Source organism: Sciurus carolinensis, chromosome 16 (assembly GCF_902686445.1).
Source record: "Sciurus carolinensis chromosome 16, mSciCar1.2, whole genome shotgun sequence".
In the NCBI taxonomy this organism is placed as follows: Eukaryota; Metazoa; Chordata; class Mammalia; order Rodentia; family Sciuridae; genus Sciurus; species Sciurus carolinensis.
In genome coordinates this window covers 13,381,744-13,440,939 of record NC_062228.1, presented here as the reverse complement: position 1 = coordinate 13,440,939, position 59,196 = coordinate 13,381,744, and the positions used below count along the sequence as shown (strand labels likewise).

The window sequence follows — 59,196 nt, the reverse complement described above, 5'->3', positions numbered from 1 at the left end:
CTACAGAATATGCCACAACACTTTGATTCACAAAGGAAACAGGTGCAGTGGTGCATGCCTATAATCCAAGCAACTAGAGGTTGAGGCAGGGGGATGGCAAGTTCAAAGTCAGTCTCAGCAATTTAGCAGGACACTAAGCAACTGAGTGAGACCCTGTCTCAACAAAAAAAAAAAAAAAAAAAAAAAAAGAGCAGAAAAGAAACAGGGCTGGGGAATGTAGCTGAGAGGTTGAGTGCCCTGGGTTAAATCCCTAGTATCACAAAGCACACACACACACACACGCACACATTCACACAAAGGGAAAGATTAAAATGTGTGAACAAGCTGCTCAGTCAGCTAGCTCTGGAACCTGCCCGGACCCTCCCTCCATTCCTATTGGGCTAAGCCCTCACTACTGACTGATAAGTATAGGCTCTCCACCTCCTGCTTCCACTTCCTGTTTCCACTTCCAAACACTGCTTCTACCACTCCACTTCCCCATCCTTTCTGCCTGTTAAAAATCACTCTTTCTGGGGCTGGGGAGATAGTTCAGTCAGTAGAGTGCTTGCCTTATAAGCACAAGGCCCTGGGTTCGATCCCCAGCACCCAAAAAAAAAAAAAAAATCACTCCTCTGGGCTGGGGGTATAGTTCAGTGGGTAGAGTGCTTGCCTTGCAAACACAAGGCCCTGCTTCAATCTCCAGCACCATAAATAAATAAATAAATAAATAAAAAATCACTCCTTCTTCCTGTCCTGGATCAAATGCTGCCTCTCTCCTTGCCTAAAGCCTCCAATTACAAGGGAATCCTCACCCCCTTGGCATTCACAGGGCACTTTATGCCTGTCTTTCTCCTGGAGAGGGTCCTCCCCTATCACTGCACCACTAGACAGCCCAGGAAGGCAAGGACTTCTTATCTCTTTTTTTTTTTTTTTGGAACTGGGCTTTGGTCCAGGGCTTTGCAAATGTGAGGCAGATGCTTTGCCATTGAGCTCCATCCCTGTTCCCTCTTTTTCATCCCTGAATCATCTGTCCCACTGTGGGTTGCTGACCTAGTAGCTATCCCTCTGCCCCCTCCCCCTTTGTGGAACCTACCTCCGCAGGTAAAGGATAGAAATGCTAATGACTCAAGCTCTCCCAGCCTTGCTGACACTGAAGCATGATCATGGGACCAGGTGTGGTCACTCAGTCACAGGCAATGTGGAATGGAGCTTCTGAGCAAGTCTCCTGCCCTTTCCCTTTCTGTTCTTGGGTGTCTGTGTGAGCAACGCGGCTTATAGCTGGAATTGCTATTTTGTTTTGTTCCAGTACTGGGGATTGAACCCAGGGGTACTCTACCACTGAGCTATTAACCAGACCTCCTGTTATTTTGAGATGGGTCTGCCTAAGTTTGCCTGAGCCTCCTGAGCCACTGTACCCAGCTACTGGAACGGTTCTCTTAGAAACAGGAAAGGAAGACCCCAGAAAATTGGACCAGTGTCTTGACATTACCCTGTCACTCAATCAACCCAGAACTGCCCATTACACCTGTTATGAGAAGATAATAAATGCCTGTTGTTTAAGCCACTTGGTTACTTGCAGCCAGAGTAGCATGACAGATACAGTGGCACATGTACATGATGACTTATAAATAAATCCACCTATTCCTTCAGTAAACTTTACTGAGCACCCAGTACGTGCCACGTAGAACAAGGAGGTTGAACACACAAGTGCCAAGAGCACAGGCTTCCTATCCATCCCACATATCTATAGGATTCTGCCAAGTAACATCATCCTGAGACCTGTAGTTACCCGTGGCAGCCGAATCAGAAACAGGTATCCCTGATCCCTGCCTGCATTACAGCAGAAAAACCAATAGCTTGATCTCTGATGCTGGATTTCCCTGAAACAAGCACAATAAAACAAGAAACACAGCCACATAAACTTGGGATAGGTCAGTCTCCCAGAAGACCGTTAACAGCCCAAAGATGCCTATCAAAATCCCCACCAAGAGGGTTCTCCAAAATTCTGTTATCAAAAAGCAGGAACTTCTTTACTTTATGGATTTGTTGAAGTTCAAAAAAAAAAAAATTTTTTTTTTCACAAAAAAAAAAAAAAGAGAAAGGTTTTGGATGATATGGAAGGATTTCTTTTCCTAAAAGCAGCTGTATGTATTGAACACTGAAAACTACTGTTTACAGAAGTTAAAACCACTTAACACAAGAGCTACTAGCTACCCGTGGATCCTCAGCACTAGAATGTGGCTAGTCCAGTGAGCGGTACTGCTTAAAGGCACACTAGCTTTGGAAGTCTTGGTGCAAGTGAAAGAAGGTAAATAACTCATTAATAATTTTTCTATTGATTACATATTTAAATGATATTTTAAATATAATATTTATAATGAAATCATAATTATGTTATTAACTTCACTCATTTCTCTTTCCCATTTTAATGTGGTCACTAGAATATTTTAAATTACATGTGGTGCTCACATATTTCTATTGACCAGGCACTGGACAAGAGGACTGGAGTAACAATATGACAAAAGTACAAACCACAAAGTTCAACTGGGGATTGAACCCAGGGAAGTTGTACCACTGATCCACATTCCCAGCCCTCTTCTGATTATTATCTCTGTGACCCTAGTAAGTCATTAGCTCCCTGAGCCTCAGTGTATAGCCATGTTAAATTGATTTAACACCTAGTTTCCAAGGTTAGTGTGAGGATCTCTGCCTGGCACATGCTAGATGCTCAGCAGGATTCCTGAAACATTCCAAATGACAGAAAAATGTCCATATGTATAAGAGAAAGCACTCAGGCAGCCTTTCCACCTCTGAGAGCCCAGCAGGGCAGAGGCACCTACCAACATGGGGCTGCAACCCACCTGTTAATGACAGCTTGGTCCTCAGGCAGGCGGAAGACTCTGGGCTTGGGGTTTCCTTCCTGAGGCTTGGGAGTCACACTTCCTATCTCAACAAAGCCAAAGCCCAGCTTATACAAGCCATCCACAGCTTCCCCATGTTTGTCAAATCCTGCAGCAATTCCTACTGGATTTCGGAATTTATGGCCCAGGACTTTCACTTCCTGAGAAGAGGAAAACAAAGTCAGAGATACACAAGGCTATAGTGGAGTTTCTCAAAGTGTGTTCCCTGGAACACCCATATCAGAATTCCCTGGGGAGCCTATTAAACATCCCAGACTACAGAATTAGGCCTTCAGCAGGGACAGTGGGCAGTGAAGCTGAGCAAATCTATCTGTAGTAGCACTCTCCAGGTGATTCTGAGGCTGCTGGAGTTTAAAAACCACAAGACTTTACTTCATCAAGCCTATGGAGAACACAGCATTTCTACCACAGGTTAAACAGGACACTATCTTTTCCAGTCGTGGTTAAGATTCATATCTTCAGGCTGGGGTTGTAGCTCGGAGCACTTGCCTAGCATGTGTAAGGTACTGGGTTCAATCCTCAGCACCACATATAAATAAATAAAGGTATTGTGTCCATCTACAACTAGAAATATTAAAAAAAAAAAATTCGTATCTTCTTGTCTGCCAACCTGAGCAGGAAAGGGCAACTCGTGGGGAGACCCTGTCTCCATATAAAAAAGTGCTGGGAATGTAACCCAATATTAAATTGCAATTGCCCCTGGGTTAAATCCCCAGTACCCAACAACACAAAAAAAAGGGCAGGGTGAGAGAAAGAGAACCAAGGACTGAAGGAAAGGTGAAGAACTGAAACTAGAAAGGTTGACTGAGAGAAGCAGTAGCCACCTGTCAACTGAGGAATCATAAACTGAATATAAGGGCACACCTGTAGTCCCAGCTACTCGGGACACTGAGGCAAAAGGATTGTTTGAGTCCATGAGTTTGAGACCAGCCTGGACAACATAGTGAGACCCTTTCTCAAGAGTCGGGAAACTCATTCTACATGAGCTACTGCAGGTGTAGACCACGCAGCTGTGTGCTGAGCAATAGCACATGGGCCATGCTGGCTCTGTAGGCTGTGCTTACTGGACATGGCTCTGTACCACTCCAGGTATGAGATCACCTCCTTCCAATAGCCCCATCTCTGCATCACACTCGTTACTCCCACATTACTGGTCCAGGACTTTCAAACTAGCAGTTTAGTAAGTGAGGAAGGCTTCATGAAAGGAAGGTTCTTCCTGATCCTACAGTGCCTTTTAGTATTGGAGTACAGGAAATCAGGTAAAATGACAGAGCTGGTCAAAATTATACACTGGGAAAATGAAAAGGGCCCTAAAGTAGCAAGGGGACAAGTAGCGAAGCCCCTTTATTCTCTAACAATGACTCTCCCCAAAGAGCTCTGAATGCTTCCTGCTTGGGTTTTTATGTTCAAATCATTCTGCTGTCACCTATTTGGTGGAAAAAAATGTCTCAAAAGGAAACTTCCAAGGCTTACACGAGAATACAGATTCTGTGAGAACACGCCTCCTTCTGTTTTGTTTGTTGCAGTAACCCCAGAACAGCACAATAATAGTGCCCCATGGGGCCCTCATGTGGTTGAAAGAGTTGAAGCAGATGTTACCATGCTGTCCTCACGGACTTGGCCAGACACACCTGTGTCACATTAGAGTTTAATGACTGGCAGGCTTCCCAATTCTGCCACTAAATCTCAGCTACTCAAGACCTCAGCAAGGCAGGATGGTAGGGCTGGATGCCAGGGTTTGAACTCTAGGTTCAAACTCTAGGTTTGAACCCTGGTGGTGCCACTTCCTAACTGTGTGGCTTTGGGCAAGTCAATTACCATTAGCTCAGACTCCAGACATGTACATGGAAATGACAGTAGGACCAACCTCAGGAAGTAGTTCTGAGGATTAAAGGAGAACTGCCTTACACAATTAAGCCCCATATAAGTTGCACAATGACCACTGTTATTATGTAATTATGATATATAATAAAAATGCTTAGATTGAGTTCCAGATTTCCTCTGCTAAGCTGGTACTCTGGTTTTTATAAGGTCCTGTCCCAGCTGAGAACTATTAGGGGACTTCAACCTTCCCCCTTGTATCTAAGGTACAGGATGGCCCAAGAGTACCTACCAGCATGTCAGAGTCTTGAAATGTAGCTCGAGGAAGGAGCCCCAAGGAGATAAAGCGAACAGCCAGCCTGTGAGCTGACTCTGGGTCCAGGAGCCCCTGCAGAGTCGGCATCAAGTATTCAGCATAGAAATGCTCATCCCCCATGGCTGTCAGGTAGGAGGCAAAGAGAAGTCCTCCACCCCCCAGGATGACCACAGCATCCAGGGCCCGCTTCTGGGAGAAAAAAAAAAAGAGAGAGTCCATCAGAGGACCCCTAACCAGGCCAGGCTGCAGCATCCTTCCTGATCCCTTTACCCCTAGGCAAACAGGACAAAATGATATGTCAAAGAAGCAACATCCCTCACCATCTGCGGACACCAATCTTCTTCATTTCCAGTCCCACTTACACATTGGCCTCTATAGTTATATATACACTCTGCTTACACACTCTGGTTGAACACTCGCCTTAGGATGGTAGGCCAGGAGTTTTCAAGAGTAGTTGTACTGTCCCCTGGAGGACATATGGGGGTATTTTTACTGGTTACAGTGACAAAGCAATGCTAATAGACTTAGCATGCAGAAATCAGTAAAGTTAGACATTCTTTTCTTGAGGCTGACACACAAATTGTACCATATCCTATGACTTTTGAATGTGCTACTGAAATTCATGTGGTCAAAAAAACCCTCATATTATTTGGGCCAAGAGGCATATAAATTATTTCCCACATGGTTTTCGTATGCATTGACTTTTCCAGGAATAAAATTACCTTGTCAATTGAAGGACATCTGTACTATTTTGCACAAAACATTACTAAGAATTAGGCACCATTTCAGAAAACGGTGCTTTGCTTGGGGTGTTTGACAAGACAACACATCTGTGGAACTTGATTTTTGAGTAAGTTTAAATACCCAACCAGACCTCTCTCTTAACTGAGTCGTGTCCTGACATTTACATATGTGGTTTGTACACTGTTGATGTTTTCAGCTTATGAATAGGACGATTATTATCCTGAAATGGAAAATCATAACATAAAGGGGCAATATAAAAAGACTTCAGAGGGTGCTTCAGAAGGTTTTAGAGGGTGGAAGACAACTATCCTACCTCAAAAGTGGTTCACAATGCCTTTCTCTCACCGTCAGATGCCAAGTCACTCCTTCCTTCATTAATCATTCATCAAATCTGAGCTCAAACGTGGGCAAAACAGACCTGATCCCAGCTCTATGACAAGTGCAGTCTCATGAAGAGACAAGGGAACTCAATGATCATGCAAATATGTACCTATGCCAATTGCTATGAAGGAAAAGGTACTGTATAGGATAATGGAAAGATCAAAAAAATCCCAAAGGTAAGTCACTTCTTAAGGACTTCTTAAGGAAGTGACTTACAGCTGATCTTCAAAGAATGAATGACTTAACCAGGAGGTAGTAAGGAGAGGGAAAAGCATAAAGGCCCTCTTAGAGGCAGAGAGGATAAACCCCCAGGAATGTGAGAGCACCTATCGCATACTAGACCTTAGTGATACAACTAAGAACTCGTTACACAGAGCCCACAAAACTTTATCTAGAAGGGTTAGGGAGCCGTGTTTGACTCTAATTTCATTCCTCTTGCATCGTCCACAAAATGCTAGGCGGTCATAGGTTCACTGAAGCCCCTGTGCTGGCTCAACAGAAAACTGGCCTACGTGCATTTAATCAAATCAGCATCTGCTCGGACCTGGCACGTGTCCTACACACACCCAAGTGCACGTGTAAATGCACACGCACAAGGATCTGCAGGTACCCCCAGAGACACACGAACGTTCCAAAAGAGCCCGAGCTCTGGGGGCCACCTTCCGCACACACCTCGCCCGGCACAACTCCCCACTGTCCGGTCGCCCCACTCCCCACCTAGCCTCTGCCTCGCCGGCCCAAGTCCCATTTTCCACTCACTTTCAGTTGTCTCCACGCCATGAGCCTTCCGCCACTAAGCCAGCCTCTGCCTCGTCTCCATTGGCAGAAGTGGCAAAGACCCCGCCCACCCGGAGACCCCTCTCCGCCCCGAGGTCCCGGTTGGACGCCCGCGCGCGTGCGCACTTCCGGAGGCCACGCCTCTTCCGCCCCAGCCTCCAGACGGCGCCCAGGCGCCTCGGGGAGCGGAGGTGGTCGCAGGCAGCGAAACTGCTGCGCTCGGCAGGTCGTCCTGAGGCCTCGAGGAGGTCTGTGAAGAGCCGCTTCTCCAACGGAAGGAAAAGGCTGCCAGAAGTCTCCGAAGTGGGGAATGGGCTCCTCCGAGGCCCGTGGAAGCGTCGCAGTCATACCCTCAGGACTTCCCCGGCGCCTGGAGGATCCGTGCTGCCCTCGGGCTCCCACGTGCTTAGGACCAAAGAAAGGAAACCGCAGCCCGAAGGTTGCGTTATGATTTTCATGGGCCCTTTCCTAAAAATACTATATTTCACAGTCTTCAGTCATCAAAATACATTGCACAGCACAAAGACGTAAAGTTTTTACTATTGTGTTGATATAAAGATGAAAGTACTAATGTGTAAGCTTTGCTCTACTCAAGGGCGCTCTATCACTGGCTAGGTCCCCGCCCTTTTTTTTTTTTTTTTTTTTTTTTTTTGCGGTGCTGGGGATTGAATGGGTTTGCAAGGCAAGCCCCCTACCAACTGAGCTATATCCCCAGCCCGCCCTTATTTTTTTGAGACCGTCTGGCAAACTTGCCCTCCCTAGTCGTTCAGCTTACAGGCAAGCGCCACCGGTTTTGATTTTAATTTTTTGTCTTTTTTTTATTGAACTGGTTTTGGTTTGGGTGCTGGGGTTGGAACCCAGGGCCTTCCCTATACTAAGCATACACTTCCACTATTGTGGGGTCCGGTTATCGACACGTAATGAGACTACCAGAGACTAAAGTAAGAAAAAGGGGAAAAGGAAAGAAAACAGGCGGACGTGTCAGGACCGCCACTCCAAGTCTCAGCAGGGAGCAGCAGCGGCAGAGACTTCAGCAAGCTGGTTTTTAAAGTGAAAAATCATACACACAAATCTTGGCAAGCTCACAATAAGGGTCTTTCTTTTTTTCTTTTTCTCAAGGAATACAAACAGTAAGCTTTAGTTTATCTATTTCAGGCTGCACCTGGCGGGTTAGCAGGGCGGGCTAAGCAGGGGGGCTGGACTATCCATATCTGAAACTAGCTGCTTCTGGGACCTCCGGGGGGATGGGTTGCTTCACAGAAATAGTCACACTGTCTTTAACTCATGGCCACATTATTTTACCTCGAATGTTTGTCCCTGTATTCACCGGAGTCAGCACAACTCAAAAGATTTTACTTACACTCAATTTGTGTTTGTTTTAATCAGGGGGTCTCTACCTTTTACATTACTAAGCTACACCCAGGCTTAAGTACTATTTTAATCAAGACCCTGATGTGTACCTTTGTAGTGTTGGGTATTGCCCTGATTTATGCTGACCTAATGTGTCACTTTAGGGTCCTCTCATGTCCCAATCAAGAGTTTAGAAATACCTAACAATGTTCTGACTGTTGGGAGAACAGCTTCTGTAGACTGTGTCAACAGCATCAATGGTACTTTATTTGGGGAAACTCTACACATGACAGATCCTTTTTTGGTCAGTTGTATTATTCCTTCCTAGCCACCCTTCTATTGGCTGAAGTAGCTGGGATATTGTCATAGCAGAAATTAGAGCAGAAGCGGGAGGGTATTTGAAAAACCTTAACTAGGACCCTTTTTGAACTTCATTGTTTATATGAAGGTATCAAATTGGAACAAATTCAGAGTGCTTAACCACTGAGCCACATCCCCACCACCACCCCCTTTTTTTTTTTTTTTTTTTTTTTTTTTTTTTTTTTTTTTTTTGAGACCTGTTCTCACTAAGTTGCTGAGGCTGGCCTTGAACTTTTGTATGCCACCATGCCCATCTACTTTAATAATGATTTTCAAAAGGAAGGTAGGGAGTAGAATTGGGGATGTAGCTCAGTAGTTAAAGTGTTTGCCTAGCATGCATGAGGCCCTGGGTTCAATTCTCAGCATGGCATACAGAAAGAAAAATGGTAGGGAAGGGGAATAAGCGTTGTTTGGGTCATTTGAATCATCTTAATCCTGAAACCTCTCAATTAATTTCAGTTACTATATTTGGTTGCATTTATAATCACTTTCTGGAACCAACAAAGAGAACTAGCTGTAACTAAATGATGGGTGTGCAACAGGTGAAAATCAAATGGCATGCTGAATGAACAAAGAGTTTTTAGCAAGTCAAAGAAAATCAGAGAATTGAATCTTATTAAATATAGTGCATGCCAAATTCAAAGAAACCTGTGCAGTTATAGACCTGAACCTTATATACCTGACATTTAGTTCAGCAAGTTTTGGGTTTTATTCAATTTTAGTTATTCATATTTAATTTGTATTTATTCTTTCATCAAATATGTGATTGTGTAAGAGCTTTAAAATAGAGTATATCTGTTTTTGTTTGCATGTATTGAATAAACAATACAATAATTTGAATCCTAAAGGTGGCAGATATATAGGATGAATAAGTCTAGAGATTTAATGGATAACATGAGCACTATCAGTAATAAAATTGTACTGTACATGGGACTCATACTAAACAAGTAGATTTTAACTCTGCTTACCACAAAACTTTATAAAAAGGTAACTCAGGTCATATGTTAGTTTGCTTCACCATAGTAACGTTAGTATCTATATAACCTTGTGCTGTATACTTTAAATATACACAATCGATTTTATCTTTTAAAAATCTATCTTAGAGTCTGGCACTGTGGCCCAGGCCTGTAATCCCAGCAACTCAGGTGTCTGAGGCAGGAGGATCACAAGTTCAAGGCTAGCCTAGGCAATTTAGCAAGACCCTCTTTTAAAACAAGGAAAAGGAGTGGGGAGGTTGGGGATGTAGCTCAGTGATAGTGTCCCTGGGTTCAATCTGCAATACCATCAAGAGAGGGAAAAAAAAAAAAGCTAAAGATTTGGATCAGTGGCAAAGTGTGTGCTTAGTGTTCCAAAGGCCCTGGGATCTGTGGGTCTAGCGCTAAAAAATGGCTATGAGAGGGGGAGAGAAGAATGAAGGAACTTTGGATGGCGTAGAGGAAAATGGGGTGGGAGGGCATGGGGGAAGGAAAGATAGTAGACTGAGACAGTATTACCCTATGTACATGTATGAGTACACGAATGGTGTGAATCTACATTGTGTACAACCATAGAAATGAAAAGTTGTACCCCATTTATGTACAATGAATCAAAATGCAGTCTGTAAAAATAAAAAAATTTAATTAAAAAAATGGGAAGTTATACTCCATGTATATATAATATGTCAAAGTACATTTTACTGTAATGTATAACTAAAAAGAACAAATTTAAAAATTGAAAAAATGTGTCAAATTGTATTTTTTTTTTGTAAATTGTGCCTCAATAAAACCGTTGCTAACCTTAAAAACAAACAAACAAACAAAAAGGCTGTGGGAGGGGTGCAGAATACTATGTTTAGCTGTAATTTGACAAAGTTTAATTGTTCTGTCAGTGCTGATCCAATTCGTAGACCCAGGTGGAGATGTTGGATAGTATAAAGTGACATGACTGTGATGCTGAGCAAAAGGACTACTTCAGAAGTCCTCTGTCATTGTTTTAAAAAAAAGAAAACTGAATAGCACTCTTCGTGTTTTCCTGATTGTCATATATATGCATTTAATGATTATTTTATAGACTTCTAGCTAGAACTATAACCTATAAATTAACTTTTGGCTGGCCTCCACTTGGATGCTTTTTTAGATCAAGATACCAGTTATGAAAGACATGAATCTCATTTTCAGGAGAAAACCAAGAAAAAAAAAAAAAATGACCTCAAGTTAACGAGTTTCTCCTCTAAAACATGCAATCCAACCCTGCCTGAAAAAGCACACGAGACTGTAGCAGCCTTGAAATGTATGATTACTACATGCAGTCAATACACACTTGTTTCATTCTGTCTGATCTTAATATTGCAATCTTTGCTTTCTTTTTTTTAAATTTTTTGTAGTTGTAGATGAACAGAATGCCTTTATTTTATTTGTTTATTTTTATGTGGTGCTGAGAATCAAACCCAGTGCCTCACACATGGTAGGCAAGTGCTCTGCCACTGAGCTACAGCCCCAGCCTTTGCTTTCATTTTATATATACTAATTTTCTTGATATGGGATCATGTATGCCCAAATGAAAGGCAAAGGTTCCCCCCACACACACAAGATTTTCCATCACAAAAGAAAAACTCTTCTTAGAGTCAAGTTTTTGCAAGTCTTTGAACTCTGTCTCCATTCTCCCACCCTCTTTTTCTCTCAATCTTGAAAGACAAATGCTATATGGGAAAGATACATTTGCCTAAAATTACCGCAGTCAAAATTAGTATTGGAGGATTATAGAGGTCACATGACAAATAGAATTTTAAAAGGAAACAGATTTAAAGTGTATCTTATGATTATTCCTATGTGGATGATCTCACAACTGCAAGAGATATCCTTATCAACGAGCTCTTTAAATATGAGTTAAGGGCTGGGGATATAGCTCAGTTGGTGGAGTGCTTGCTTTGCAATTACAAAACCCTGGGTTCAATCCCCAGCACCAACCACGCACACAAATATATATATATGTATGAGTTAAAAGAGCAATTTAGGAATTGTTATTGTTCAGAGTCATGAATATCTAAAGAACAAATGTGGAAACAAACTTTTCTGAATGCCTTGTAAATGGATACTTGTGATTTGGCTCAAAATGTTTAGTGATACCATTAGGTAGAAATAAAGATTTTGTTTTGGAAAACTTAAATAGTAATCCTTTGTTATCCAAGAGGGATTAGTTCAAAGATCCCCAATGGATACTAAGATCTGTGGATGCTCAAGTCCTTTAGATAAAGTAACTTAGTAAATGCATATCACACACACACACACATTCTCTCCTGTACCTCAAGGTACAGATAGATTATTTATGATCCTTAATACTATGTAAATGCTATGTAAGTCATTGTCACACTGTATCACTTAGAGAATAATGACCAAAAAAAAGTCTCTACATGTTCAGTAGAGACAGTTTTTCTCCTGAACATTCTCCACCATTAGTTGGTAGAATCTTTGGATGCAGAAGCCAAAGATGCAGAATCAACTATAATTTGAAATTTTGTTCTGATTATAACTACTTCAATTATAATTGAAGTTTGAATTAAGCTATGTCATGAAATGTTTTAGGATAGTAATGCTTCTAAATTAACATATTACTAAATACAACATTATTTTTATTTTTTTTATATTTATTTATTTTTTTGGGGTGCTGGGGATCGAACCTAGAGCCTTGTGCTTGCAAGGCAAGCACTCTACTGACTGAGCTATCTCCCCAGCCCCCAACATTATTTTTAAATATGCTTTTGTAAAATGAAACATTTGGTCATGTAGGGCAGTAGCCAAGTGCCAGGTCCTGGGTTCCATCCCCAACATCACCAAAAAAAAAAAAAAAAAAGTCTTTTAACTGTTTTACCTATTATACATTTTTTACAGCTACCGTGGAGGCTGAGGCAGGAGGATCCCAAGTTTAAGCCAGACTGGCAACTTAGAAAGACCCTGTCTCAACTAAAAAATGAGAAGGGTTATGGATGTAGCTTAGTGGTAGAGCACCCTGGGTTCAATCCCCCGTGCCACAAAAAAAGGGGGAAAATATTATGCAGTCAACTTTTCCCCAATAAATCTTAATATTAAGTCATTGGGAAAGAGAAGATTGCCTTACTTTGAGGGTTGCCTTATGTTAAGATTTTTGTGTTTTGAGCAGGGGATATAGCTCAGTGGCAGAGGACTTGCCTAACATGTTTAGGGCCCCAGGTTGGGTCCCCCGCACTGCAAAACCAACCAACAGCAACAACAACAACTAAGTGTAGTAAATTTCATGTAGAGAGATCCGATTATTTTACTCCCTCTGACAATCTTTACTTTTTAGTAGCATGCTCGCACTTCAGATATCTTTGTGCAGCTTTTTTAGTTTTCTTGAAATCTTTTTTATTGTGTATCTCCTTTTTAATCCACCCCATTCCGGTGTATTTTAACTTTAGTTGCTTTATCCGTAAGATTTCCTGCTCCTATGAAGGATGTTAAACAGTTTTCCGAATTTTTTTTTTCTGGTCTTTGCTGTTGATCATTTTCAAAGATATGCTTTCCTCTGAGTTCTTGGTTTTGAATCCCCCGTTCCAGAGTGTTCCTTTTGTTTTTGTTTTTGTTTTAAGGCAAGATCTATCCAAATGGCAGTGAAACAAGAAACTGCATCACCCTTAATGAAGTAACCTCTCGGTTTATCTTATGGTCCCCTTTCCAGATCTACAACTGAAGTGCAGGGTCAATTCCCTGTTACCAGAAAGCAATTGACTTAGTGACCCAAACTGAAGGTGACGTTTTTCTCTAAGTTCTGTGGCCTGGTTCTCTGGTGCTCTGTACCAATGCATCATGAAAAACAGCAGCTCCGGGATTTGCTGTCCCTATCTCCCCATGACTCCACTCTCAATCCCATTCCTTCAAGCCTTATTTGTGGGGCCAGCATTACAGAATTTGCTACGCCATCACCACTTTCCTTCTTCTCTCCTGACAGGTGGTGGTCTACCATGACTCAGGGCTTTTGGATGTAGCATGAGCTGGAGAAGCCACTGAGAAGTGACCCTAGCGCTGGATTCTCAGTAGACTCCAAGGCCGAAGGGGAAACACTGCCCTCGTTTTTAACTGGTAAAGGCCAGCAGTACCTAAGCCAAGTATCCAAGGGAACAGAGTTCCTTATTATCCCAGGAAAAGATCAGGCTCTTTCACAAATTAAAACTGGGTTATTTCCTGGTGGAAGAGGAAGGATAACTTTTGTTGTAGTTGTCTAACTACAACTAAAATATAAAATATATTTTTAGTTGAAAGTGGACACAATACACTTATTTTATTTATTTTATTTTTTATGTGGTGCTGAGGATGGAACCCAGTGCCTCACATGTGCTAGGCGAGCGCTCCACCACTGAGTTAGAGCCCCAGCCCCAGGAAGGATAACTTTCTAAGTTATCTTTTTTCAGTTAATTTTTTCTGGACCTCAAGCAGTCCTCACTAACACAGGAAGCCTAACTTTTTAGGTTATCCTTCTTCAAGTTATCCTTCCTGTGTTAGGGCTGTGTGAGGCCCAGAAAAATTTCTTTCCACATGAGTAGACTGTCGTGAGGGAGACTACAACTTGCTTCATCCATTCTGATTATTTTCCCCGACATATGTAAGATCAAAAGAGGCCTTGCAGGGGCCGGGGTGGTGGCTCAGTGGCTGAGTGCTCCCCCAGCATGTGGGAGGCACTGGGTTCGATCCTCAGCACCACATAAAAAAATAAGTAGAATGAAGGTATTGTGTCGAACTGAAATATAAATATATATATATATATATATATTTTTTTAAAGAAGATCTTTCACTACTACATTTAAAATTTATATCCACAGAATATGTTTTAATGTATCGAGGTACTATTCATATGTCTCAGATTTTTTTCCTGTACTTGGAATTGAACCCAGATTATCATGTGTACTAAGCAAGTATACTACCACTGAGCTACATCCCACACCCTTTTAGCTTTGAGAGTATTTTGCTAAATTGTCAACTTGAACTTGTACTCTTCTTTCCTAAGCCTCCCAAGAAGCTACCAAGCCCACCTCTGTATCTCAAATTTTTAACTATTAATATGTCTCAAAAATTCTTGATTTTTCTAAACAATAATGTAGTCATCTTCCCTAATACCACAACCTACTGAGATATCTCTGAGCTTTTCCCAAGTCTGAGATTAAAAATAAAGTTGAAATATATGTATTTCATATCCATTCATCTTTAATACATATTTTAAACTTTTATATATGACTGGAACTTTACTTCTTCAGTCGGTCCCAATATTTTTTTTTCCAGTACATCAGATGGAACCCAGGGCCTCATGCATGCTAGGCAAGCATTCCACCACTGAGTTACATCCGCAGCCCTCAACATTTGGCAGGAGTTACCAGTGATGGAACTTGGAGGCACGTGACCACTGAACCATTTCCCCAACCCTATTTTGTATTTTATTTAGAGACAGGGTCTCACAGAGTTGCTTAGCACCTCAGCCTGTTGCTGAGACTGGCTTTGAACTCACAATCCTCCTGCTTTCAGCCTCCCAAGCTGCTAAGATTATAGGTGTGCACCGTCATGCCTGAGTAAACATTTTTAAGAAAACTTTCAACCATACAGAAAGTTGAGAGAATTTTACAGTAGACACCCATATAATCACTAGATTCCACAATTGACATCTTACAAAATTTAATTTATCACGTATAATGTATTCTTGTACCTACCCCACAATCCATCTTTCTAAATTTTTTCATGGTTACATGTATCTACAACACGTGGTAAAATTAGAAGTACTCACACATACATGTGCTTGTAAACCTGGTGAAATCTGACTAAAGTCAATGCATTGTGTCAGTTTCCCAGTTGTGGTATTGTACCACAGTTCTGCAAGATATAACTATTAGGGGAAACTGGATAAAAGGCATATAAGCCCTATTTCTTACAGCTATATGTGAATCTACAATTTTGGTTTTATTTGCAGTATCAGGGATTGAACCCAGGGCCTCCCGTGTGCTAGGCAAGAGCTGTACCACCAACCTATACCCCCAGCCCTTTTTTTTATATTATTTTGAGACAGGGTCTTCCTAGATTGCCTAGGCTGGTCTGGAACTTATAATCCTACTGGGAAGCCTCACAGGAAGCTGGGATTTACAGGCAGGAGTGATTCTTTTAATTGTACATAAACTAAATATTTCTTTTTTTGTGGTACTAGAGATTGAACCCAGAGCCTCACACATGCAAGGCAAATTCTCTATGACTGAGTCACATCCCCAACCATATATGTACATATTTCTGGGGGGGCAGGGGTTATCATGGATTGAACTCAGGGGTGCTCAGTCACAGAGCCACATCCCCAGCCCCTTTTATTTTTTATTTTGAGGCAGGTTCTTGATAGGTTGCTTAGAGCCTCGCTAAGTTGCTGAGGCTGGCCTCGAATTTTCAATCCTCCTGGCTCAGCCTACTGAATAACTGGGATTACAGGTGTGGCCCATCATGCCCAGCCCAATAAAAATATTTTTTAAAGGAAAAAAAATACTTTGAGATTACAACGGCAAAAAAAGGAAAAACCTTTGAGTCCATGTGTCCAATAAAGTAGGACAATAAGATTCCATTTTTGCTTTGAAAAATGGCAAAGAAAAAAGTAGTAATGCCAAAGAAATGGACACTCAATGCTGGTAGAGGAAAATCTGGCCATATATAGCAAAAGTCTTCAAATTCTGCATCTCTTTCCTTAAGAAGTGTCACCTCTAAGGGCTATCCTGTGAAAATTCAGTGTTTTATAATAAGTTGCATCTTTTTTTTTTTTTTTTTTTTTTTCAGTGCTGGGGATTGAACCCAGGGCCTTGTGCTTGCAAGGCAGGCACTCTACCAACTGAGCTATATCCCCAGCCTGATAAGTTGTGTCTTAAATGTCCAATGATAAGGCATTGGTTAATACATTGAGATAACTATGTGCAGGAATCCAGAACAAACAAGATGTTACAGAAAGTGTAACAATGTGTAAAATTAATATTAAGTAAAACAAAAACGAATAAGGGAATATTCCAAATTTTAAGTTGTTTTATTTTTTTAAAGAAATCTCTGATAGTGGGATTACACAATATTTCTCAGTTTTCCCTTTTTCCAAATTTTTATAATAAACATATATTCAGTTAAAAAAAAAAAAAAAAAAGGTTGGGGGAAGAGTATCAGAAGAGGGACAGAAGAGTCAATTGGTCTCCCTACAGTGAAAAACAGCTGGATCCTGCCATCCCCCACCAAGTCTAGTTCTTGAGACAGTCCACTAGACGGCGACTTTAGGTCGCAGAGCAGACACACAGAATTGCCCCCCCATACCCACGAACTACAAAAGTAGTAGAGAGAAGGACCTCTTGTCCTCCTTATACACAAGCCTAGCGCTGACCTCCGCCTCCTGCATTCACGGGAAGCCCAGACAGAACAGCATAAAGTACCTGGAAGTCAAGCCCACTGCAGAGAAAGGGGAAATCACCCGTGCAGATTCTTCCTGGTGAGATGAGGTGGAGGGGAATTTGTAAGGAATGGGAGAAATTTATTTCCCCTAGGAGATACTTAAGGTCTTAGTTCTAAAATTCCAAGACTTTTTTGGGCTAAATTGAGATTTAATCCTTTGAACTTCTAAAAGTCTAGGTTCACTGGTCTAGTTCTCCATTGAAGGATTTCTTGGTTTTGGGGATTTGACCCAGGAGTGCTTTGCCACTGAACTACATCCCCAGCTCTTTTTAATTTTTATTTTAAGACAGGGTCTTGCTAACTTGCTTAGGGTCTCACTAAATTGCTGAGGTTGGCCTGGAACTTGTGATCTTCCTGCGTCAGCTTCCCAAGTCACTGGAATTACAGGCATGTACTACCATACCTGGCTAGAAATCAGACTTAAGGATTTCTACCCCTAGGTCAATTGTGTCCTTCTTCCTAACCTACAGAAGGATTACAGAAGTAACAGCATGGTCCTGGGGCCCACGCCTTCAAAACGGAGGTGCAGTTCATTCTCCAAGTGCTTCTACCATAATCAAGAGAAGCTGGAGAAATGTCGACTGACTGTAGCTGCACCAGAAAAGGGCCGCACCTTTGGGCACCCCAAGAACCTACTCCCTGTACCCCACCTAAGCAGGTTTGGTTTATGACTGTTCACCCAGCATGATCTGGCCCAAGGGGGCTGAGTCCCACCAGTGCATGTCACAAGAAACTGGAAAACAAAACCGAGGATCGATTCACGTACAACATGAACACAACCATAGCTCAGTGGCTCCGGGGATAGGAAGGGTCTCCACATGAGATGATATACTTTGGCCTCATGTAATTTTTCCCAGTTCTGTGACTGTTTCTGTGCAATTCTTCTTGTGTGCTTATCCAGTCCAATCCCACAAACAAGCATTGAATACATGTAGTATGCTGGGAACTGTTCTAGGAGTTGATGGCAAAAAGATGGAACCTCAGCAGCAAGAGGACTTATTATGCTTTGCCCTGGATAGTGTTGAAGAAAGGCTACAGGAGCTAGGGATATAGCTCAGTGGTAGAGTGCTTGCCTAGCAAACAAGGCCCTGGATTTGATCCCCAGCACCACAGAAAAAGAAATGCTTAAAAATGTATTTTCTAAGGATTTTTTCCCCCAGTGCTGGGGATCTAACCAGGGCCGCACACATTGTAGGCAAGCACTCTCCACTGAGCCACATCCCCAGCCTTCTTGTTCAGAATATTTCATCAATTACCAAAACTTTGTCATTATATAACTCTATAACCTCATTAAATAAGCTGTATTCTGGAAATGGTTGTATTTATCTCATGATTGGTGGCTTCTCAGTGAAATACCAGACAATTCCCAGGGTCCTAAAAGAATCTAAAAGATGCTGGACATGGTTGCACATACCTGTAATCCCAGCAAAGGGTTGGGGATATGGCTCTGTAGTTAAGTTCCCCTGGGTTCAATTCCCGTACTTAAAAAAAAAAAATCTAAAAGACATGTTCGCCTTGGCAAACATACTTTCTTTTCTTAGAGGTGTTTTTGGTGCGAGGAGCTTTCTCACAGGTGGCGACTCGGCTTGTTGCCATGTTGATTTTTTTTTTTTTTTAGTTTACTTTTAGATGATGACAGCTTTTGGCCCAGGACACATTTTTTAAAAGTTTAATTTTTTTTTTTTTTTGTGGTGCTGGGGATTGAACCCAGGGCCTTGTGCTTGCAAGGCAAGAACTCTACCAATGGAGCTATCTCCCCAACTCAAAAATTTAAGTTCATTTTATTATTTATTTTGCAGTACCGGGGATCAAATTTAGGCCTTGTGTATGGTGGGCAAGTGTTCTGCCACTGAGCCATGTCCCCAGCCCTCAGAGCACATTCTATTTGCAGTAGGAACTTGATGCTGAATTACATATTGAGTGGATCAGAATGACTTGAATCCTGGGCAGCAAAAGCGTATGCCATCAGAGTAGGCCTGGTCTTCACTTGGACTCCCAAGCTCCGTAGTACAGTGTCGTGGTCCACACGCGCCAGCTGAAAGTCAGACTGCCCAGGTTCACATACTGGCTCTTCACTTACCAGCAGTGTGATCTTGGCTAAATTACTTGACTATTTTGCCTCCATTTCTTCCTTGATACCATGGGGATAATCTTAACACCCACCCTAAAAACTGATGTGAAGATTAAAAGGTTAATAAATCTAAGTGCTTAGGATGGTGGCACATAGACTGGAATAGTGTTGGCTGTCTGTCGTTATTAACCATGGCTACTAGGTCTCCACTAAACTGCAAGAAGTACACGGTTGACACGAGCTACCTGGATATGCTAAAGAACAGCAAGAGCAAATCTGTGAGTGTAGATGAAGAAAAAGAATTAAGTAGGCACAGGATGAAAAGCAATAAAAGTAGACACTGCTAACAGGGTTTTTTTCTTCAACTCCTAAAAACCTTTACTTTCAGAATTGATGGAGTCTAGCCTGCTAGTTCAACTTTATTCAGGAACTGAACAAATGGCTTGAAGCCCAAGCTATTCAGGGTGTGCAAAGAGTTGTAGCCATGTTGTGAAAGCCAGCTAACTTTTCTCGTTTTGTCAGGGCAGGTTTGAGAAACTCCTTGATAATACATGGTGTCATATTATAAACAGCATCTTGCATTTTTCTTTGTTTGGGTACGGTTTCATCAGCATATATAAAACTGCCCCATAATGTTTTTGGTTTGGTTTGGTGTGTTTATGATTTGGGGGTTCCTTCTTTTTTTTTTTTCCAGTGCTGGGGATCAAACCCAGGGCTTTATGCATACTAGGCAAATGCCATCCACTAAGCCATAATATCTAGCCCTCCCATCTTGTTTCATTCTCTTACTGTATAGTATTTCATTGTATGGTGCACCATAATTTTCTTTCTTTCTTTCTTTCTTTTTTTTTTTAAGAGTAGAAAGTAAGAAGCTTTATTAAAGTAAAAGCAGACTTCTCCCGGGTGGAAGAAGGGGACCCAAAGGTGGAATCCATTGGATTGAGCAAACCTTGTCCTTTTTATTGGTTTTATTCTCCCGTTCTTTCCCCCTTATCTCTTTCCTTCTTGACTATGTGATTAGGCCTGGTTTTGCATAAAGTGAGAAGCCATGGGCAGGAGGAGGGCCAAGGTGATTCAGGCAGGTAAGGGCCCAGGGGGCATTAATTAGCATCTCCTTGCTTGTAGTCCCTGACAAGGGCAGGTAAATTTGGTTATCAATGGGCTCTGTAGGTCCTTGACATTCCATTCTCCCATGGCAGTCTCCAACTTCCAGAGGCAGATGGCTTTCATGGCCCCCAATTTCCTCGATCTGACCCGATCTGACCCGAGCCCCTATTTCTACACTAACTGCCTGTCCCCAATTCTGGTTTCATTCCCCTCTCTAGTTTTAGGAACTCCTTACTGCTGTAAGGAAAGGGGGCGACAACCACTCTGGCTGCTTTGAACTGGAAGTGGGCAGTGTGGGGCAAGCAGTTTGGAGTTCCCTTTCAGAAATCAGGTAGATCAAGGGATCCATGGTAAAAGTCTGGTTGAGAAGTAATAAGCTGGAGGGTCATTTGAGAGGTGGGCAGTCTCCACGTAGATCTCAGTGGGACCTCCAAATCTGATACTGCTGTTTACCCGTGACAAGTCCTGCTTCCTCAGGTGTCGAAGTATAACCCCAGAGAAGCACTCCGAGGCAAGAGTAGAGTAGAAAGTAAGAAGCTTTATTAAAGAAAAGTAAAAGCAGGGGCTGGGGAGATAGCTCAGCTGGTAGAGTGCTTGCCTTGCAAGCGCAAGGCCCTGGGTTCAATCCCCAGCACCGCAAAAAAAAAAAAGGTAAAAGCAGATTTCTCCAGGTGGAAGAAGGGGACCCAAAGGCAGAATCCCCACCATAATTTTCATAGCTAGCTCCCTATTGATAAGCATTTAGATAACTTACAATCATTTATAGTTAATGTAAGCTCATGGCCCACAAATGACGGAGGCAGGAGACAGGAAGCAAACCTCAGATTAGCAAGCTTTCCTGTATTCTGCAGTGAGGTCCATGGATCAGGCATGGGAGAGCCCATTTTCTGGGTATGGAGCTGGCCTCTGGTTATAGGAGTCTGGGTTTTTAGTTTCATTGGAGACTGCGGATGTGCAGTTTGGACAGTCAGGGGCTAGTTGTACAGGTTAGAACTTTAACTTAGGAAGGTGTAAAAAGATTGAAATAGGAGTCCAGATCACGAGGAATGAGTACTCAAATCTTGCCCATTGGGGTTGGGGTTGTAGCTCTAGCTCAGTGGTAGCGCACTTGCCTAGCACATGTGAGGCACTGGGTTTGATCCTCAGCACCATATAAAAATAAAGGTATTGTTGTCCATCTACAACTAAGAAAAAAAAATTAAAAAATATCTTGCCCATTGCTTTTCTTTCTCTGAGATCCATTGTTTCCTAGAGTTTCAATATTTGTTGTATCTCCATTTAGGGCTAATTTGCGATAGGGTAAGGTCAAATTTAGGGCCCAGCATTTCAGTATTTACCTCCTTCCTTCAAGACGCACTGGTGTTGGGAAGGGGTAAATGTTTGCTTTTGGTGGAGATGCTGGGGATGAACCTGGCAAGGGATCAAAGTTTGCTTTTCCCCCTCAGAGCCCATTGTTATTGGGAAAGGGTGCACTGGGAGAGGTTTAATGTTTAGCCAATTTCCCTCCCTCCTCCTGAGCCACACTGTCCCTGTTTTTCTTGGGGAACTGTCTTGTAGGAATATTATTTTCCATTACCCTTCAGTTAATATTACCACTAATATCCTTGTGTGTACCTAATTTCACACATGTGCAAATATAAGGTAAATACCTTGAAAAAGCCTCGCTAGGTCAAAATATGGGCATTTTTAATTTAGATATTACCAGATTGTACCAACAAACCTTCCTCTTAGTAAATGCAATTAATAGAGCATAAAAGTCTACCCATATCCCCAACAGCCCAGTGAATTTTGATGTTTCAAACAATGCAAGGGGCTCTGAAATGTATGAAAAACTTTGCAACTGCAGTCATGACAGAAATGTAAGTTAGAACTAAACTAAGGTACCATTTTTCATCCTCATGAGGAAGACTTGCTTCTGCTCTTTGCCCATTTTCATTTAGTGATCTTTAAAAAAAAAATTGTAGTTGTAGATGGACGGCATGTCTTTATTTTTATGTGGTGCTAAGGATCCAACCCAGTGCCTCACACATGCTAACCAAGTGCTCTGCCACTGAGCTGTTACAGCCCCAGCTCCCACATAGATTTTAAGAACATAAATCTTTGTTACTGTCCTGATGTCGGACAGATGAGTCTGGACACCTGAGGAATTTTCACAAAGCAAGTTTATTTAAGCTGCAGTGGTCCAGATGGGCTAAGCGCTAAAAAATCTCTGGACCCCAGGTCTGGAAATGCTTTTAGATTTATACTCAGTGGGGGTTTACATAACCGTGGGTGGTTACATGACAATTACTTTTTGTTTCATATTTTAGGTCAGACAGAGATTTCACAAGTTTTTACCAAGGAGAACAGAGATAGTAACTTTTGCACAGCAAGCTCTCTTGAGACAGTCTATCACCATTTGTCTACAAACCTGGCATCTACAAGAAAGAGGATGCTTCAAACCACAATGAGCTTTCTGCTGAAATCTTGATGACATTCTTTGTAAAAATCTTGCTGACAAGGAGAGCAGCTGTCAGGGGTCTTTTTGGGGTTTCCATCAGTCCCACTCAAAATCTCTCAATGGATTCCCATCACACTTGAAATGAAATGCCAAAGCCTTTCCAAAGGGCCTGCCCTCCAATCCCTGGCTACCCGTTACTCCATCTCCTACCTCCTCTCACCCTCATCTCTCCTGCCACTCATCTTCTGTGCTTTCCTTCATGCCAAGCATGTTCTCACCTTTTAACCCCAGCCACTCGGGAGGTTGAGGCAGGAGGATCCTAAATTAAGGTCAGCCTCAGATAATTAGTGAGGCCCTGAGTAACTTAGTGAAACTGTTTCAAAATAAAAAGGGGGGCTGGGGAGATAGTTCAGCTGGTAGAGTGCTTGCCTTCCAAGCACAAGGCCCTGAGTTCGATCCCCAGTACCGAAAAAAAATAAAAATTAAAAATTAAAAAGGGCTGGGGGTGTGGCTCAATAATATAGCACTCCTGATTTCAATTCCCTGTACCCCAAATAAACCTAGACATTTGTCTTTGCCTTGTCTAAGATGGGAGTAAAATTAGGGCACAAGGTAATTTTAAGGTCAAATAAATTTATATAAAAGTATCATGTAATTACAAAGAAAATTTATGTATTTTTCAGGCACAGTCGTTTGGCCATAAGGAATTTCAATTTCATTGGTTCTGTGTTGGCCCAAGCACCTCAAGACAGACTGCAATTGGCTCCCAATGACTGGCCTCTCTCTGTTATCTGTTCAGTTTAACCTGCTGTGTGGATGAAGACTCTTCAACTCAACAGTGACGCTTGTTGGTTCCATGATGGAAACGTCTCACCATAAGGAGGTTTAAAAACATTAAAAATTAAAAAGTTTCCATGTAGAATTCAGTTTGACTTAAAAGATCTAAAAAAGGGGGTGCTGATTATGAAAGTAATCCCCCACTACAATGGAAAAGGGAGAATTTAGATCTTTTCCTATTTTACAGTACTACCTACCTATGCAAACAGCTTTTGAGCAGTTATTGCTTTCAGAAATCTTTTTTTTTTTTTTTTTTTTTTTTTTTGGGTGGTACTGGTGGTAGAACCCAGAGGCACTGAGCCATATCCTGTCCTTTTTTGGCATGCACCACCACACCCAGCAATCTCTCCTAAGCCATTTGTCCCTGCCTCCTCACTTCTTGCATCCTTAATCTCATAGTCAGTAGGTGTTAGTCTGAACTTGTGCTCACACCTGGCCAAAATAACATGAATTGCTGCTGTTTTCTCAATAGTTCTTTGAAACTATTTTGAACTAAGGAAAATAAAATATTTACCAATTATAAAATTATAGTATAGGCTTGAGGTTTGCATGCCTGTAATTCCAGCAGCTCAGAAGATTAAGGCAAGAGGATCAAGAGTTCAAAGCCAGCCTTAGCAACTTAGCAAGACCGTCTCTAAATAAAATATAGAAGGGCTGGGGATGTGGTTCAGTGGTTAAGTGCCTTTGGATTCAATTCCTGGTACAAAAAAAAATAAAACAAAAGAAAAAGATCATTACAGTATATGTACGTATTGAAATAGCATGTGGTATCTGCAAATATGTACAATTGTGTGTCAATTGAAGTAAATAAATATAGCAGGGAATAGATAAAGTAGGAAACTCAGATAAGGAAGGTACATTTGATCAGGGAAGGAAAACACTCAAATTAATCAAACTGCCAAGATTTTAAGCTGGGTTGATCACTCTGATAATCTAGAATTCAAAGGTCACTAACTAAGATAGTAAATTAGCAATTTCTAATGTGGAAAGTCCCTACCTTTCAAGAAAGAATATTAACGGCTACTTTGGCTCTATTATTTTGTTCTGCTTTTAGCTCTGATCACTAGGGGATGAAACCCTCACCCCTGGAGCCCTTTGTATCTTTTAAAGCTATAAAGGAATGAACAATCAGAATAATAAGCTTTTGCTAATATATGCTAATTAAAAAACTTTTACAATATAACTGTGAAGAAAAAATAGAGTAAACTTTTGCGAAAAAGTCTTGTATCACAAACTCAGATGCCTAAATTATTTGGTCAACCTGGATTTGTTATAATTAAGCACATTTAGATGGGTGAAACTTTGATGCTTGGAAATATCGTCACATATTTTCAATCACAGTGGTGTTTAGAAACAACAATGAATGGGCCAATTCCAAGGGAAAATAAACATTGTTTAAAAGTACACCTAAAAGAATATTGCTATAGACCACATCTAGAAAGAACTGATTTATCTCCTGAAGAAAAATAAAGGACAACCAGATTTTGTTATTTTTTTTTTTTTTTTTGCAGTGCAGGGGAATGAACCTAGGACTTTGTGCTTGCAAGGCAAGCACTCTATCAACTGAGCTACATCCCCAGAACTCAATTCTTAAACCTTTTAAAAATGACAAGAGGAAAAAACATACTATAATAAAGGCTAGCTATGACTAAGCTTTTTTTAGTTGTAGACAGACACAATAGCTTTATTTATTTTTTTGTGGTGCTGAAGATCGAACCCAGTGCATCTGACATGCCAGGCAAGCTATAACCCCAGCCCCTGTGACTAACCTTTAATTGGAATGCTTCCACAGAGAAGTTTCTCAGAAAGGCAGTTTTCCTGATCACTTCTGGCATGCATTCTTTCCATGTAAACGTGAAAATCCTTGAGGCTTCCCTGTTTAGATGTAGAACTGCCAAAACTCACATGGGATTTGAATCATTTACAATTCCACTACAACTCACCTATTTTCCTCTTATAAAAGCTGTGAGGTCAAAAATTATTTTAATATCCTCAGAATCAGTCATACCTTCTTGTCTCATGTGCACTTATTTTCCTTTTTAATCTTTTTGCCCCTCTCCCTGGTTTTCATTAATTTTTACTCATGAATATCTCAGACGTGAGCCCACATTTGTGAAGTAAAAACTGAACTCTCAAGTCAACCAAAATGTTACATTTTTTGGTGGTGGGAGGCAATGAGGATTGAACCCAAGGGCACTTTATCACTGGGCCACACCCCCATTTTCCCCCTCCTTTTTTTGAGGCAGGGCCTCATGAATTTGCAGAGGCTGGCTTCTGACTTGTAATTCTCCCTTTTCAGTCTCCCAGGCCACCACACCTGGTCCCAAAGTGTCTTCCCAGGTCACTGTTTACATGTAGTCCTGGGTTCCTTTCTAGTTCACCAGTGTCATCTAGATGATACTCAAGTTATTAACTTTTTTGTTTTTACCATTCTTAGGGCTTTGGGAAAATAAAAGTCCCTTAAGGTAGGTAACTCTGGCTCAGTAAATGAAAAATAAATTATTTTACATCACTGGAAAAGATTTACTGTCACTGCTTTTAAGATTAAAGGCAGACAATACAGAGGATCTGCACATTCCCTTTAGTAATCTCAACAGTTCTGCCTAGGAAACCCAAATTGCCAGACACAATAGCTCTATTTAGGAGACAGTGCTATAGCCACTGTCTCCTAAGTAGTTGGCCTTAACTATTAGAACAGTGGAAACACTACAGTACTTAACAGTAAATCATTGAAGAAATAGCACCTTTACTGTTTACTATATATTTACTGTTTTGTTTTTTGTAGCTTTGGCACTTTTTTTTTTTCTGTAACATTAGCAACAATGTCAATTTTCTCACCCTTCTCCTTTTGTATTTAAATACTCAGAAGCTGTTACTGACAGATATGTTGCCACAGAAACCCTCGAATTTGCTCATTTGAGAAACAGTCATGACAATGGGTACTTAAAAAGGTAACAGATGAAGACAGTTCATTTTGGCTTATTACCTTTTAGAATATTATTTGTATGGTTATAGATGTGCAGGAAGTAACAGAACACTTGCCACCTATGCCCCAGGAAGGCTATGGGAAATGAATCAGTCAATGTGAACTCACTGCAAATTACTAAAAATAAAGATAAAATTATGAGAGGTAATGCCACAGAGGAATAATCAAGCAAATACACAAATCCTATCTGGGTTTAAACACAGAGATGGAAATGAGCCCTGCTGAATGGCTCTGGGGTCTGCATTACTAAGGGAACCAAAGACTGAAGGCCAGGTCTGGCTTGTGTCCCAATGTAGGCTGTCTGCTTAAATATTTTTCACTAAAATCCAAATTCATATTTCATTTAGTCAACAATGGAGAAAGCAGGACACAGGATCTTCTAATTTTATTAGCAGCTACCAAGCTATGAAATACAAATCAAAAACATTAAAGAAAGTTGCTTGAAACAGGTTATGTACAGCTTTGCTACACAGAAGCAAAAATCCTATCTTTAATCTCAAAGCCAACCCTGTGGGGAAGGATGACCTTAGGGGACAAAGGAGCACATAAGTTACAATAAACAAATCTCATCCACCCAGAAAAGTAGTGAAGTATAGTCACATGGGCACTAAAAATGTGAGATCAGTTTTTAAAGAGTCCCTTAACCATAAAGTTTTCAAATGAAAACAGGTACCCTTCTTCTGTAGGCCTTCCAGTTCACTACCCAAGAGACTTGAGTACTTCTATTAAGGCAGCTGGAAGCCCACCCTAGGCTTGAACAGCAACTTCTGCCCAATATGTGACCTGTCCTCCCCTCTGCTAATAACATGCTACCGGGAAAAAAACAAATGTTTATTGTGCTGTCCTCTGGTAAAAAGGGGGAAACAGCACTCAAAATAAAAGCAAAAAGGCCACAGAGGGCTCCCTGAGAATCCAGTAGAACTAAGCGAGGCCTTTAACTTTTTTGAAATCAATTTTGCAACTGGATCCAGGTGGAACAGTGCCCTGCAGCAAGGAGTAGTATACATGTCAAGGAGACAGCCCAACTTCCAGGAACCATTACCATGGTTTCCTGAGTCATTTTTTCTCTCTCCTACTTACATATCAGAGTGAGAAACACACTGTGGCCTTGATTCTCAGCACAATCCCCCTGTACAGAGGGAGGTGTTTCCAAGTCTGGAACCACAAGAGAATCTGAGACACTTCATGAGTTGCTCTCCTCCACAGTCCAGCCATCTCCAGTGGCTTTCCTCACAATGCTTCATCTTCTCACTCTCCTGGGGAAGGACTGTGGGAGAGAACCTGGGATCCCTCTGACAGTAAACAGGCACAGCTGCCAGAAGCCAGTACGCTGGCCTCAGTCTTCAGTTGTTAATGTTTTAGGCTCAACAGAGAACTGGAAAGCAACAGAATTTGGTAGAGCAGGAAGAGAGCCCCAGGGAAGAGTGTGCTCAGTGATGGTTAAAAGATGAAACGGAATTTCATGGAGATTCTTTGTTACAAGGAGAAATTGCTCAGTCTCAACTTCCAGAACCTGGAGGCTGCCTGGTTTAAGAGGCCTATGTCTTCTTTTTTAGTTCTTCAAATCTCCGGGAAAGATCATCAAAGTCAATGTCTTCAGATGCTGAGGTGCTGGCACCAGCAGATGCAGTTGGCAGTGTGTCTGGCACAGATGGTAACTCTGGCAGTACGAAGTTGTCATAGTTATCCACAGGTCTGGAAGGGGGCTTTGCAGAGGCTTCCTGCTTGGGTCCAGGCCCTAATTAAATTAAGGTAAGTAGCACAACGTTACAAACACCAAATCAATGGCTCAGATTCTAATTGACAGAGGAAAGATAAGATGAAAACACAGAAGAAAACTCCAGTTTAAAAAAACTAACATTTAATTCTAAAAGTCAGTAACAATTCTCACAACAATTAACATCTACATTTTCTAATTAGAGTTGAATCCTACCTGTTTTACTTTCCTATAGTGAGAAAACCATGTAAGGGAAGTCAAAATGTGGTGCCATGAGACCAGATCCATAGATCATTCATCTAACAGACTGTCCCTTTTCACAAAGCTCAGCTGCTATGACAAGCCCAAGAACTGGTATTAGTAGTATTGGACCAAATACTGCTTCTGTAAGTACTACTTAAGATTTAGGAAGAAAAAATTTTACAAGGAATGTTAATACCCATATTAGTTCATGTCTTCTGTACTTCTAGTCTTTCACTTTGTATTTTATATTAAAATCATGCTCTCATCTGCCTACCACATGATTCTATTTATATCTTAAGTTCTAGAACAGGCAAAACTAAATCTCTGGGAGGAATGGTGGAGTTAAGTGGAAAGAAACACAGGGACCTTACAGGGGTGAGGGAAAACCTATCTATCTTAATTGGGGTGGTGGGTGGCATACACAAAAACTCATCAAATGACAAAGTCTATGTTTTCTAATGTAAACTATACCTCAATAAAATAAATGTCTCTAATCTTTTTTTATTCTTTTTTGGAACTGGGGGTCAAACCCAGGGTTTTGCAAATTCGAGGCAGACGCTTTGCCACTGAGCTACATCCCAGCCCAATGTCTCTAATTTTAACCATCCCAGGTTTCTGGTGACTTTTGTCCACCTCTCTGCCCCCATATAGGGGAATGAACCAAGGGCTTCACACATGCTAGGCAAGTACCCTAACACTGAGTCCTTCGTTTTCAGACAAGGTCTTGCTAATGTACAACCCCTTCATTTTCAGACAAGGTCTTGCTAATTTACAAACATGTGCCACCTCACCCAATTATGTATTTTTTGAGTATATAGTTAAAAGAAAAATATGCCTGCTTTGTGAAAATTCACTGAGCTATACCTTGTGATCTGTGCCTATTCTACCCTCTCTAATGTCTTTTCAATACTGTATTTAAAAAAAATACATCATTTTGATATTTCCAAGAATAATGGAAACTGAAATAACAATAACATAATAAAGAACTTAAGGATAAATGAAAAACTAGATGATGAAAAAATTAGAGTAAGTGGAAAAGAACAGTGATACCACTGACAGAAACAGGAAATAGGAGATTCTTTTGGGCTGGGGAAAATATTTTATCTTTCAAAGCAAGAAATCCTGAATTCTGTGTTAACCATACTACATTTGGTACAGAAGACGGTCCATGGATAGAATGCCATAGCTTGCCAATAGGGAGGAAAAAAGAGCAAACAGTGCAGGGTTAGCACTGAGCCTTGAAGGGTCTGATTCATACTCACCAGCTATCTGTGCAGAAGAAACATTCTTGTCAGTATTACTGTCATCGACCTGCAACACAAAGATTGTTACCAGAGGCAAAAGAGCTATGGAATCCCTGAAGAAGAAGTATTGGTACTGGTGCCAGCCCATGTTTTCCAAACGCTCAGCTGCTCACCAAAAGCAACAGAACCTGCTCCAAAGAAACTGCCCCTCTACTTCCTACACTTCTTTCAATCAGGTACACACCAGCTTTAACTCTGAACTCCTAAGAGAACAAAAAAGAAAATTCTTTCCAAACCATGACCTCTTTTTTCACTTTCTAAGCAAAGAGAAAGGACTAAATCCCCAAATGTACTAACAAGAACAAAGTCCTCAAATAATGATGATAATCTTCTACCTCATTCTTAGAAACAACTGTACGCTATCCAAGACTGAAGCATGAGGAAAACTCAGACCCAAGGTAGACCATACAAGCTGGAGATAAAAAACAAAGGCAAGGGCTGGGGAGATAGCTCAGCTGGTAGAGTGCTTGCCTTGCAAGCATACGGCCCTGAGTTCAATCCCCAGTACCGGAAAAAAAAAAAAAAAAAAAAAAAAAAAACCAAAGGCAAGAATAAGCAAGCTCAGGAACACAGAGCTGATGAACAATCTCCATAGCAAATGTCATACAAAATTGTCTTCTCAGTGAAGCATCAGATAGACAAAAGTCTCAAAAGGTAGGTACTAAGGAAACAGACCTAATCTGAAGCAAAAGTTGTTACAACTTGCAGTTCTAGGCATCATTACCACATTTGCTATTTATTCAAGTTTTAACTATAAGACCAAAATGTGAAATCATTTTTTTTTTCCCCATGCTGGGAATTTGAACCCAGGGCCTTGTGCTTGTAAGGCAAGCACTTTACCAACTGAGCTATATCCCCAGCCCTTCCAAAATGTGAAATCAATGGTATAGGCTGAAATTTACTAAATGGACACCTCTAATTAAGAAAATTCTAGTTGCTGGGCACAGTGGCATATGCCTGTAATCCCAGTGGCTTGGGAGACTGAAGCAGGAGGATCACAAGTTCAAAGCCAGCCTCAGCAATTTAGCAAAGCCTTAAGCAACTCAGCAAGAACCTGTCTCTAAATAAAATACCAAAAAAGGCTGAGGATGTGGCTCAGTGGTTAGTCACCCCTGGGTTTAATCCCAGGAAACCCCGCCCCCCAAAAAATATCCTGGTAGTTATTTCCTCACATGAGTGTTGAGAACTTTCAAAACTAATAATCTAACACCAAGCCTACAGCAGCTTGATATGATTCTCTGACTAGCACACTACCACTTTCTAAGAGAACTGTAGCGCTTTCCCGATTCCTGGCTTCCACCAACAAAGCATTCCCACCAACAATGCCACCACCACCATTCCCCATTTCCAAGATAGTTTTAAAGCAACACAAATTCCAAAGCAGGAGCCATGCCAACATTAGGATAGTTGATCAAAACTTTGCCTTCCCTGTGGTCATTACTCTGTTCTGTCCATGGGATTCACTCTCCTGTTGCTTATAAAAGAGGCTCAGGCACTTACAGACTCGTATGATGGGGGAGTTGCTGGTATCTGAGGTGGATGAATATTGGGAAAGGCCTGATAAGTCCCCACAGGCAATCCATTGAAATCCGACTGCAAGAGGAGAAAGGCAACATCAGAGACAATGCCCTTGATTTTGGTAATTTTTGTGGTTTGTGTATGAGAATGGCAGAATACATATTTATGTATGTATGAATAAGCATGTACTAGTGTATATGGATGTACTCACATTGAATGAAAATATATATGTACAAGATCCCCTCCCCCACAAAATGCTCAAAAGGATCACATGCAGTCAGAACGATTCCAGCTTTTTAAAGAGCTATAGCCAAAGAATATCCTTCAAATAACTAAATCAAATACTTCAATGTCTGTCTACAAGGGAAAATTATAATTAGACTTCACTACTAATTACCTATCTTCTTGTCTACAACTGGAGATTTTCTGCCTGGTAATAGTTGTTATTCATTTTTGGAAAAAGCTACTAGCATAACTGCAACCGATCCCAAAGGTAGTAGGCCAACATGAAATAGATTTTAAGCACTACTTCTCTAGATTTTTTCACTCTGCTACCTAAGCTGAACCAAGACTTTCTCTGAATCCCAATGTTTTTTCCACAGTAAGATCATTAAGTCAATACCAAATGTTCTAAGGGCTAAATGCTACTGACAACCAACAATTCTTGTATCTATACTATATATGCATACTCACAGGTCCCTTAGGCAGTGGATACGAGAAGGGAGTATTTGGAGATGGCATGGGCATGGGCATGGGCATAGGCATGGGCATTGGCACTGTTCCATCAGGTCCACCAACAGGTGCTGTGAACCCGCCACCACCTCCTCCTCTTCCAGGGCCACCTTTCTTCACATCATCTGTGAACCCAACATCAATGAGATCTGTCTCTACCCCAGGAGGAGCTTCTGCCTGAGAAAAAGAAAGTCATATTATTTCCAAGGGTAGGTTCACCAGGAAATTGACATGTACATCAGCATGAAGGGTGCTGCAGGGTGCTCTTGGGATCAAAGCAACTACAGGGGAATGGGGCAAGGCTGCAATGAAGTCTCAACAAAGGCCTCAGTCAATTCCCAAGGGAGCTCTGAAGCTGAGAGGAACCTGCAAAGGTGTGTCCCTGAATGGAAGAATAAGCCCCTTTACTGATCAGTTATTGGGTATAGGCTACCCTCAGGAAAGACTTTAGGTAAGACTGCTCTTTCCAGTGGAGGGTCATCTCTGAAGGAACACCTGGCTGTGAGAGCTACCACTCATCAATAATCTTGAAAGTTAGGGGAATAAATGCTTCAATTATGTGTGGGAAGATGGAGATGTCAAAGCAGCACATGAGAGGTTCTACCTCATCCCTCTGACCTTCACTGCTGAATGATTTTTTTCAATAAAAAATTATGTATTTCAAATAACCCAAAAGGAGACATTTTGCCAACAGACTGATGTGTGGAACTGGGTCACATTATCTACTCCAGTGACCTGATCCCACCACTGAGGTTTCTCCAGCCAGTGGCATAGCTGAATGATTATTTGCATGTTCACCTTCCTCTACTGTAAGCCTTTCAGGACAAAGAACTTGTTTTTATACATCTTTGTATTCTCAGCTTTCTGTGTACTATCTGGCACATGATGGGCACAATAAATGAACTGTTTAGGTCTTAGGTATTTTCTTGTTATCTACAGGGGGGTTCTCAATTCCTTCAAGTTCACTAAAAAGCCTTTTTACATTTGTTTGTGCCTTTTTCAAAGTGCTATCAAAGTCATTTATCTAATCTGATCCTTAAGTACCTTGGGAGTTATGCGGGCAGGCTGTTATGCAAAACGCAACTAACAAAACAAAGGTTTAAACTCACACCAACTTTAGTTAGTACAAAGAACATTTTTTTTTTTTTTTTTTTTTCTGTTTTTCCCCAAAGAAAGTCTATCTAGAGACTCATTTTCACTGCACTCTGGGATAAACTTACCATGACCACAGAGTCAGGTTCATAGGGTACATTGTAATTCTTGGCTATTTCAATAAGGTATCTCTCCACCAGGATTTTGGGTGGGGCTTCCACACTCAGTTTGTGCATTAGCTGTAAGCAGAAGACCCAGGGTTAAGGAGCGTCTATAACAAATCAGCCTAATCCTAACCTGTCACACTTAATTTCTCTCATTTTATGGGTAAAATTAAAAAAGAATCAATAAATGATTATGTTCAGAATCACAAGGCACACTACAGGACACGTGTTTCAATTATCTGTTTATACATTACCCAAACACCAAAAAATCTTAACACTACTCACCTTCCACATTTCAATTCATCCAACCCTTCTTTCGACCTCACACCCTACCTTCACAACTTACAAGGGGCACAAAAGGTGGGGAAGAGGGGGGTAGATCAAGAATGACAGAGAGCATCATAATCAGTTGCTGGACAGGAGGAAGGAGCAGACTACACTGCCAGCCACACAGGCTTCCTTCATATCCTCACTATGAAATGTGCAACCTCTACTAACTCAGCCACGCAGTGGTACCACCAGAGTAACTACAGGAATAAAATAACTTGATCCCATCACACACACATTGCTTCACATTTACCAAGTATGTTCATTACCCTGTCATTCACGGTTCCAATCTGGTTGGTCCTACATAACTTGCCATATTCCTTGCTATACTTGGCACAGAGCTGATCAGCAACCTATAGAGAAAAAATATGACGAAATAAAAACCAATCCACTCCTATAAACTGCTTCAAGTTTCCCTCTATCAACAGTAAACATGCTTCCAAACAAGATTTCCAAAAAACCGAGGTCTGCAATGGCTTAAGTACACATGAATTAGTTTATCTATCCATCCAGTGAGCAGTAACCAAGTGCCAAACACTAAGTATTATGATATGCACTATAAATACAGTGGTGAACAAAAAACAGACACTGTTCATATTTTTTATAGTCTTACAGTCAATCAAATAATCACACAAAGGTACAACTGTAGCTGTGGAAGTGCTACTGAGGGAAAGTACACAATCTATCACCACCTTCTAACAGGAGATTCAGATCCAATCAGAAAAGTCAGGTGAGGCTGGACAAAGATGTGATGTTTTACCAACCAAACATGGGTTAAGGAGGGAAAACCAAAAGTTGGCTGGAGGCTATGTATTTTTTGGTTAAAATCAAAAGTTAAGAAAGGAAGAAAGAGTATTCTAGGAAATGAAAAAAGCATGTGCAGAGTCCTCCTATTGATAAAACATGGCTAATACTCAAGACTGAAATAAAGCCAGTGAGCTTCTCCTGCTGAGTCCAAAATGAGTAAGTTAAGAAATGAAGTAAGGAAGTCAGCTGGGAGCAAGACAACGTAGGGTCACATAGGTCACAATCATGCAGTTTAAGGCTGGGGTTCTGGCTCAGTGGTAGAGCGCTTGCCTAGCATGTGTGAGAAACTGGGTTTAATTGTCAACACCACATAAAAAATAAATAAAATGAAGTTATTTTTTAAAAATGCCATTTTGTTTCTATCAAAGACATAACAGAAAGCTCTCATGTAGCTTTTGAACAAAACATATTGGTTGCTCAGATGGAATGGTGCATTGAGTAAAGAAAGTCAAAGTAGGTGTGTGAAAAATACGTAAAAATCATGCCAGGCATGGGGTGCATCCTGTAACACCAGTTACTCTGGAGGCAGAAGCATGAAGATCCCAAGTTCAAGGCCAGTGTGGGCAACTTATGAGACCCTATCTCAAAATGAAAAATATTTTTAAAAAGTGGGGTGGCAGAAGGTGGGGAAAGCCTGGGGATGAATTTTTCTGTATGCACGAAGCAAGGGGTTCAATTCCCAGGATAGAAAAAACACATAGCCTCCAGTCAAGCACAGTGGGTACATCTGTAATCCAAGGAATTTGAGAGGCTGAGGTAGGGAGATCACAAGTCTGAGGCCAGCCTCAGCAATTTAGCAAGAATCTGTCCCAAAATAAAATTAAAGGAAACAAAAAAAAAAGGGCTGGGGATGTAGGTCAGAGGTAGAATGCTCCCAGGTTCAATCCTCACTACGACCCATTCCCTTTCAAAAAAAGCCTCAACTGCAAAATACAGTAAATCAAGAAACTTAAACTTGAAGGAAACAAACATGATAAAAAGAAGTTAAAGAAAGTATAATCGATATCCTTAGGCTAGGCATGGTGGCACACACCTGTAATCCAGCAACTCAAGAATCTGAAGCAGGAGGATCACAATATGAGGTCAGTTTCTACAATTCAGACCCTCTCTCAAAAAATAAAAAAGGGATGGGGGTGTAGCTTGGTAGTAGAGTGTCCCTGGGTTTCATCCCCAGTACCAATGGGGGTGGGGCTATATGTATATTTAGCTATCTTTAAAGAGTTAGAAGACATTGTAACCATGAAACAAAACAAAAACTACAAAAATATTCAGAGTATTAAAAAGAACTCCTAAAAAAAATATAGAAGTGAAAAAAACAGAAGATACAGAAATCTCAACAGATTGGTTGGGTGATAAGATTCAGATAATATCCTAGGAAATAAATAAAAAGGCCAAAGTGCAGAGAACAGAAAATAACTCAACTGAATTTATATCCTAACAGTTAAAACTTTTTCCATGTTTTGATAAACAATTTTTTGGTTAATCTGTCTCATTCACTAGATTCTATGCTACAAGAGTATGGCTGTGGGCTAGGGAGATAACTCAGTTGGTAGAGTGCTTGCCTCGCAAGCACAAGGCCCTGGGTTCAATCCCCAGCACCTCAAAAAAAAAAAAAAGTATGGCTGTTGGGCTGGAAATGTAGCTCAGTGGTAGAGTGCTTGCTCAGGGTAACACAGAGGCCCTGAGTTGATCCCCAACACACACACACACACACACACACACACACACACACACACACGGCTCATTATAGTTATCCCCAATGCTCGCTTAGCTCATAATATATGTTCAAAGACTATGGATTAATGAGTGAACCAAAAGGTCTGTTTTCTTATGTCCATTTTATTTTAACTTTACTGGTTTACAGGCATATAAGAACTTTTCTAGGGGCTGGGGGTGTAGTTCAGTGATAGACCATTTGCCTGGCATGCCTCATGCCCTGGGTTCAATCTCCAGCACATAAAAAGAAAACACACACAAACCTTTTTTCTATTTGTATAAGATTAAAAAACATTATAACAAAAATAAGACAAAACTGAAGGTACACAGAACTTTGTTCCTTAAAAAACTTACTCAAACTTGCAAGACAATGTTCTACCCTATGACATAGGCCTGAAAAAGAGAAACAATTTTACAAAGCCTGTTTCAAAAGAAGGGTAAAAAAATGCCTGGTCAAATAAGCAGAAGTGACTTAAGTGACTTCTGTTAACCAGTCTCTCTCTTTTTTTTTTGTAGTATTGGAAACTGAACCCAGGACCTTGCACATACTAGGTGTGTACTCTACCATTAATCTACACTCCCAGACCCTCTTTCTTTTTCTTTTTTAAAAATTTAAGACAGGGTCTTGCTAAGTTCCCAGGCTGGCCTCAAACTTGCAATTCTCCTGCCTCAGCCTCCCAAGTAGCTGGGATTACTGGCATGCTAACCAACGTTTTTCACACTATGAAAAACTACAGAAAACACAAACTGGTTGTACTCACTATTTTCAACTCAGCCACTTCTGACTGGAGTCGAGGAGCAGCCCAGATCAGTGTAGACACAGATTCAGCCAAACCAGAATCTAGCTCCCTAATCGAGGAAAAAGTTAATATAATTCAGTATTTTTTAAGAGCAAAAAAACCCTTAGCCTTTATATGATAAACTTGTTAGCCTTCAAGGTTACTTTATGAATCAATCTCACTGAATTCTCCTAATAACTAGACTTCTGGCCATTTCATTACCTAATTTTACTTTTGGGGAAACACTAATGTCACAATGTCAGGAAATGAATGGGCCAAAACTTAAACCTCTCAATTTCAGTATCTTTATTTTATAAGTTACCTACATTTAAATCATACCTTCAAGTGAATAATAAGAAAAGATCTTTGGATATATGAAATAGCTGACTAGTGCCAGCCTATTCATGTACATGAAGAAAGAGACCAATATTACTTCAATCTCAAATTCCAGAGGTGATTTAGTCTATGAATGGAAGAATCTTACTTCATAGACTGGATGAGGCCAAACCGAGCCAGCAGCAGGTCACAGTACAGCTCCAGGATCTCCATGGCCTCCACGAGGTAGTCTTCCCGGATAATGTGCTCCACACGGATCCGAGCTCTCTCATCTTTCCCAGCAGCCAGATAGTCAGCAATCTCCTTCCTTGCTTTCTGGGCCAGTTCCGCTAAGGCACAAATCCCACTGCAGTCACACAATAGTAGTGCACTGGCAACTGGACTATAAGCAGACTTTTTCCCCAACAGAGAACTGGGTATTTCCACTATATCCTAGTTCATACTCCCTTAGCAAATCTAATCCCACCTGATCTACTTCTACCTTAACTCCTCTAGAATTTGCTACTTTGTAGGTAAGAATACAGCATAACCTGACATTTCCAACTCAGGAGTCACATTACCTATTCCATTCCAATAGAGTACAGTTGTCCCTCAGTATCCAAAGGGAACTGGTTTCAGAACACCCCATGGATACCAAAATCCAAGGATGCTCAGGTTCATTATATAAAATGGTATATCTGCATATAACCTATGCACGTCCTCCTACATGCTTTAAGTTTTCTCTAGATTATTATTATCCCTAATGCAATGTAAATGCTGTTAATAGTTGCTATAATGTATTGTTTATGGAGAAATGACAGGAAAGAAGGTCTATACATGTTAGTTATAGATGTAATTTTTTCCTTTGAAAAATTCTGATCTGCTGTTGGCTGAATCCACAAATGTGGAATCCAAGGCTCTGAAACCATGAACATGAAGAGTCAACTGTACATCCCTTCCCTGCAACCAAGTGATTCAGTCTAACTAGTCACAAAAGGCATAGATATGGCTAAAGCTTGAAAGATGAGACACCTGAGATTTCATAATACTGGCCAGAAAGACTCAGTACCAGGGTACTGACACCTGGGGTTGTATTCTGGGAAAGTAAAGGTAAAGCAAGCATGCACTACTCACTTTTTTTTTTCTCCAGTAGTTTAAGACGATTTATGACTAATCTCAAATTGACTCGTAAACGCTCAGCTTTAAATCCAGAGCCCAGCATGCTGTACTGTTCCTCCTGGAAAAAGAAGTATCACAGTAACTATTTTGAATCAAAATTAGTTCCGGAACTAACACCACTTAGAGATAGAATATTTGACACACTAAACCAGAGAGTTTCTTTTTTCTTTTGGTTTTATGGACTAAACCCAGGGCTTCTCAAGTGCTAAGCATATGCTCTATCATTGAGTTACATCTTGAACTCCCAGAGTGTTTTTCTAATACAGGAAATGACATGATCTAAATGACATTTTTACACATCACTTTGATTGTTATGGAGAAAACTGATTAAAAGAGGATAATATTGAGAGCAGGGGGATCAATGAATATACTATAGTCCAGGAAGAGATATTAATAACTTGAAACCAAGCAGTTAGCAGTGGCAGTAACAGAAGCAATTGGATTTGAAATCTATTTTAAGGGCAGAGCTGAAAGAACCAGTGACACATAAAATGAGTATGTAGGTAGTGCATGGGAATGGGGTCATAAAAGATAAGGAAGCAGGAAGGCCACCTGCTTCTCCCCTAAATACCAGCACCCACGGGTGGTGATCAGCAAAGATTATCAAACTTAGGCCCCAAATTCAAAGAGAATCTCTTCCTAAATCCTCAAAGCCTGCTACTAAATCTCAGTCTTTGGGAAAAAGCTGTGCCCAAAATAACAATGAAATGTCCTTAATATCCACTAATGTATAGTTATACAAAGGGTCAAAAGTCCAAGATAGGGCTGGGGTTGTGGCTCAGTGGTAGAGCACTTGCCTAGCATCTGTGAGGCACTGGGTTCAATTCTCACCACCACATATAAATAAGTAAATAAAATAAAGGTCTATCAACAACAAACAACAACAAACAAAATTCAAGACAAAAAAATGTGCACTTTGAAATTCCACAACAAAAGCATATTTACCAAGAATTTAATTAAACAGCAGAGTTACAGTCAATAAAACCATCCCTGCCACACACTCGTAAGATGTCAGGTGGACCACTGTACACTGACTACTGGGCATGCCATTTCAAGACAACACAATTGCTATTTTTCTCACTTTTAATTCTAGACTCAAACTTCAAAACATGTAATCTCCAAACAAAAGTTGGGTCTAACAAAGTAACTGAAGAACAGATAAGTTGAGAGATCAAATATAAGAATGCTAGGAATAGTACTTATCTATTTGTACAAAAACCACTAAGAGAAAACAGATGTATTTCTCATTGTGAAACTGTCTCCAGAAGCCTTTACACTACATTTAATAATTAACTCAAGTCCCAGTGTAAAGGAGGGTTTGTATGTTACAAAGTATCTCTAATTCATTATGATGAATTATGTTCAGTCTCTTCAGTAAATGTTTACTGATTCTGGCTAGGTGCTAAACATAAAAAGTAAAAATAAGGTTTAGTTCCCATCTTCAAGCATAACTGGTATTCTACTGGGGGAAAGGAGGGAGAAGCTAAGAAAATCCAGCAATTACAATGCTGTTTCATAAGGACTAAAATTCTAAAATTTCTCAATTGGGAGCAATTTTGTACCCTAAAGGACATCCAGCAATGACTGGAGACATTTTGGTTCATCGCAACTGAATTGTTTCTTGCTACTGGCAACTAGCAGGTAGAGGCCTGGGATACTATTAAACAAATTACAATGAAAAGGACTGTGTCTCTACAACAAAAAAGTTATCTGCCAAAATGTCAATAGTACCTATTCTAGAGAAATGATCTAACATGCTTAAGTTATGAAAAGCTTTCCAGGAGAAGGCAAAGCCAAAACAAAGTCCTGAAAGACAAACAAGATATCTGTAAGGACAGTGTGAATATTCCAAGCAGAGGGAACAATGCATGTAAAATCCTAGGTACCAGATGTAATGTACAAAGTTGCTCCCCCGCCCTTTCCGTTGCAGGCATTTTCCCCGCCTCCCAACTACTGTCAGTCTGAGAACATCCTAGCTAGCTATTGGTTCATCAGTCGACTTGCAAGTATCCTTCTCCGTTATTGGTCCCGTTAGCCCGGCAGAATTCAACTGCTTCACGGTAGCTACCCTGCTATCTTTTCTCTCTTGCTTTTCTCTCCCTGACTTGCTTTCTTTCTCCTCCTCACTTTCCACTCTCTCTAGCGCGCACCCTTTCTCTTTTCCTCTCCTTTTCTCTCTTACCCTGCAGGGAGACACTTTGTTTGCTTAATAAATTCCCTTATGTGACTTCCTGTGTCCGGCATGGTTTCTGTGGGATCCCTTACATTGGTGCCATTACTCGGATGGGATCTTCCACTGCTCTTAAGCGAGTGGAACCCCATCTGAGCCCCAGTGACCCCCGGACACAGCCCCACCTTCCATTCACCTGGACGCTCAGCTTTTTGCATGCAGCACCGGACTTCAGATTGGTGAGTTCCCTTAGACGGGTCCCCACTCTAGACCAAACACACCTCTGCTGACCTGAGAAGCGACCGTCAAGTGTCCGGGGCTCTCAAGGTGGCTGAGGGGTAGGGGTACCCCCAGTCACAACTTTTATAGTTATGGCTGCCCCCTATAGTCGGTCTTATCTGCCAGGTGGATTCCTGATTTTATGGTGGAGATTCTCTCTCAAGGTTGAGGCTCATCTCGCACTCGTGCACTCGCACTCAAAAACCCTGATATCAGGTCCTCAATTCTCGGCTTTTGCCTGGCCCCACATTGATGTTTGTGTGACAACACCATCTATGTGCTGCCTTCTCTCTCCAGTCGACTACTCTGTGGCCTCGGGACGCTGGGGCACAGACTCGGCTGTATCAGTCCCCATCATAGAATCTGGGTCCGCCAATCTGGCAGATTCAACCCTGGGAACCCCTCGCCTGACTCCCGGTTTATATTTGGCCACAGTACCCTTTAGATAATCAATCCAAAATGGCCGTGTACACCCTGGCCACCCCCGGCTTAAAGCCATCAAAATTCATTTGTGTAATGGCACACAGCTTCCATGAGAGCGGGCAAATGGAAAGGGATTCCTTATCTTCAAGTCTCTTCCTTCTTGCTTCTTGGCTCTTCCTGCAAACTCAAACACCTCTGGAGCTTAGGGCCTCAAATGCTGGCTTTGAACTCTCAATCTCCTGCATCAGCCTCCTGAGTTGCTGGGACTCACTGGGGTTGCAGGCACTCACCACCACACATGGCTCTATAAGGCAATTTTTTAGCAGAGATTGTGGTGTGTTCTTGGCTACTGTGTTTTACAAGAGAAGCAAGATATGTGGTGTAGTTAAAGTACAGTAAGTTTATTAGAAGACAGGAGGAAAAGACACTCCCCCGAGGGAGAGACTGGATTGTCTAGAAAAGACCATTGACAACTAACTCCCTTGCATCCCAGTTTTTACTGGGGTTAAGGGAAGTTTTCAGAGGGTTTGACCCAAGCACCACTTCCTAACTCCTGAATGATGGTCAAATTTTAATGGATTTCTAAATTCCCATGTCTAAGTGAAACCCAGAGGGGTGAAGATTTATAATGACAATAAAATTAAACAATATGCCAAAGACCCTAAAAGCAAATTTGATCATCCTGGCCCACTGCAGTCAATTTTATCTGGAACCTGATTTCACAGACCTTGAGGCCACTGAGCTCTCCAGCCTCTGATCAGGGAAATCTATCTCTCTTACCAAAGGAGGAGTCTTGGGCAAACACTCCTCAGCCCTGTGAACAGTACACTGTTATGGGTTATGGGCCAATAATCCTTTTTTTTTTTTTTTTTTGGACTGGGGATAGAACCCAGGGGTGCTTTACCACTGTTATGGCTTGGATGTGAGCCACTTCCTGAGACAGGCAAAACCTTAACCATGTCCAAATTGCTAGCGACATTTATTAATTTCCTTAGTTTTATGGTTTGGATGTGAGGTACCCCCCAAAAGCTCATGTGTGAGATAAAAGGTTGAGAGAAAAAATGATTGGGTTTTGAGTCTTAACCTAACCAGTGAATTAATCCCTGATGGGATTAACTGAGTGGCAGCTGGAAGCAGATAGGGTGTGGCTAGAGGAAGTGGAAATTGGGGCATAGCTTTGGAATATATATATATATATATATTTGTATCTAGCCAGTGGAGTCTCCCTCTGCTTCCCTCTACCACCCTCCCTTGCCATAATGTTCAGCTTCACCTTAAGCCCTGAGGAATGGAGCCAGTCTTCTATGGACTAAGACCTCTGAAACTGAGCCCTACAATAAACCTTTCCTCCTCTATAATTGAGCTGATCAGATAATTTAGTCACGGCAGCAAAAGAGCTGACTAAAACAACCAGTGAGCTACATCCCTAGCTATTATCTTAAGTCAGAGCAGAACTTCCTTTGTGTAAGTTGTTTCTTTAAAAATATGTTGGCCAGGAGCTCACCTGTAATCCCAGCGGCTCAAGAGGCTGAGGATGACTAGTCCAAAGCCAGTCCCAGCAACTTAGCGAGACTGTAAGCAACTCAGCGAGACCCTGTCTCTAATAAAATATAAAAAAGGGCTGGGGATGTGGCTCACTGGTTAAGCACCCCTGGTCAATCCCCAGTACCAACAACAAAAAACAAAAACAAAAAACCATGCTGAGTTAGCACACAAGCTCACTCTGTAGAACTGTTTTTTGGTACCAAGCATTGAACCTAGGGTTACTTTACCATTAAGCTACATGCTCGCCTCCCCCTTTATTCAAACAGTGATTTTGCTTAATTGCCCAGCTGGCCTCGAACTTGCCGTCCTAACGCCTCAGCCTTCAGTCACTGGGATTACAAATATGTGCCACCATATCTGGTTCAGTCTGTACAATTAACCTCTCATTTTCCATGTTCCCACCACTCAGTATACCTGTTCTCTAGAATGAAAGAACTTTGGATGGTGTAGAGGAAAAAGGGGTGGGAGGGGGTGGAAATGGAAAAACAATAGAATGAAAAAGATAGTATTACCCTATATATATGTATGATTACATGCATGGTGTGAATCTACAATGTGTACAACCATAGAAATGAAAAGTTGTACCCCATTTGTGTACAATGAGCCAAAATGTGTCTGTAAAAAAATTTTTAATAAAAAAATAAAGGAAAGAAATGCCACTAAAACTACTAAACCAAATGGCTCTTTCATTTTTTTTTAATTTATTTTTATTATAAACAAATGGGATACATGTTGTTTCTGTTTGTACATGAAGGCATGTCATTTGTGTAATCATACATTTACAGAGGGTAATGGTGTTTGATTCATTCTGTTATTTTTTCCTCCCCCCCCAACCCTCTTTTCCTTCTATACAGTCCCTCCTTCCTCCATTCTTGCCCCCCTCCCACCCCCCATTATGCATCATCATCCGCTTATCAGCGTGATCATTCATCCTTTGGTTTTTTTGAGATTGGCTTATCTCACTTAGCATGATATTCTCCAATTTCATCCATTTGCCTGCAAATGCCATAATTTTATTATTCTTTATGGCTGAGTAATATTCCATTATATATATATATATATATATATATATATATATATATATAAAAAACAGTTTCTTTATCCATTCATCAATTGAAGGACATCTAGGTTGGTTCCACAATCTGGCTATTGTGAATTGAGCAGCTATGAACATTGATGTGGCTGTATCTCTGTAGTATGCTTATTTTAAGTCCTTTGGGTATAGCTAAGTCAAATGGTGGTTCCATTCCAAGCTTTCTGAGGAATCTCTGCACTGCTTTCCAGAGTGGCTGCACTAATTTGCAACCACACCAGCAATGTATGAATGTAACTTTTTCCCCACATCCTCGCCAACATCTATTGTTGCTTGTTTTCTTGATAATCGCCATTCTAATTGGGGTGAGATGGAATCTTAGGGTAGTTTTGATTTGCATTTCTCTTATTACTAGAGATGTTGAACATTTTTTCATATGTTTGTTGATTGTTTGTAGATCATCTTCTGTGAAGTGTCTGTTCATTTCCTTAGGCCATATTTTGATTGGATTATTTGTATTCTTCCTGTAGAGTTTTTTGAGTTCTTTATATATTCTGGAAATTAGTGCTTTATCTGAAGTATGAGTGGCAAAGATTTTCTCCCACTCTGTAGGTTCTCTCTTCACATTGCTGATAGTTTCCTTTGCTAAGAGAAAGTTTTTTAGTTTGAATCTATCCCAGTTATTGATTCTTGCTTTCATTTCTTGTGCTATGGGAGTCCTGTTAAGGAAGTCTGATCCTAAGCCGACATGTTGAAGATTTGGACCTACTTTTTCTTCTATAAGATGAAGGGTCTCTGGTCTGATTCCGAGGTCCTTGATCCATTTTGAGTTTTGTGCAGGGTGAGATAGGGGTTTAGTTTCATTCTGCTGCATATGGATTTCCAGTTTTCCCAGCACCATTTGTTGAAGAGGCTATCTTTTCTCCATTGCATATTTTTGGCATGTTTGTCTAGTATGAGAAAATTGTATTTATTTGGGTTTGTGTCCATGTCCTCTATTCTGTACTGCTGATCTACCCGTCTATTTTGGTGCCAATACCATGCCGTTTTTGTTACTATCGCTTTGTAGTATAGTTGAAGTTCTGGTATTGCAATACTCCCTGCTTCACTCTTCCTGCTAAGGATTGCTTTAGCTATTCTGGGTTTCTTATTCTTCCAGATGAATTTCATGATTGCTTGCTCTATTTCTGTAAGGTACATCATTGGGATTTTAATTGGAATTGCACTGAATCTGTATAGCACTTTTGGTAGTATGGCCATTTTGACAATATTAATTCTGCCTGTGATTTTTTAAAATTGATTTCTCATAGTGTTTTTATTTGCTCTTTAATGTTTTAAGTAAAGAAAAAAAAAAGTATACCTGTTCTCTTATCCATTTGACTTCTACAGTTACCTGCTTGGAAACTGTTTCAAAGATAAAAGATAAAAAAAATTTGGGGTCTAACAGAGTTACAAGTTATGATAGAAAAATGTGGAAATTTCTGTGTGGTGAAGTAGTCTATGTGGAATCCAGAAGTATCAATTTTATGATGTATTAGTACTTGGAAGACAAAACTTTAGTCTTATCTGAATTTTAAATATTATCCAGGGGCTTAAAAACATACATTTTGGTGTGGTTGTAGATCAGTAGTAAAGCATGAGGCACTGGGTTCAATTCTCAACACCGCATACAAATAAATAAAGGTTCATCAACAACAACAAAAAAATACTTTAAAAAAACCAATACATACACTTTGACCTAGTAATTCTACTCCTAGGAACCTAACCTTAAGGGAATGTCAGTTTCATAAGCAGATTTTTATATGAAAATAATTACTACATTTTAAGAATGACAATTATGAAATATATGAATGAACTAATATGATCAGTTGAACAAATTACAGCATACGTATGATGGAATTTTACATGACTATTAAAATACTTTTAAAAAACATTTACTGATCTGGGAATATATCAATGATAATTTGAAAAAAAAGTTGTAAATATGATTTCAAATTTAAGAAAAGTAAATATCCATCAAAAAAGATTAGACTTTCTTAAAAAAGGAATGGGCTGAGGATGTACCTCAGTGGTAGAGTGCTTGCCTAGCAGGACCCAGGTCAATCACCCACCACATGCACACGCACACACACACGTGAAGTCATTCCTATATGTAAACCCTTTTTTTTTTGTACCAGGGATTGAACCCAGGGGTACTTAACCACTGAGCCACATTCCCAGCCCTTTTTGTGTTTTATTTAGAGACAGGTTTTCACCAAGCTGCTTAGGGTCTCACTAAGTTGCTGAGGCTATCTGAACTTGTGATCCTCCTGCTTCAGCCTCCTAAGCTGCTGTGATTACAGGAGTGCACCAAGCTTATGTAAACCCTTTTTATTTATTTATTTATTTATTTATTTATTTATTTAATTGAAGATGTTTATTGCATTCTATTTTTGGTGGAAAAAATGTAACATTTATTCAGCACAACCTTGTGAAATGCACAAAGCATAACTGAGTAAGAAGCATTTTTTATTCCTAGACCATTTCTGAGGACTAAATCATGAACTGCTTCACTGTAATTAAATATTTCTTACTATAGTTGGGCACCACGTTTATTAATTTTCTCCTCTCAGTATAGGCAGCAATTCACCATTTTCTTTCAGTTCCTTAACAATATCCAATCCTCCAACAAGTTCCCCTTTCACATACAGCTGCGGGTATGTTGGGCAATTGGAGTAATCCTTGCCGGACTTCTTCATCTTCCAATATATCAAAAGTTTCATAATCAACACTGTTTCCTTTCATAAAGAGCATCACAGAAGCTTTATTTGTCAGCACTTTAAGCCTTTCCTCTAATTTGGGAGCTTTGGGGCAAATTGTGTCTAGTTCTTCAGATGCTTCTAGCTCCTTAATTATATCAAGGCCTCCTATGAGCTCTCCAGAAACATAGAGCTGAGGATAGGTGGGCCAATTGGAATAAGTTTTGAGCCCCTGCCGAACTTCATCTGAGAAGATATCAAAACTGCTAAACTGAATATTATGTTTCTGAAGAATTTCCACCATCTGCTTGCTGAAACCGCAGCGTGGCTCTTGAGGGGTTCCTTTCATGAACAACATGCAGGGGGCAGCATGAGTTAATTTCTTCAGGCAAAGGTTAAGATCTTCTTTAAGATGCTCATTAGCACTGGGTGGGAAGGAGCCACTAGATGCGTGTCGTTGCACTTTTTTGGTCAACTCTGGAGCATGTGCACCATCTAATCAGTCAATTTTCTGAGAATTCTTGAAAAACAGAAGGGAACAGAACTAATTTCATATTTTTCAGACACTTCAGGAACAGCTTCAGCTTCCAACTTCACGAATGAAACCTCACGATGTTCTTTAACCAACTCTGTCATTACATCGTTCATCTGTGCACACTGTGGAGCCCATGGCGCCCAGAAATGGACCACAAGGAGGGACCTGAATTCAAGTTTCAGCTCCATTATCACTAATATGGTTTTGAAGAGTAATTTAACTTCCCTGCACTCTCACATCTGTAAACAAGCATTACCTAACACTTGGCTTTGAGGCGCAGCAGCTCCTCAAACTGCCCGGCCGAGCCGACCTCCACCACAGCCGCCGCCGCCGCCTCAGCCGCCGCCGCCGCCGCCTCAGCCGCCTCAGCCGCCTCAGCCGCCTCAGCCGCCCCGCGCCGCCATGCTGAAGCTGCCAGCCAGGAGCAGTCGAGCGCGGGCGGCTCGATTGGTCAACCCTTTTTAAATCCCAAGAATCTGGGCTAACATTAAAGACAATGCTAAACCCACATCTACTTCAAATAGCATTTAATTTGGAATTTCTACCAAAAGAATAATAAAAATGAAAAAAAAAGAATAATAAAAATGAAATTCATTTGCTATTTCAGGAAAAAAAAATTAGGAATTCATCAAAAAGCATTACCAATCAAGAGTATCTTATTCAAATAGTTATGTAAAGTGAACTAGAAGACACTGAAGGACACAAAGGGATAACACTATCAAATTAAGTAAAAGCACAGGGCCTGCCAGACATGGCCAGGCATAGTGGTGCATGCCGTTAATTCCACCTATTCAGAAAGCTGAGGCCAGAGGATTCCTTAAGTCCAGGAGTTCAAGGGCAGCCTGGGCAACATAGTGAGACACAGTCACTAAACAAATAAATAAGCAAACAAATGACTATAGATTTCACAGCAGAAATCACAAGAGACCAAAAAGAAGAAAACACTCTCGAAGTGCTAAAAGGAAAAAACAAAACAAAACAAAAACACCCAAAAAAAACCTAGAATTCTTTTTTTTTTAAAAAAGCTTCTGTATTCTTACCCAGTACCCCACACATGCTAGCATCCTACCACTGAACCACAACCCCAGCCCCTCAACCTAGAATTCTATATCCAGGAAAAATATCCCTCAGAAAGAAAATGGGATAGTCATTCTCAGGTGAGGAAAAACTAAAAGAGAAATTTGTCACCAACAGACCTGCTCTAAAACAAAGGAAGTGATACCAGAAGGAAACCTGGGAATAAAGAGATACTTGAGATTATAAATACCCAGGTAAATTTAGATGACTTTTCTCAACTCTCAAAATATTTTTAACAATTAAGAACATCATCTGATGGGGTTTTCAATATATGTAAATGTACTATACAAGACTAAGACAACCACTACATCAGGGGAGGAATGTAAAGAAACCTATAAGATGGTATGATTCCTATATTCCACGATAAGCAGAAAAATATTGACTCTAGGTAGACTAGGAAAAGTTAGCAACATCTATTGTCTATTGGTATCTCCAGAGCAACCCAAAAAAAAAAAAAAAAAAAAAAAAACCACACAAAAGATTCAACTATATACAGCTGACAAAAAAACTCACTTTGAATAGGATATAGGTATGTTAAAATAAAGGGTAAGGCAGGCATATGGTATATGCCTGTAATTCCAGCAATTCAGGAAGCTGAGGCAGGAGGATCACAAATTCAAGGCCAGCCTCAACAATTTAGCAACACCCTGTCTTAAAATTTCAAAAAATAAAATAAAAAGAGCTGTGATGTAACTCAGTGACAGTAGTGATTCCATTCCTGGTACCATTAAATAAATAATGAAAAAAGGTATGTAGAATGCAAATACCAGTCAAAAGAAAGTTGGAGGGGCTTTATTAGTATAAAATAGACTTCAGAGCAAGGAAACCCAGGGATACAGAAGTACATTACATAATGATAAAAGGGTAAATTCACCAAGAAAATGTAACAATCTTAATTGTAAATGTACCTGATGACAGAATATCAAAATACATGATACAGTGGTGCATGCCTATATCCCAGTAACTAGGGAGGCCAAGGCAGGAAGATCACAAGTTCAAAGCCAGCCTCAGCAATTTAGTGAGGTCCTAAGCAATATGGCAAAACCCTGCCTCAAAATTAAAAGTAAACAGGTCTGGGGATGCAGATAAAGAGATAAAGTTCCCTGGGTTCAATCTCCAATACAAAAAAAGAAAAAAAACCATGAGGTAAAAACAGAGCAAAAAAATAAATATGTACATCTAATTATAGTAGGAAGTTTTCAACATACCTTCCTCAGTAATCAATCTAGCAGACAAAATGTCAGCAAGGATACGGAACTGAACACTACCCACTGCATCTCAGTGATATTTTAATTTTTAATTTTTTGGTACCAGGGACTGAACCCAGGGGCGCTTAACTACTGAGCCACATCCCCATCCCTTTTTAAAACTGTTTTATTTTGAGACAGGGTCTTGTTAAGTTTCTTAAGGCCTCACTAAATTATTGAGGCTAGCTTTGAACTTGAGCCACTGAGCCACTGAGCCTCCTGAGCCACTGGGATTACAGGTGTGCATGACCATGTCCAGACTCAATGACATTTATAAAACATTCCATTCAACACAGAAATGTAAAGAAACATTTGTGAATATAGACCATATTCAAAGTTAAATAAACCTTAACAAATTAAATAAAACTGAATTCACATCAAGAACGTGTTTTAAGCCTGGCAGGGTGGTGCACGCCTATAATCCCAGTGGTTCAGGAGGCTGAAGCAAGAGTATAGAGAGTTAAAAGCCAGCCTCACCAAAAGCAAGGCACTAAGCAACTCAGTGAGACCCTGTCCCTAAATAAAATACAAAATAGGGCTGGGAATGCTGTTCAGTGGTCAAGTGTCCCTGAGTTCAATCCCCAGTAACCCCCACTCCCACAAAAAAGAATGTGTTTTAACCAGGTATGGCGACACATGTCTGTAATCCCAGTGACTCAAGAAAGCTGAGGCAGGAGGATCACAAGTTCCAGGACAGTCTCAGCAACTTAGAAAGGCCTGTCTCAAAATAAACAAGAAAAGGGCTGGGGATGTAGTTCAGTGGTACAGTACTCTTAAATTCAATCCCTGGTACCCCCCCCCCCCCAAAAAAAATTTTTTTTAGCCATAATGGAATTATCAATAACAATTATTGTAACAAGGAAAGAATAATAGAAAATTTCTTAACATTTGAAAAATTACATATATTTCTAAATAATCCAAGGGTCAAACACTGAGTCTCAAGTGAAACTAAAAAAAAAAAAAAAAGTCTGAACTGAAAGAATATGAAAAGAAACATAAAATTTGTGTGATGTAGGTAAAGCAGTACTTATAGGGACATTTACAACACTAAAGGTTGATAACTGGGTTGGAAAAGAAAGACCTCAAATTAACAATCTAAGCATCTACCTTAAGGAACCAGGAAATGATTAAAACTAACCAACATCAAGCAGAAGGAAAGGCAAAAAGTCAATGAAACTGAAAAGGGAAAATCAAAGAAATCAAATGCTGGTTTTATATAATATGAAAAAGAAAAACAACTGGAAATGAAAGGGAGATATCAGTACAGACCCTACAGTTATTAAATGGCAGTATTACTGCCAATTTATAGCTGTGAATTTAACAAGGAAACAAAATACAAATCCCTTAGAAACTCTACTTACTGAAATCAACACCAAGAAACAGAAAATATAACTACTATAACTATGATAAAATGAATCTACAATTAAAAACCATTCCAAAAGAAAATTCAAGCTCACAAAATCCCGGTTTCCATGGTAAATTCTATGAAATATTTTAAAAAAAATTAGCATCAATATTACATGAACCTTTCCACCTCACAGGAATAGTATGAGAATTAAATGAAAATTTCTTAAAGAATTTAGCATATGCCACGTGTGGTGGCACATGCCCATAATCCCAGCAAATTGGGAGATTAAGGTATAGGATCCCAAATTCAAGGCCCGCCTCAGCAATTCAGCAGTGCCCTAAGCAATTTAGGAAGACCTCCTCTCAAAATAAAAAGGGCTAAGGATGTGACTCAGTGGTTAAGTGCCCCTAGGTTCAATCAAAAAATAAAATAACAATTTAGCACATATTCACAATAAGCACTACATCAATACTTAATAAATTCCAGTCAACAGAACCATATTTTTGAAAAATTAAAAGATTAGCTCTTCATCTAAAGATTAAATGATAAGTGACTTTGTGTTTTAGGTTAAAATAAAGCATGCTTTGTATCCTTTAGCTCCTGTTTTAACTGCTCACCCCCTTTGTTTTGCAGTAGTAGGGCCTTCAGCATGCAAGGCAAGTACTCCACCACTGAGCTACAATACAACCCTAGCCCTTCTTAATTTTTATTTTGAGACAGGGTCTCACTAAATTGTCCAGGCTGGCCTCTCAAAAGGTTGGGATTACAGGCATGGCCAGTCTTTAATGTTTTTGATTAAGCTGTATTAATCTCACTGGAAGACTTCAACTACTTCTTACTGCCAGTGTCACTACCACACTGCTTAGCATAGTGTTCTTGCACAAAGCTGTAACTCATTTACCATGTTTATTTAGCATGTTATTTGGAATTTTAAATATAACATTCTCTTTTCTTTCTACTAATTTACATAATCTTTGTTTTTTAAGCAAAGAAAAAGAATTTGCTAAACTATTTTGTTAAGTATTGAGAATTTTTAAAACTCCTATCTAATAGATCCCTATTCTACAAAGAATCTAATCACTAAAGACAATGACACTAAACCACAACAGAAATAACTAAGGATATGTTCTAAATTATTACCAGTATATGAAATAAATCATTAGCCTTAAAACTAGATTAATACAAAAGAGGGACAAGGGCTGGAGTTGTGGCTCAGTGGTAGGGCACTTGCCTAGTATGTGTGAGGCCCTGGGTTCGATCCTCAGTACCACATAAAAATAAATAAAATAAAATCCATTGACAACTGAACAAAATATTAAGAAAAAAAGACTGATGTCTATTCCAGATTTTGAACTCATGTTTCCAAAGCTAACATAAACTTTGTATCTTGTATGAACTAGAATACTAATTTAGGGATAATAATCTAAAGGCTAATATTCAGGTCAACTATATTTATATATATGTGTATATACATACACACAAATACATAAGCAAATATGTTCATGTGAATACATTATATACATACCATACACTAATACTGTCCAATGTTACCAAAAGCTTGGTCCTCATCCTCGATGTCAATCCAATAACAAGGAAACAGTTGTGACAAAAAGGAAGTTTTATTGCTTTGCTAGCAAAGGAGAAAAACAGGGGACTCCTGTTCCAGAGGCTGTTGATTATGCCCATCAAGAGAAGCAGGGGGCTTTTAAAGAGGTGATTCAAAGGCTACATTCTACATGTTCTTGGTTGGAGTTTTAATTCACTTGTTAGCTTAGGAGACCGTCATTCTGAGATATTCTGGTACCATTCCCAAAATCTGAATTTGCTCCTGTGGTGGGAGTGTGCTCAAGGACAGCTAATTCTGCCTAGGATGGGGAAGGTATTCCTGTTTCCCCTGAGATTAGGAAAGGGGACAGATTAGGAAGGAGCGGAGAGAGAGGAAGAGAAAGAAGTGTCCACTTTTAAAAATAAGTCACAGTGGCAAAGCAGCAAGGGCTATAGTCAAAGCATAAAGTGGACCACTGTTACAAATACCCAATTAAAAAGTTTTTTCTTTGTCCTGTCTCAGCCACTATAGTAGCTGGGATTATAGGTATTCCAGGTCCACCTTACTTAAAATTCTTTTGTGATTCAAAAATTATTCTAAAATCACTTTGTGCCTCAATATCTTCGCCGTTATTAATTCACTGGCTTTTTTTTTTTTTGGTTCCAAAGATTGAACCACTGAGTCACATCTCCAGCCTTTTTTTGAGAAAGGGTCTTGCTAAATTGCTAAGGGCCTTGCTAAATTGCTGCAGCTGGCTTTAAACTCTCCATCTTCCTGCCTACACTTTCTTCAGCTTCCTTAGCTGCTGGGATTACAGGAGTGCACCACCACACCCAGCTACTGGTTTAATATTTATTGAGTGGTGGTCTACAGGCACTGACTGCTAGACCCCTTCAAAATGATACATTTAAATGAGAGCTGATCCCAGTCTTCAAGAAATTCACAATCTAATAACACACAAAAAAACTATAAGACAAGTAAACAACTTTAACATAAACTTAAAAAAGTATTATACTCTCTTGACTGCAATCCCAATTTTCAGTATTCTATCTGACTTCTATATTGAAATACATATATTTGGGGGGGCTGGAGCTTGAATCCAGTGGCACTCTACTATTGAGGTACATCCCCAGCTCATTTTTTTTTAAAATGTTTTTTTTGGTTGTCAAAGGACCTTTATATTTATTTATTTATTTATTTATTTATTTATTTATTTATTTATTTATACGCGGTGCTGAGAATGAACCCAGTGCCTCATACATGCTAGGCAAGCACTCTACCACTGAGCCACAACCCCAGTCACCTCCCCATTCATTTTAAAAATATTTTAATATTTTTAATTTATTTGTTTTTTTTAGATATACATAGAATATGTATAGTGAAATGCATTTTGACACATTATACATATATGAAATAAAACTTATTTTAATTAGGCTCCCATTCTTGCAGTTGTACATGATGTGGAGTTTCACTGGTCATGTATCATAAATGAACATAAGAAAGTTATGTCCAATTCATTCCACTGTATTTCTTATTCCCATCCCCCTTTCCTTTCCTTCATTTCCCCGTTATCCAATCCAATGAAATTATTCCCTTCCCCCTCCTTACTGTATGTCCACATCCACATACCAGAGAAAACATTAGGTTCTTTGGTTTTGGGGGATTGGTTCATTTACTTAGCATGAGGGTCTCCAGCCCCTAGAATGCATTTTCAAGATAAAGTTTGGGTCTGCAGTTGTAGCTCAGTGGTAGAGCACTTGCCTAGCAAGTGTGAGGCACGAGGTTTGATCCTCAGCACCACACATAAATAAGGTATTCTGTCTACAACTAAAAAAAAAATTTTTTTTTAAAGATAATATAGTTCAATTGCCTTAAAAAGCATTTCATGTTCAGTTTGCCAGGAGTTTTACTGTATTTCCACACTACAAACTGTAATTGAATCTTTACTGACCAAACTAATCAAGATTGAAATGTCAATAAAATAAAGCAACTACAACACCTTCAGCAGCATATGTAATTCACAAGTATAGACTTCATAATTCAGATACCATCAAAATTTCCTGGCAGTAGTCATTAATATTGGAATGCATATGCATTATAAAATCTTGCTTTGTAATAAAATATAAACACACTGAAGAAAATTCATTGGGACTGGGCCACCTGTAATCTCAGCAGCTGGGGAGGCTAAGGCAGGAGGATCTTGAGTTAAAGCCAGCCTCAGCAATACAGGTGTTAAGCAACTCAGTGAGACCTTGTCTCTAAATATTAATATACAAAATAGGACTGGGTATATGGCTCAGTGATCAAGTGCCCCTGAGCTCAATTCCCGGTACCCACCTCCACAAAAAAAAAAAAAAAAAAAAAAGAGAGAGAGAGAGAGAGAGAAAAGAGAAAATTCATTGGATATACTTTTACCAAGAAAAAATTTTTTTTTTTAGTTGTAGATGGACGCCATTATCTTCATTTTATTTTTATGTGGTGCTGAGAATCAAACCCAGTGCCTCACATGTGCTGGGCAAGGCTCCACCGCTGAGCCACAATCCCAGTCCACCAAGAAATTTTCTTAAGGCATATTTTTACAAAGTCGTACTCATGAACTATGAACACCAAAAAAATCATTTTATCACTTATAATCACATCATTACAAAATCTATTTTAACGGTTGCTTAACACCCCACTGCATGACAGCTTTCTTACAAATTCTCCAACCTTTCGACATTTATATCAAAGCAATCATGCTAAAATAAGCATTCATATGCATTTCACTTTTCCTGTTATTTGAAATGAATTAGACTACATTTTGCTTTCTAGTTTATTTTTAAATCAGAATAGGCTACATGAAATTGGAACTTGATTTTAACTATTTTAAAAGAATGAGAGCTTAAGTAGACTAGAGGGGCTGAGGGGACGTTTTAGTCAGCCTTTTCGCTGCTGTGACTAAAAGTTCTGACAAGAACAATTTTAAGGAGGAAAAGTTTATTTAGGGGTTCACGATTTCAGAGGTCTCGGTTGTTCTGGGCTGCAAGTGAGGCAGAAGATCAGGAAGGGTGTGGAGGAGGAAAGCAGCTCAGAATATGACAACCAGGAAGCAGGGAGACTCTCATTCAGCAGGGACAAACATACATACCTCAAGGTACGCCCCGCAATGACCCACCTCTTCCAGCCACACCCGCCTGCCTTCAGTTACCACTCAGTTAATCTCTATCAGTTCACTGATCGAGTTAGGGTTCTCATAACCCAGTCATTTCTCCTCTAAGCCCTGCACTGTCTCACACATGAGCTTTTGGGGGACACCTGACATCCAAACCATAACAGGGGGAACTGCTTAGGGTAGAGGGCCTGGATTCTACTCCCCAGCACCGCACTAGGGAAAGGGGAAAAAAAAAAAAGGAAACGTAGTCTAGAGTTGAGGATTCTCCATCTTTTAGAAGTCAGAGACCCCACGATGATCGCGACCCTCGTTCAAGATTTTGTTGGCGAGTTTCAAGGAATCGCCCCCAGCCACCCGGAAGAGGAGGGAAGGCACAAAGAGCGGAAGGGCAAGCACAGGGCCGCAGGCTCTTCACCAGGGCTCTCACCAAAGGGGTCTACGGGACGGGGCAGCGAGGGGGAAGGCAATTCTCTCCGGCTACCGGGGGCGCCCTGACGGAGTCACCGAGGGTCGCCAAGAAGCCCAGGCCGCGGCGCCGCCGCCCCCGAGACCAGGCGCCTCGGGGCAGGGAAGACGACGGGAACGTCTGGCGGCTCCGGTGTCTAGGGCCGGCGGTCTCCAATCAGCTGGCAGCCTGGTCACGCTCCCACCCCCGCCCCGGCCCGCCTCCCGCGCCGCGGCCCCTCGCCCGACCTCCGGTCTGACCCCCGCTTCCAACACCCTTCCCTTTCTCCTCTGCCATCCCGAGGATCGTTTGAACCGAGAGCCTTATAGCTGGTTGGGGATTACGAACTTCAGGATGCACAGGCTAGAAGACAAAGACCCCATAAGGCTGAGGATGTTACACTCACCTGTCCAAATCCAGGCGTGAAAACAGCGGAGACCGACTACGGCAACGTTGCTCAGCATCCAAAATGGCGCTCTCTCGGCCTCAGCACAGCCAGCTCGGGCGGAGGGATCCACGGACCCGGATAGCCACGCCCCCCTCTCCAGGGATTGGCTGCGTGCCGGCCGCTGCAAACACCCACACACGCCGAGGACTTAGTGACTCCCAGCCTCGGATCCCTTCGGAGCCGGCGCGGCCGGGAACTACTTCTCGCGGCGGAGTCTCAGGGCGTGACGCGTAACTCGTGAGGCCGATTGAGTCACTTGCTGGGGGCGGCCCTGGGCGCGGTGAGCGGTGGTCCTGTAACTCAGTGCGTGTTATTCTTATCCCCGATGGTTTCAGCCTCTAGAAAAACCGACTGGAGAACTGCCTCCCAAACTTCCGGATTCCTCGTTGAGATTTGCTCGCGCCCTTCGCTCGGCTCTCCTTTCCGCCTGAGAGTGTTTTTTCCCCGTGTGAAGGGTCGGGCAGGTTTCGACCCCTGACAGCTCCCTCTTTGTCATCGGGCTCTGCACCCACCGTCTCTCGGTCTCCGCCTGCGGACGCTCATTCTCCCATTTTTAAAATATATTTTTTAGTTGTCGGTGGACACAGTACCTTAGTTTATTTTCGTGTGGTACTAAGGATCGAACCCAGTGCCTCACGTGTGTTAGGCAAGCGCTCTACCACTGGGCCACGACCCCAGCCCATCTTCTCCCATTTTTAAAGGGAAATCTGATGACCCTTTCAACCAGACTTCCTTCTGGTCTGCGTATTTAGTAATGTTTCCGCAGCACAACGTTCTCCGGGAGTTTCTTTTATTTATTTCTGTTCAGAAGAAACTTTTTCATGTGGTTTTGTTTTTAACTTGGAAAATATTTCTCAGCTTAGCACTGGAAAGGGATCCTTGGGCTCTGGATTTCCAAGTGGGAATCCTGCCCCCTGCTGTAAGACGCTGCTGCATCTACCGATGCACAAAATTGTGCTTAATTGTCCTGGGGCTGTCATAGGACGAGTACTGAGCTATGCGTTACCCTAAGAGGGTTACTTGAATTTAGAAATTCTGTATTTATAACCATTTCGAAATAAAACCGGGTTCCGGAACCTCAAAGTACACAGTATTTGGTCCCTTTTAAAGGTGTGGGTCCCCCCTCCCCGCCAGTAAGTATCACGCATGTATAAATTGAGTCCGCAATAAGATCATGGTATCCAAAAAAAAAGGGGTCTGGGAAGGACAGTGCTCTTCTTTAAAGAACCTGAAAACAGCAACCAAATGCAACGTGTGGACCTTGTTTCGTTATAACTTCAAATAAATAATTTATAAAAGATGTTTTTGAGACTGTTGGGGAAATTAGTTACCAGGTGATGCCAAATAACCTAAGAACTGCTATTTTGTTATTATGAAAATGACCTTTTTAAATTTTGAAATGTATACTGTATGTAGGGGTAAAGTTGCAGCAAAAATGTTGATAATTGACCCACTAGGGATGTAGCTTAGTGGCAAAGCATTTGCCTACCATCAGTGAGGCCCGGTGTTCAATCCCCAGTACCAAAAATAATAAAATTTTTAAAATTACAGTAATGCATAAACTTGTCATAGCAAACCACATACCTACCAGAAAAAGATATACAGTGAAAATAAGCCTTTGGCCCGACATGGTGGCACACGTCTACAATCCCAATGACTTAGGAAGCTGAGGAAAGAGGATTCCAAGTTCAAGGCTACCCTCAGCAATTGGGCAAGACCCTGTCTCAAAATTAAAAATAAAAAGTGCTGAGGGGGCTGGGGAGATAGCTCAGTCGGTAGAGTGCTTGCCTTGTAAGCACAAGGCCCTGGGTTCGATCCCCAGCACCCAAAAAAAAAAAAAAAGTGCTGGGGTTGTGGCTCAGGGCCCCTGGGTTCAATCCCTGGTATCAAAAAAAGAAAAGAAAAAAAGTCTTTGTCCTCTGACCCTTAGTCTTACAGTCTCCCTTTCTAGAAATGGAGTAACTACTATTGCTGGTTTCTTGCACCTTTGTACAAGTAACTTAATCTCTGTGCCTTGGTTTTCTCATCTGTAAAATGAGAATAATATCACCTACCTTGATAAAGTTGTGAGAGTTTTTTTAATTTATGAAAAGCTCTTAGAACAACGTCCAACAGATAACGCTGAATGCTATTAATAATATATTTCCAATGGTATTTTCAACATATAAAGCCATCTGTTTACTTGTGTGTGTGTGTGTGTCTTTTTCTGGTTCTGGGGATTGAATCCAGAGGCACTTTACCATTGAGCTGCATCTCCCAGTCCTTTTCATTTTTTGAGACAGAGTCTCAGTAAGTTACTGAACTGACCTCCAACTTGGTGATCCTCCTGCCTCAACCTCCAAGTCACTGGGATTACAGGTGTGTGTCAGCATACCATGTGGTATCCTTTTTTTTTTTTTTTTTTTAACATATAGTAGCATGCCATACGATAATTTGCTTGTGTTTGTGTATGGTGTACGGCTGGGGTGTAGATCAGTGGAAGAACTTGCTTGGGTTCAATCCCTAACACCACCACCAAAAAAAAAAAAAAAGATATAGATAGATAGATGTAGATATATAGATAGATTATCTTGCCCCACATCAATATTTATCGATAATTCTCATTTTTCTAAAGGATTACAGAATAGGCCATGGTATATGTGTGCCATATATTTTAGGTAGAGCTCTAGTGATAGGCATTTAGGTTATTTCCAATATTTTGCCTCTCTAAACAATGCTGCAATGAGTAGATATTTGCCAGCAGGAACTGTACTTATTGAGTAAATTCCTAGAAACAGAAGAACTGGGTCAAAC

General features: G+C 40.7%; 2 protein-coding genes and 1 pseudogene across 6 annotated transcripts in view; all 3 read right to left on the bottom strand.

Moving 5' to 3' along the window:
- The window catches only part of Dhodh (dihydroorotate dehydrogenase (quinone)), a 14,034-nt gene extending 7,053 nt beyond the window's left edge, over positions 1–6,981 (bottom strand). For both annotated transcript variants that reach the window (XM_047528489.1, XM_047528490.1), the window contains exons 1-3: positions 6,922–6,981; positions 5,014–5,226; positions 2,841–3,040 (exon numbers count right to left, since the gene is read on the bottom strand). In XM_047528489.1, coding sequence (XP_047384445.1) covers positions 2,841–3,040; positions 5,014–5,226; positions 6,922–6,942 — 434 coding nt within the window. In that variant the 5' untranslated portion in view covers positions 6,943–6,981. The remainder of the gene's footprint in view (positions 1–2,840; positions 3,041–5,013; positions 5,227–6,921) is intronic.
- Positions 6,982–26,893: 19,912 nt separating this feature from the next.
- Positions 26,894–56,487, bottom strand: Ist1 (IST1 factor associated with ESCRT-III). 4 transcript variants are annotated; one of them, XM_047528426.1, is made up of 10 exons: positions 56,362–56,487; positions 38,374–38,476; positions 37,409–37,589; positions 36,907–36,994; positions 33,892–33,975; positions 33,260–33,370; positions 32,001–32,216; positions 31,290–31,382; positions 29,748–29,796; positions 26,894–28,263 (listed from the first exon to the last, which is right to left on the bottom strand). In XM_047528426.1, the coding sequence occupies exons 2-10, from the start codon at positions 38,459–38,461 to the stop codon at positions 28,064–28,066; spliced, it is 1,110 nt and encodes a 369-aa protein (XP_047384382.1). In that variant the 5' UTR covers positions 38,462–38,476; positions 56,362–56,487; the 3' UTR covers positions 26,894–28,063. The 4 variants fall into 4 exon arrangements, with proteins under 4 accessions (XP_047384382.1, XP_047384384.1, XP_047384385.1 ...); XM_047528428.1 differs by having other exon boundaries at positions 29,748–29,754; XM_047528429.1 differs by lacking the exon at positions 56,362–56,487 and adding an exon at positions 37,736–37,737 and having other exon boundaries at positions 38,374–38,457.
- LOC124966769 (glutaredoxin-3-like) lies at positions 46,368–47,254 on the bottom strand (annotated as a pseudogene).
- Positions 56,488–59,196: the final 2,709 nt, after the last annotated feature.

Excerpts from the sequence above, each read along its gene's own strand:
- Ist1 (XM_047528426.1), bottom strand. The coding sequence starts at position 38,461 with ATGCTGGGCTCTGGATTTAAAGCTGAGCGTTTACGAGTCAATTTGAGA. Across the intron at positions 33,976-36,906 it reads AAGTGGCTGAGTTGAAAATA|GTTGCTGATCAGCTCTGTGC; the intron begins GTGAGTACAACC and ends TTTTCTCTATAG. Across the intron at positions 28,264-29,747 it reads TTCTTCTGCACAGATAGCTG|GGCCTGGACCCAAGCAGGAA; the intron begins GTGAGTATGAAT and ends TAATTTAATTAG.